The 58,102-nt window shown below is 39.7% G+C and overlaps 2 protein-coding genes across 5 annotated transcripts; one reads left to right on the top strand and one right to left on the bottom strand.

Annotated features, from left to right (window-relative positions):
• The first annotated feature begins 6,146 nt into the window (after nucleotides 1–6,146).
• FAM92A (family with sequence similarity 92 member A) lies at nucleotides 6,147–34,687 on the top strand. Its single transcript, XM_027561565.1, has 9 exons — nucleotides 6,147–6,407; nucleotides 6,890–7,124; nucleotides 9,671–9,739; nucleotides 12,885–12,986; nucleotides 15,078–15,083; nucleotides 16,942–17,046; nucleotides 25,922–26,035; nucleotides 29,703–29,822; nucleotides 31,491–34,687. Exons 1-9 carry the CDS (start codon nucleotides 6,382–6,384, stop codon nucleotides 31,578–31,580), a joined length of 867 nt encoding a protein of 288 aa, XP_027417366.1. The 5' UTR covers nucleotides 6,147–6,381; the 3' UTR covers nucleotides 31,581–34,687.
• Nucleotides 34,688–36,031: 1,344 nt separating this feature from the next.
• RBM12B (RNA binding motif protein 12B) lies at nucleotides 36,032–43,854 on the bottom strand. 4 transcript variants are annotated; one of them, XM_027561564.1, is made up of 4 exons: nucleotides 43,686–43,840; nucleotides 43,439–43,508; nucleotides 40,196–40,240; nucleotides 36,032–39,626 (listed from the first exon to the last, which is right to left on the bottom strand). In XM_027561564.1, the coding sequence occupies exon 4, from the start codon at nucleotides 39,596–39,598 to the stop codon at nucleotides 36,644–36,646; it is 2,955 nt and encodes a 984-aa protein (XP_027417365.1). In that variant the 5' UTR covers nucleotides 39,599–39,626; nucleotides 40,196–40,240; nucleotides 43,439–43,508; nucleotides 43,686–43,840; the 3' UTR covers nucleotides 36,032–36,643. The 4 variants fall into 4 exon arrangements, with proteins under 4 accessions (XP_027417365.1, XP_027417361.1, XP_027417363.1 ...); XM_027561560.1 differs by lacking the exon at nucleotides 43,439–43,508 and having other exon boundaries at nucleotides 43,686–43,854; XM_027561562.1 differs by lacking the exon at nucleotides 43,686–43,840 and having other exon boundaries at nucleotides 43,439–43,677.
• Nucleotides 43,855–58,102: the final 14,248 nt, after the last annotated feature.

Below are 58,102 nucleotides of genomic sequence, written 5' to 3'. Positions count from 1 at the left end.
AGTCCGTGGAGCTGCAAAGGGTCGGACAGGACTGAGAGACTGAACTGAACTTAGCTAACAATAATAGCTCAACAACAACAATATTCTTTTTTAAAATTCCAGCTTATTTTTTTAATTTTTCACGTTGGAAAACACTGACAGATTACTAAGAGCTAACCTCTGTGGAGTACTTACTATGTCAGCACTTCATCTACTGTTCCATTTAATCCTCACAATAACTCTATGGCTAAACCTTGAGGAATATTTAATATAAGATTAGTATTAACCTTATTTAATACAAGGCTTAGATTCACACTCTAGGAGTCAAGCACAGCACTTCTCAAAGTGGGGTTCCTGTACCAGCAGCATCAGTAACACCTGAGAATTTGTTATGAATGCATATTCTTGGCTGTCATTCCAGACCTCCTGAATCAGAAACTCTGGGGTAGGGTTTAGAAGGTTGTGTTTTAACATACCCTCTGGACAGACGATCCTCGTGGGCTACAGTCCATAGGTCGAAAAGAGTCGAACTAGATTGAAGCAACTTGGCACATCCTGCACGCTAAGTGATTGTGAGTCAATTCTTGAGGAAATGATGGAGTCAGAATTTAATTCCAGGTGTTAGATTCCATTAAGTCTGTGTGCTTTATCACTTAATAATATTTCCCCCTTAATTGCTAAGAAGAAAATCAGTTATAGTGATTTCTATTTAAAAACTGGTGTTAAATGAGGTAGGATTCTGGGGTAGTTTCATTCTGTACTCTGGGCTTCTACTGCATGACCAAATAATTTTAAGTACTCAGTTCCCCACTAGAGAGAGCCCCTATACCCCTCAAGTGTGAGCGTGTCTAGTCCCTCAGTTGTGTCCAACTCTGCGACACCACAGATTGTATCCTTCCAAGCTCCTCTGTCCATGGGATTCTCCAGGCAAGAATGCTGGAGTGGGCTGCCATCTTTACCTCCAGGGCATCTTCCCCACCCACGGATTGAACTCACATCTCCTATGTCTCCTTGCATGGGCAGACAGGTTCTTTACCACTGAGCCGCCTGGGAGGCATAAGTACTGAATCTTTAAAACAAAAAAATCACACACACACAAAAAACAAAATTTTACTAGAGAGAGATTTTATCTCTCTGCATCATCATTAAAACAATTTGCTTAAGCTTCTTAACATGGGACAGCTGCATTTTAAGTTATATTGCTTAGTCACTCAGTTGTGTCTGACTTTTTGCAACCCCACAGACTGGTTCCTCTGTCCACCAGGTTCCTCTGTCCATGGGATTCTCCAGACAAGAATACTGGAGTGGGTTGCCATTTCCTTCTCCAGAGGATCTTCCTGATCCAGGGATTGAACCCAGGTCTCCCGAATTGTAGGCAGATTCTTTACTGTCTGAGCTACAGGGAAGCCCATTTATTTAGGCATAAATACTAGCAAATAAATATATCATGGTTGGTCACTTAACATCTTTCTTCATTTCTAAAATGGGGCAAAAGCTTAGTGGAAGAGAATAACAAAATAATAACATAATTTAAATAAAATGATCTAATTCAAGCATCATCACCTCTAAAGTTCCATAGAAATGAGAATAGAAAAAAAATTGAATGATTCAGTTATGTGCATAGCTTTCCCTTTCCACATTATGCAGAGAACTTAGGTTAAAGATTGGTAAATATAGCATCTGGTACATGGTGAGTTCTCAGTACGTAGGTCTGAATAAATGAGTAAATGGAGTTAATGTAACTCGTTGCCTTCACTGGACCTTTCTTAAGCCATCCCACGTTGGAATTCATTCAACTTTACACAAAAAAAGATTGTGCTATTTTCACAATAAATATACAAATATCACATAGTAGTTTATGAGAAGTCAGGTTATACTGCTTGTAACCTGGAACAGTAATACTGAGAGATTTTGGAATGCTATACCCAATGATGGATCCACACTCTGCTTATTCCAAACAAGAAAAGACATTCATCGACTATTTAGTAATTTATGTTTGTTTGTTTAGCAACTTTGCAAAAAAAAAAAAAAAAGCACAATGAGAGGAGTGGGTCCTGGTACAGTGGAAAGAGAGGGAAGACAAAGGATTTAATTCCAACTTTCCTACTATCTTATCATGTGACTTTGGCTATGGCACTTGGCCTCCCCAGGTCCCCAGCTCCTCTTCTATGAAATGTGTCCTGGGATAAAATATAGCCTATAAGAAAAAAAGTGCCTCCAAACAGTGAAAGAGACTTGAGAACAATTGTGCTGATGCATGTTTCGAAATGTCTGTTGACAGAAGAGTAAGATCAAAGAGTCCAGATCTCAGGGGAAGAGTTCCTAGAACACATATGTTGGGTAGAGACTGAGAAAGTGCAGTTCAGTATATATTTGTTCAACAATTACTATACTATGTATGTGGCATCTACCAAAAGATTTGAGTTACATGATGAATAAGATAGTCCCTGCTGCCATCAATATCTTCACACAGATACCAAGATAAGGACTATGATGATCAATCTGTGTCACTATGACTAAATTACAGGATGCCCACACATTTGGCCAAACATTATGCTGGGTGAGTTTGTAGGGGTGTTCCTGGACGGGCTTAACATTTGAATTGGTAGACTGAGTAAAATGAATTGTCTTCCTTAACATGAGTGGGTCTCATCCAACCACTTAAAGGCCTGACTAGAACAAAAAGGCTGAAGAAGAGGGAATTCCTCCTGCCTGACTGTATGGGCTGAGATTCGGGGTTTTTTTCCCCAGTCTTCAGACCCAGCCAGAAAATTGGCTCTTCTTGGGTCTTGAGCCTGACAGCATTCATACTGGAATTCATGCCATCAGTTCTCCTGGGTCTCCAGCTTATTGACTATGTATCTTGGGACATGATCTCCATAAATATATGACCCAATTCTTTATAATAGAGCCATATATATGGCTTTCTCTGGAGAAGCCTAATACAAGGACCAACCTCCTTAGCATGGCCAAATGCCCTACAAGACCTGGTCATACCTACTCTCCCACCATAAGGCACATCACCCACTTCCTCTGCTCTAGCCTCACTAGTTTTCTCCCACATCCTCACATGCATCATGCTTCCTCTGTCATGGGGTTTTCAATCACCCCTTTATTCATTAACAAGCTCAACTAATTATTGAGTTCCTACTATGAGCCAAAGGCTGTGGTGGCATAGGGAACATAATATAAACATGATAGCAAAGTGCTTGGTTTCATGGAGAATATATTCTAGTCATGGCAAATAACATACAAATAGGTTAACTTCAGAGAGTAGCACACACCTCAAAGGAAACAAACAAAAAAGGAGAATATGGAAATAAGTAGGGGACCAGAGAGTCTCACTCCGTAGGTGCCTTTTAAGTAGAATTTTATATGATGAAAAGGGCTAGTCATATGGAGATGTAAGAAAGGAGTGTTCTAGGCAAAGAAAACAAAAACAAGACTGACTCTGAAATGAGTTTGATATATGCTAGGGATAGCACAGTGGGGTGGTGAGAGGAGGGAGATGGGTAAGAGCAAGATACAGCCTTCATAGCCACAGTAAGAATTCAAAATTTTATTTTAAGCATACTGGGAGTGAGTCTTAGTCCACTGAGCTGCTATAGCAAAAATGCCACAAACTGGGTAGGATATAAAAAAACATAAATTTAAGTTCTGGAGGCTATGAAATACAAGCACTGGCCTAGTCAGTGCCTGCTAAGAGCCTCTTCCTCATGGATGCTGTCTTCTCAGTGCACAGAAGGAGACAAGGAAGCTCTCCAGAGTCTCTTTTATCAGAGCACTAACCCCATTCATAAGGCCTCTGCCCTCATGACCTAAGCACCTTCCAAAGACCCTACATCCTTATATCATTACCTTAGAGGGTAGGATTTCAACAAATGAATTTTGAGGAAACACAAACACTCGGACCCATCCAGTATAGGCTTTGAAAGCTTGGCACAATCCGACCCACACTTTTTATTTTGCATTGCCGTGTGTGACCGTAGACACAGAGAGATCAGTGGGGATGGTTTGCAATAAAGGTGGATGATGACAGGAACTTGGATAATGGTGATGTAGAAATGAAGAAGGAGTGGTTCAGGATACGATTTGGAGGTAGAACAGATGAGAACTGCCAGTGGGGAAAAGAAAGGATGACTGCTGGGTTTTTGACTTGAACAGTCAACTGGAGGGTGGTACCATTTTCTGAAACATGGAAGTTGAGGTCGAAATGGGAAGTGGGAAAGGGGGTGGAGGTGGGTATTTGCCTATATCCTCTCTCTGGACTGTCTTTCTCTCTTTCTTCAACTAGTTACCCCCTTTCCAATCTTTGGATCTCAGCTTGTCATTTTAGCAATGTAGTCCTTTTCCCCAATAGTTCAAAACAAACTTCTATATTCAGTATATGCTTGCTTGGTATCCTGTACTTTTTCTTAGTTCTTGTGTCACATTGCAAAAGTGGCCCCTAACACATTGTCTCTACTGCCCCTACTAACAGCCTTCCCATCAGAACACTTGGGCATGAGACCATCCTAGATCATCCAACCACGAGCAGACCCACCAGCTGACCAGAAAGGTATGAAAGAGCCCAGCTGAGCAGACTCAAAAGTAGAACCACCCAACCTACTCACAGTATTCTGAGTTAGCCAAAGGACTGCTGTAAGCCGCTAGGTTTTGCAGTGAGTTGCTATGTACAAAAACTGCATACAACAGTTGCAGTCTTACACGTTGCAATGTTATGGTGCAATCTTAGTTGCAATCTCACATACATGCATCTGTTTGTTTGATTAGTCTGTCCCTTGGAGGAGACTGTGGGCTCTGTTATTCCGGTTTTCAGTTACCACGCCATACTCAGAGCCAGCATAATATCTGAAACACATCAGGTATTCAGTGGACAACTTGCTGAATGAATGCAGGGGGAGAAGAGGCATACTTCCTAACAGGAGAGAAGAAAAGTTCTGTAAGAAAGGTAACAAAAGACTGGGGACATCCCTCTGCCCAAAACAAACTTTTATCAGCACATATTGCTGAGGATTACAAGACCAAGATTACCTTTCCTCTGCGTCCAAGAGCTCAAAGTCTAAACTGGGAGACAGTACAAAATCAATGGAATATACCGCCCTGGAAGGGGCTCTAACGCTGCCTGCAAGACGGACGTGTCCAAGTTGTCACAGGAGGGTTCTTGAAAGACAGAAAGCCGAGATTTAGTCTCCTAGTGTTTATTTGGAAGAGAAGCACAAGCGAAGGCCAAGGACATGGGGTTTTGTTTGTTCAGTTCAGTTCCATCACTCAGTTGTGTCCGACTCTGTGTGACCCCATGGACTGCAGCACGCCAGGCTTCCCTGTCCATCACCAAGTTTCGGAGCTTGCCCAAACTCATGTCCATCTGCCCGGTGATGCCATCCAACCATCTCACCCTCTGTCCTCCCCTTCTCCTCCCGCCTTCAATCTTTCCCAGCATCAAGGGTCTTTCCTAATGAGTCAGTTCTTCGCATCAGGTGGCCAGAGTACTGGAGTTTCAGCATCAGCTGCAGCTTCAGCATCAGTCCTTCCAATGAATATTGAGGACGGATTTCCTTTAGGATGGACCAATTGGTTCTCCTTGCTGTCCAAGTAACTGTCAAAGAGTCTTCTCCAACACCACAGTTTGTTATCTCGGGGTATATAGCTAAGGTCTATCTGTCTCTTCATTAAACTCTAAGGCCCTTTAGGGCAGGTGGGGTGTGCGGGGCGGATCTTTGTATTGATTATTATTCCCAGGGTGGAACATTCTCTTTTCCACAAAAGCAGCTCAGTAAACATTTGCTGAAGAAATGAACAGGGCGGAAAGCGCTGCTCCTTGCAAGAGCCTACACTTTCGGACTTTCGGCCTCCACACGGAGACGTGGACAAGCGGAGCGCAGGTTCTACGACTCAGCCGAAACCCGCCCCACCGGCGTTCGGTTCATCTCCCTCCTCGTTACCGGGTTGTGCTCCCGGCCCAGAGTGCGGGGACAGAGGCGGAAGTTTGGTGGCGGGGCGCCTCAGGAGGGACAGAGGCCCGGCGCCACAAACCGTTCGCCAACGTTCCAGAGGCTTTCGCCCGCGGGGCACTCCCGGGCGGACGCGGGAGGGCGCGCCCCGCGCGTGCCCGCATCCGGGCCCTTCCCGCGCTTCCGGGCGCGAGTCGCGGGGGACGCCGGGGGTCAGTGGACGCGCGTGGGCGCGCCCGCGCGTGCCCGCATCCGGGCCCTTCCCGCGCTTCCGGACGCCGGCCGCGGGGGCGCGCGCCGCGTTGCCGTGGAAACTCCGAGGCCCTAGCGGCGGCGGCGGAGGCGGCGGTGGCGCACGGGGCGGGCTCTCGCGCCCCGGCGCACGTCCGGGCGCCGAGACCCTGTCGTTGGGTCTCAGCCCGGGGTCTCCGGCCGTGAGCGAGGCAGCATGTTGAGGCGCAGCTTGGAAAACCGGTAACCGCCGCCGGGGCCCGCAGCGGCCCGGGGTCCCCCCACCATACACACACACACACACACACACACACACACACACACACACGCGAGGGCTCGGGTCGGGACGCGGAGCCTTCCTCCTTGAGCCACCGGACCGAGTTCGGGCCCTCACATCCGGCTCCAAGCAGCGCCCGCCACGCTCTGGGCCGACCACACTGGGCCGCGGCGGGCCCTGGCGGCGCCTCCCCAACACGGTCCCCGGGCGCCGGCCCAACTCTGCCGCTGATCCAGCGGGGCCGCTCGGGGCGCCTGCACTGCGGGATGTGCAGGCCAGGCCCGGGATGGGGGCCCGGAGGAGACGCAGGGGTTGCTTCAAGGTTTGCGCCCGCGAAGCTGCAAACTGCGCCCCCCGGGAATGTTGGCGTCATCACGTGTAACACGAAGATGAAGTCATCTCATCAGATGAGAATGATTTGCCTTTTTTGTGTCTCCTTTCTCTCTAGGGACGCTCAGACCAGACAACTGCAAGATGCTGTCACCAATGTGGAGAAACATTTCGGAGAGCTGTGCCAGATTTTTGCTGCTTACGTGCGGAAAACCGCCCGACTGCGAGACAAAGCGGACCTCCTGGTGAACGAAATCAACGTATATGCCTCTACCGAGACCCCGCACTTAAAGCAGGGCCTGAAAAACTTTGCTGACGAGTTTGCCAAACTTCAAGATTATCGACAAGCCGAGGTATGGAATGAGGTCACAGCGTCCTGTTAATGAGTGAGCCCTGAAGTGGTGGACGGAGCCGTGAAGACGTGTAATCTACCTAACTGCAGTGGCGATCACACATTTGATGATAAACGTGCATTGTCATGTCGGTAGCATTGTGTGAGTCTTAAGGGAAGCTTCCTGTAATTTTTACCGTTTTCAAACTAACCTCTAGGGTGTCTTGAAGTCCTGAATTTCCCCACCTCATTTGCCAGCTTTTAGCCAAAGGGGTGGCTGTTTACAGGGGATAGTAAACATAGTACCCGAGGCAATAAAAGGAGCATGGCTTGTGTCTTGTATGCAGGTAGGTGTATTTTAAAGTAGTATATCCGGAGATGGAAGATATTGGGAGTGGTACTGTGTATAGATAAGTAGTAACTGGACAAGAGATCTTTGTTGCTGCTTCCGTGCACTGGAAAGTTGAGCTGTTTCATTGAGAGGAGGGGGAAAAAAAAGTGCACTGATTTCTTCTACAATCAACAGTGAAATTTTGTGAAGTTCCCCACTCCACCCAGAAAGGACAGGGGGGAAAAGATGGCGTTGTAATTGTTTAAACTGTTAAATCCCATTCACTTTTTAAAAATTTATTTATTTATTTTTGCCTGTGCTGGGTCTTCATTGCTCCCTGGGTTTTCTCTAGTTGGGGCCAGGAGGGCTACTCTTCCTTGGAGCCGGCAGGCTTATCACACACAGTAGCTTCTCTTGTCGTGGAGATGGGGCTCTAGGCCCAAGAGCTTCAGTAGTTGTAGCAGGAGGCCTCAGAAGTTGGTGGCATGTGGGCTTAGTGGTTCCTCTGTGTGTGGGATCTTCCCACTCCAGGGATGGAACCCGTGTCCCCTGCATTGGCGCCTGGACCCCTATCTATCCCCTGTGCCACCAGGAAAGCCCAGCCCATGACTTTAACACCTCCTTAGCACTTTCACCTGTATTTATGTTAAGGTTCAAGACTCAGGTCAGAAGTTTTCACTTTAACTTTTAACTTGTCAGAAGCTGCCCGGTTTTTGAGCCGTATTCCTTCTTTTGTGCCTTTGGTCCTTTTTAAAAGCCTAAAACAAATTTCAATTATCAAAAAAAAACCTTGAAATCAAAAAAAAGGTAATGAAGCTATACCTTGAGGCTATAACTACCAATGATACAGAAATTTGAGTATTAATTACTTTGGGGAAACTTGTGGGTTCTTCTCATATGATGTTTTGTGTGTAATAAACTTTCAGCTACGTGTAACTGGGAACTTGACTGTTTCCTAGGTAGTTTATGCTCACAGATAATCCTAAAATCCTACTTTAGCCAATAATTTCAGTGCCCCTTGCTAGAAAATCTTTATGCTATTTATCGAATAGCAAAGTGAATTGATTTACATGTGTTCTCCTTTTTATTTCCCTTGCTTACCAAATGGTGGAGGTGCTAAAGAACAATGAACAAAAAAGGTAGGCTACAAAAAGGAGAACAGAAAAAGATTTAGCTAATCTTTACACTGAATAACCAGTGTATGGATTATTTGAAATGGAATAAATAATCCTGAATATTCATGGATTTGTTTTTAGGATTCCTGATATTTAAATGCTTAGTGAGAACTTGATCTCTATTTTCCTAAAATCTTTTAAAATGAAGTATTCATATACATTCTGTTTATAGAAACTAAACAAAAGTCATTTTAAAGTGATATATATACTCACTGATTATAAAAACATGTATCAGCAAAATAAAGCTTTTTTTCTGCTAGAAAAGTAATACATGTTCATTTTAAACAATTAAATATATGTCATCTTGTATTACCTATCCTGAAAAAGAAAATTTTAATGTCCAGGACTTGTTTTTCTTATATTTATACAAATAGCTATATACTTCCCTTTTTAAAAAAAAATCCATTTCTTTAGTGCCTTCCACTAGTGCTATTAGTAAAAGGAGAAATTACTCAAAATCATAAATATTGCAATGTTTAAGAAAACTGTTTAGTTCTACATAAAAGAGAGATTGACCACATAGTTTGACAGCTCAGTAACACTGAGACCATTTATCTTGTTCTTTAAGCTTTGATAATTTACAAATGTCTTCCCAGAAAAAAAAAAATTACAGTTAATACAGTGGTCTCTAGGCTTTTTTTCTTTTCAGGATTCAGTTGTTTTAAATGTTTCCGGTATGCTATATTTTTCAGCTTCGATTTCCTTATCTGGAAGGTTGGGCTGTTACGTTTCAGATATAATGTATGTAAAGTATCCATTCACGTGGTAAACACACTGAACGTATAGCTGCAATAAAATCTGAGACACCTTAAAACTTAACAAAGCTCTGATTGCTGCTGCACACCTTCACAGTTTTTAATGTGTTTGAGTTTAGATTCTGAGTATTACCAATTTCCAGAAATTATTTTTTTACTTATAAATGTTACTGAAATTTTAAAGATTTCAAATATTAATCAATATAGTGATTATGGTCCAGTTAGACAGCATAGGTTTTATTTCACAATTTAAATTTTGATATGTCTATGTTTCTTTCCAGTTATATTTTATAATAATTCTCAATAGGTTGAAAGACTTGAAGCCAAAGTAGTTGAACCTTTGAAAGCTTATGGAACCATTGTAAAAATGAAGCGAGTAAGTAAATTCATTTTTTTCAATTATTATTAGGTATTCTGGCAAAACATACAAGGTTTCCAATAACTGTCCTTTTAGCGGGGGCTTCCCTTGTAGCTCAGTTGGTAAAGAATCTGCCTGCAGTGCAGGAGAACCGGGTTCGATCCCTCGGTTGGGAAGATGCCCTGGAGAAGGAAATGGCAACCCACTCCAGAATCCTTGCCTGGAAAATCTCATGGACAGAGGAGCCTGGAGGGCTGCTGTCCATGGGGTCACAAAGACTCAGGCACAACTGAGCAACCAACACTTACTTCAGTTCAGTTCAGTCGTTCAGTCGTGTCCAGCTCTTTGCGACCCCATGAATTGCAGCACGCCAGGCCTCCTTGTCCATCACCAACTCCCAGAGTTCACTCAGACTCGCGTCCATTGAGTCAGTGATGCCATCCAGGCATCTCATCCTCTGTCGTCCCCTTCTCCTCCTGCCCCCAATCCCTCCTAGCATCAGGGTCTTTTCCAATGAATCAACTCTTCACATGAGGTGGCCAAAGTACTGGAGTTTCAGCTTTAGCATCATTCCTTCCAAAGAACACCCAGGATTGATCTCCTTTAGAATGGACTGGTTGGATCTCCTTGCAGTCCAAGGGACTCTCAAGAGTCTTCTCCAACACCACAGTTCAAAAGCATCAATTCTTCGGCACTCAGCTTTCTTCACAGTCCAACTCTCACATCCATACATGACCACAGGAAAAACCATAGCCTTGACTAGACGGACCTTTGTTCGCAAAGTCATGTCTCTGCTTTTGAATATGCTATCTAGGTTGGTCATAACTTTCCTTCCAAGGAGTAAGCGTCTTTTAATTTCATGGCTGCAGTCACCATCTGCAGTGATTTTGGAGCCCAGAAAAATAAAGTCTGACACTGTTTCCACTGTTTCCCCATCTATTTCCTATGAAGTGATGGGACCAGATGCCATGATCTTTGTTTTCTGAATGTTGAGCTTTAAGCCAACTTTTTCACTCTTCTCTTTCAATTACATCAAGAGGCTTTTGAGTTCCTCTTCACATTCTGCCATAAGGGTGGTGTCATCTGCATATCTGTGGTTATTGATATTTCTCCCAGCAATCTTGATTCCAGCTTGTGCTTCTTCCAGCCCAGCATTTCTCATGATATATTCTGCATAGAAGTTAAAGAAGCAGGGTGACAATATACAGCCTTGACGTACTCCTTTTCCTATTTGGAACCAGTCTGTTGTTCCATGTCCAGTTCTAACTATTGCTTCCTGACCTGCATATAGGTTTCTCAAGAGGCAGGTCAGGTGGTCTGGTATTCCCATCTCTTGAAGAATTTTCCAGTTTATTGTGATCCACACAGTCAAAGGCTTTGACATAGTCAATAAAGCAGAAATAGATGTTTTTCTGGAACTCTCTTGCTTTTTCAATGATCCAGTGGATGTTGGCAATTTGATCTCTGGTTCCTCTGCCTTTTCTAAAACCAGCTTGAACATCAGGAAGTTCACGATTCATGTATTGCTGAAGCCTAGCTTGGAGAATTTTGAGCATTACTTTACTAGCGTGTGAGATGAGTGCAATTGTGTGGTAGTTTGAGCATTCTTTGGCATTGCCTTCCTTTGGGATTAGAATGAAAACAGACCTTTTCCAGTCCTGTGGCCACTGCTGAGTTTTCCAAATTTGCTGGCATATTGAATGCAGCACTTCCACAGCATCATCTTTCAGGATTTGAAATAGCTCAACTGGAATTCCATCACCTCCGCTAGCTTTGCTCATAGTGATGCTTTCTAAGGCCCGCTTGACTTCACATTCCAGGATGTCTGGCTCTAGTTGAGTGATCACACCATCGTGATTATCTGGGTCGTGAAGATCTTTTTTGTACAGTTCTTCTGTGTATTCTTGCCACCTCTTCTTAATATCTTCTGCTTCTGTTAGGTCCATACCATTTCTGTCCTTTATCGAGCCTATCTTTGCATGAAATGTTCCCTTGGTATCTCTGATTTTCTTGAAGAGATCTCTAGTCTTTCCCATTCTGTTGTTCTCCTCTATTTCTTTGCATTGATCGCTGAGGAAGGCTTTCTTATCTCTTCTTGCTATTCTTTGGAACTCTGCATTCAGATGCTTATATCTTTCCTTTTCTCCTTTGCTTTTCACTTCTCTTCTTTTCACAGCTATTTGTAAGGCCTCCCCAGACAGCGATTTTGCTTTTTTGCATTTCTTTTCCATGGGGATGGTCTTGATTCCTGTCTCCTGTACAATGTCACGATCACAAACCTCAGTCCATAGTCTACTTACTTAGTAAAAGGTACAGAGTAGTGTTCAGTGATTCTTATTACACTGAAGCATTATTTCTTAGAACTTTGAGAATAATGAAGTATTTTTATATACTACTATAGCATCATAGCATTATTTTGTTTATTGTGGAAACTTTAAAGTATTTAATATTTATAGTCATGAAGAATATATGGACAGAAATTGTTTTACTAAATATTCTTATATTTTTGTTTTAAAGCAAGCAGTAACATGCAAACTAAAAGTCAATGTGACAAAGCTTTTTTTAAAAATTTTTTCTTGAAGTACAACACAACGATTTGATGTTTGTATATATTGTGAAATGATTAAATAAGTCTAGTTCACATCTGTCACAATACATAGTTAAAAAATTTTTTTCCTTGTGATGAGAACTTTTAAGACCTAGTTTCCTAACAACTTTCAGAATGCAGTACAGTACTATTAATTCTGGTTACCATGGTAGATATTACATTCCAAAAGTTCTGTATTTAAAATCAATTTTATTGAGGTATAATTTACATGCAGTAAAATTCTCCTGTTTTAAATGTTTTAATAAATGTGTATATACATGTAACTACCACCACAAGCAAAAATTTTTATGTGTGTATATACATATATATGTATGTGTGTGTGTGTGTATATATATATATATAATTTTGCACTGCAATTCTGTCACTATTTAATAGGATATTAAATACATACATGCAGATAGTCTTACATACAAAGACACACACTGGTAATGTAGTAATAATTCCAGTGGTAATGATGCCTGGATCAAATAGGGAATGTTTTTGCATTCTTAAAGAAGTGTGTATTTTATTCTTAAGTCAGAGATATTTATTAACAAAAAAAATGTCTTTTTGCAGGATGATCTCAAAGCAACATTAACAGCAAGGAATCGAGAAGCTAAACAGTTAACTCAGTTAGAAAGAACACGTCAGAGAAACCCATCTGATCGACATGTTATTGTATCCTTTGAATTTTGGTCGTTAAACAAATATTTTGTAAGGTATGCTGTACAAAAGTAAATATATATGAAAATTATGCATTTATACTTTAAATGTGCAAAGAATATGAATATAAAGTTTGAAAAGAAACACAGACATTTAAAATGCTTACTATGGAAGTTAGTTAAAGAGAATATACAACCTAAATCAGTCCTCTTGTGTTGTTTTCCACAATAGATATTCAAAATTTAAAACACTCATACGTATAGACGTTTTATAAAGAGTACATACAAAATTCTAAGATCTTTTACATTAAAAATGATTGATGACTAAATATTAATTATAAAAGTAACTTAAAGATCTGTTATTAATCCTAATATATCAATGCCTTCTCAGCCCTGCATTTGAGAAAAGGAACAAACTATTTTTTTCCCAGTAAAATTCTCTTCGTCTTAAAAAAACAACTACTTTGTGAAACTGCAGTTATAACTTCCAGCCAAAGACCCTTAGGATATTCCAAGGTATTGAGATTCACAGCTTGACACAAGTCTTAATAGGCTTGTCTACTGTTACAGGGCTCTTCTGTTAAGAATGATTATTTCTGAAACTTAGAATGAGCCTATTCAAAACTAAACAAAAAAAGAAAAATAGCACCTGATTAATTATAAGCAACTGCGATAGGTACAACTGTATAGAAAGTACTTACTGTGGGGCTTCCCTGGTGGCTCAGCTGGTAAAGAATCCGCCTGCAATGTGGGAGACCTGGGTTTGATCCAGGGAACCTGGATTTGACCCCTGGGTGGGGAAGATCCCCTGGAGAAGGAAAGGCTACCCACTCCAGTATTCTGGCCTGGAGAATTCCATGGACTGTATAGACCGTGGGGTCGCAAAGAGTCAGACAGGACTGAGCGACTTTCATTTCACTTTCAGCTTACCCTGCTGCCTCCTTTCCCCATGCTTTCTTATGTCTCATGATTTTGACAACCTGATACTAGAAAATAAAGGACAGTCTACATATAAATGCATCCACTATATAGCATCAGAGAATATTTACCAGGATGACCCTTAAAATTACTCTGACTATTGAAACACATTAAAGTTCAGTATGTAAAATAAAGAGGTATAAGAGGCTGGGGTGAAGAAGAATCCTAGTACACTACTTGGACCCCTCCCAAGGCCCCTGGCAGCTTCTGAAAAGTTTCCTGCAGCACAGTTTGAAAAACAGCAATCTGGCTCACTCTTTTATAGGCCATTTTGCACTCAGACCAATTTCATTAAATACACTGATACCTTTATTTATAAAGCATTATAATATTTTAATCAAAACTATCTCCTACCCAAATTAGTACGTTATATGATTTTGAAGAATTTTCAACAAAAGGAAGGAATACAGATCTGTGTCCACTTTCCTAAAAATAGGTGTGTAACTTTGGGCAAGTAGTTATGTGGAGTGAAAGGATTTGAGACTTCAAGGAATGAAAAACCGTTGTGGAGGGTGGTAGGAGATTAAGATACAGATGTCGCCGCTGTGGCTTCTGCTTCCTACTCTTCCCTAGTTTAACCAGCTCAACCTACCCTTCCAAATTTTAAAATGAAACTGTCAAAAAACGGGGAAGGAAAACACATGTCAAAATTAAGTAGTCATGGTAAAGAATTTCATGAGTCACATGTATTGAACTGTATTAGAAAAATACTCTGCTTGAATATTTTCATTAGTAAAAGGTTAATACACATCATAACATCTAGAAAGTTTTTCATAATAATAAATCCTATGATAGTTATATTTTTAAAAATCCGAAGCCCAGTAATAAAGTGAACTGTTTTCGATTACTGGTTATGATTAAAAGTTTGCATGTAAAATTATGCAGGAAAACTTTACACCCTCTACAGCAAATGTACACACACAGATATATATGAATATGTTTTAAAGCTTAGTTTCTTGAAATTGTATATCTGAATTAACCTAGTTTTAAGAGTATATAATCAATATAAGTTACAATTAATGTATAGTCTGATTGCAAGAGGATATAATTCTGTCAGAGCATATGATTTTAATTTATTGGAATAAATTGTTCTACTTGAAATGTGTTTTTCCTTTATGAAAAATTTCAGTCACAGGTGGGTAATAAAGTGATGTGTCAAGAGATGGATCCCCATAGTAAACCCTTTTACTTTATTTCCATTTATACATTTTCTTAAAAAAGAAAGAGTGTAAATGTTATAATATTATGTGTCACAAAACTTTACTTACAACTGCAGATTTTTTCTATGCAATAATTATTAAAATGATGATATGTGATACTTTTAAGTGAACATAATACTAACATAGGAAACAAAACATTCTTAGAACTTAATCAGAAAATTGGGCCATGTTTTTAAAACATGTTTTATTCAACAAAAAATTTTCAATATTTCTGGACAACTGTTGTCATTAAGGAAGAGATATTTTAAAGAGAAATACATGCCACTAGCTATATATATTGGAGAAGGAAATGGCAACCCACTCCAGTGTTCTTGCCTGGAGAATCCCAGGGACGGAGGAGCCTGGTGGGCTGCCGTCTGTGGGGTCACACAGAGTCGGACATGACTGAAGTGACTTAGCTATATATATGGCTGTTGAGCTCATGAAATGGCAACTAGAATAACCAGCTTTTTAATTTTAATTAATTTAAACGTAAATAGCTACATGTTGCTAGTGGCTACCATACTGATTGTACAGTGTGAATCTAACCAGTATGAGTACTTTGGAGCAAAGCATTAGACTTTCCATCTAATTTATTAGTTACTGGTGTGTATGTATGTCTACATTTTGTAATTAGACTTTCCATCTAATTTATTAGTTATTGGTGTGTATGTATGTCTATATTTTGTAATAAGCATTAACTAAGTAGTAATAGTGCAATGTTACTAGCTTATAAGAATATTCATACTGAAATAAGCATTTGTAGTGTATGTTCTTTGCTGCTGTTGTTCAGTCACTCGGTCATGTCCGACTCTTCGTGACCCCATGGACTGCAGCACACCAGGCTTCCCTGTCCTTCACTGTCTGCTGAAGTCTGCTTAGACTCATGTCCATTGGGTCAATGATGCTATCCGACCATCTCATCCTCTGTCACCCCCTCTCCTCTTGCCCTTAATCTTTGCCAGCATTAGGGTCTTTTCCAATCAGGCTGTTCACATCAGGTAGTGAAAGGATTGGAGCTTCAGCATTAGTCCTTCCAATGAATATTCAGGTTGATTTCCTTTAGGATTGACTGGTTTGATCTCCTTGCAGTCCAAGGGACTCTCAAGGGTCTTCTCTAGCACCACAGTTCGAAAGCATCAATTCTTTGGTGCTCAACCTTCTTTACATGTATATTCTACTCTACCTGATTAGGGTATTATAGCAGTAAAAACATTTCATGCATTTGGGGAACTAGTATTAGTATTTGAATTAGAATTTGAAAATAGTATTTGAAAATTAGTATTTGAAATTAGAATTTGAACTAGAATTAGTATTTGAAAATACTAAAGTCACAGGTCTTTTGGCAGGACAAAGGGTTAAAGGGGAGAGAGATAGTGAGAGGAAAACAAGAGGATAGTAAATGGCAGAGACTGGAAATATGGGAAAGCAGTAGAAAATATAGAAAATAGTTTTACAGTAAATCAAACAAGGGAGATAGCGGGGGAAAAAATGGTTTGTATAAAGAAAGGGAAGGAATTTTGAGATCATGAATCATATAATCTGATAAATTTAAAGTTTTTTATTCTGTTTTTATCATATAGATCGCTTTATTTTATGTAGTAATATGTATTTTTGAGTGATTTACACTGTTATGGCAAAAAGCCAGTCTTGCATTTACAAATGCATTTACAGTACTGCATTTACAAAAAGCCAACACTGCATTTACAAAGGTAGTATTTACAGAAAGACTCAATCAAAAGGATTCTGACGATTTTTGTTTTTTGTATCTTTGGTTGGGGAATACTTCTGCAGGCAGAAACTGAATTACAAAGAGCTACAATGGATGCTACCCGAACAACTCGTCATCTGGAGGAAACTATTGACAATTTTGAAAAGCAGAAAATAAAGGATATAAAGGTAACAAAATAACTATTAAGGTCCAAAATATGTATTCTAAATTAATTTTTTATTTAAATTTATGAAAAATTTAAATTACTGATTTTCTTTAGCACATAAGTCTGTGTGAGAAAGATATAAACAAAATATATCAAATGTTATTTTCTTATGGAAACAACCATATATAAAGGAACTACATTCCCAACCAGAGGCCAGATATTCAGATGTTATCAAAAATACTATTAACCACAGAAAAATAAAGTCTATTATGTTTTTATGTATCAGGTACTAGTCCAGGCACTTTACATAAATTACCTTTTAATCTTTATAGCAACCCCATAGTGTAGCATCTACATATACTACGTACCAGTATCTATCTCATTCCTTTTAATGGTAGAATAATATTCCATTGTGTGGATATTACCATGAAAGTGAGGTGATTAAGCAAAGATATAAGGCAGTATCACAGCCCACAGTTCAAAGTCTGAACTATAAGCCAATTACATATTTTAAAAACCTGTGCTTTCCATGACTATACAGTATTGTTGCAGGAAGAGGGACCCCTTCCAGGGCCTGAAACTGGGCTCTTGTCTAACTCTCGGAAAAGAACTGAGGAGACACATGTGCTGGGAAAGCAAGAAGTTTTATTGGAAGGGGTGCGCGGGTGGAGAGCAGCAGGGTAAGGGAACCCAGGAGAACAGCTCTGTGACATGGCTTGCAGTCTCACGTTTTATGGTGATGGGATTAGTGTCCAGGTCGTCTTTTTTATTCGGACTCAGAGTACTCCCTGGTGGTGCGTGCCTTGTTCAGCCAAGATGGGTGCTAGAGAGAAGGATTCTGGGAGGTGGTCAGACATGTGGTATCTCCTTTTGTCTTTTCCTGAACTCTTCCTATTGTGGTGGCTTATTATTATTATTCCTTACCAGGACCTCCTGTCGTAAAACAACTCATGCAAATAGTTACTATGGTGCCTGGCCAGAGTGGGCAGTTTCAGTCAGTGTGCTTCCCCTAACACTATTACTAATTTTTTTTGGCTTGTAGCTTTCTAATTCCTACATTATCGAATAAATAAGAGTAGCTAACCACATAAACTTGCATCCACCATAGTTGAGTGTCACAGGAAGAATAGCCTTATTTTATTGTAACACATCAGTAGACATTCAGGTTCCTGGACTGGAGATGGTATTTTTTTAATTGGAGGATAATTGCTTTACAATGTTGTATTGGTTTCTACCATACAACAATGCAAGTCAGTCATAATTATATATATATGTCCTTCCTCCAGAGCCTCCCTCCTAAATCCCCAAACCTAAAGATGGTCTTCAGTGACTTTTTCATCAATATTTTGGAAGGATTTGGAGGATTACTTAAGACCATGTTGTGTCCTTTAAAAAAGTCATCTAAGGATCCCTTTTCACTCACTGCAAGTTCTTCTGGAACAGCTTTTAAAGAGAAGTATTTTTTGTTATTTTTATAACTTACTAACAAGTTATCCTTTCAAAAGTTATGCCCTTATCAATAAAATCCCCTTATCAATAAAATCAGCATTATCTGCCACTTAATTGCACCATTCCTCTCTGCAATCAATGAAATATTTATTTGTCCCTTTATATTTTTTAATTTCCTATCATAGTTTCATAGGATTCCAGAACTTTGATTTTTTCTGATAGCCAGTCTCAAAGATCTCTACTTTGGTCCTGAAGATCAAAGAAAAAAAAAGTAAGCCTGTCAATTCAGCACTCAGAGTGTAATGTAGATCGCTACTGAGGAAGAGCTCTGTAGGAGGCTGTCCTGAGACAGCCCTTTTGCTGACATTGGGGAGCACTGGCAGGGCATAACGTAACTGCCGGCATCCTCTCTTAAATTGAGGGAGAAGGGAAGGAAGGTTGAAATAATTAGCTTTAATCTGAAAAAGGAGATTGGAGACTTGTGAGATATGCCTGATTCATTGCCACCTAACGGCTTCTTTAGCGACCTGGGAGCCGGATTCCTCCCCCTACCGCTGTTCTCCATGCCTGCACACTTCTCTTTCACATATGGCAATCTTTGATCTTTGGGCTCACTTCCATGTTCTGCTTGCATGCTGGCCAACTCTACAGGGGGTTTATAATCCCATGAGCACCACTAGTTACAAAACTGGAACAGAGACAGTGAGTGTAGAATTCCCGACTGCAACCTGGGATTTCCTGACACAGCAGGACAGGAAGTAAGGCACTGCACGGTGGAGGGTGCACGGAGGAAAAACGTGCTTCCACGCTCTGCCTGCTGTCTCATGCTCCTAGAAGAGGGAGGTCTTGTGGCAGTCACAAAAAAAAAGAGAAAAAATAGGAGAAAACCAAAAAAAAAGGAGAGATAATTCATATACCATACAATTCACCATACAGCTCAACAGTTTCTAATATGTTCAGATACCTACAACCATCACCACTCAGTTTTGGAACATTCTTATCATCTCAGGGTGAGGCATAGGACACTTTAGCTTTTACCTCCCTGCTCCCACAGCCCCGCGGCCTAAGCAACTATCACTAATCTCATGTCTCTTTGGACTTGGCTGTTCTGAATGTACAATTCATATGAATGGAATCATAAGGTACATGGTTTTCATAACTGGTTCCTTTTACTTAGCGTGCTTTCAAGGTTTATCTATGGTATAACATGTATCAGTATCTATCTCATTCCTTTGTATGGTGGAATAATATTCCATTGTATGGATATTACCATATTCTACCTTTTCACTATCATTATTAATGATATAAACATTCATGTACAAGTTTTTGTTGAGACATATTTTCATTTCTCTTAGACATTTTTCACTTTAGTTCAACCATATACCCTGTTGAATTGCTGGCTCATAAGGTGACTCTGTCTTTAATTGTGTGAGAAACTGCCAGACTGTTTGCCAAAATGGCTATGCCACTGTATTTTCCCACCACTATTATATGAGGCTTCCGATTTCTCTGCATGCTCCCCAATACTTGTTGCTCACCAAGCTTTTTCCTTATAGCCATACTAATGAGTGTAGAGTGGTATCTTATTGTGGTTTTGATTTGTATTTTCCTGCTGATGTTTATGGCCATTTGTATATCTTCCTTGAGAAAAAAATGTCTATTCAGATTATTTTAATTGGATTTCTTTTTTATTTCATTTTTAAGAGTTCTTTTTATATTGTGTGCAAATCTTTTATCGAATGTTTTGCAGTTATTTCCTTCCATTCTGTGAGTTCTTTTCACTATCTTGATGGTATCCCTTGAAGCACAAAGCTTTTTAATTTTGGTGAAGTCCGGTTTATCTTTGGGCTGCCCTGATAGCTCAGCTCGGAGAAGGCAATGGCACCCCACTCCAGTACTCTTCCCTGGAAAACCCCATGGATGGAGGAGCCTGGTAGGCTGCAGTCCATGGGGTCGCTAGGAGTCAGACACGACTGAGCGACTTCACTTTCACTTTTCACTCATGCATTGGAGAAGGAAATGGCAACCCACTCCAGTGTTCTTGCGTGGAGAATCCCAGGGACTGGGGAGCCTGGTGGGCTGCCGTCTATGGGGTTGCACAGAGTCCGACACGACTGAAGCGACTTAGCAGTAGCAGTAGCAAATAGCTCAGCTGGCAAAGAATCTGCCTGTAATGTAGGAGACCGTGGTTCGATTCCTGGGTCTGGAAGTTCCCCTGGAGAAGGGAAAGGCTACCCATTCCAGTATTCTTGGGCTTCCTTGATGGCTCAGCTGGTAAAGAATCCACCTGCAATGTGGGAGACCTGTGTTCAAACAATCCCTGGGTTGGGAAGATCCCCTGGAGAAGGGAAAGGCTACCCACTCCAGTATTCTGGCCTGGAGAATTCTGTGGACTGTGTCATTATCTAAGAATCCATTGCCAAAACTGAGATTATAAAGATTTATCCTGGTTTTCTTCTAACACTGTCATAGTTTTCACTATTAAGTCTTTGATCCGTTAATTTTTATGTTATCACGTGAACTGAAAGTTAAACCCCATTCTTTTCCATCTGTCAGCACAGTTGTTCCAGCATGATTTATTGAAGAGACTGTTTTTTAAGTCCTGGGACTCTTGTTGAAAGTTAGTTGATGTGTTTTGTTTCTGAACTTCCATTTTCTTTTATTTATGTATGGTGGTGGTTTAGTCACTAACATATCTGACTCTTGGAGCCCATGGCCTGTAGCCTGCCAAGCTCCTCTGTCCATGAGATTTCCCAGACAAGAATACTGGAGTAGTTTGCCATTTCCTTCTTCTTATTCCAGTACCATACTGTTTTAACAGTGCTTTGTAGTAAGTTTTAAATTCAGGATGTATAAATTCTCTATTTTGTTCCTTTTTAAGATTCTTTCGATTATTCTGAATCTGTTGTAGTTTGGTATGAATTTGGGAATCAACTTAGCAGTTTCTACAAGTCAGCTGGGATTCTGACAGCGTGCGCATGTGCATGCGTGGTCACTCAGCCATGTCCTGCTCTTTGTGACCCCATGGACTGTTGCCTGACAGACTCCCCTGTCCCTGGGATTCTCTAGGCAGGAATACTGGAGTACATAGCCACTCCCTTCTCCAGAGGATTGAACCCAGATCTCCTCCATTGCAAGTAGATACCGTCTGAGCCACCAAATTCTGATAGGGATTGCGTCAACTCTGTGGATCAGTTCAGGGAGTACTGCCTTCTTAAGATGAACTCTTCTAATCCATGAACATGGGCTGTTTTTCCGTTTAGTTAAAGACTTTATTTTAATAATGAATGTTTTGTGCTTTTTAAGCTTTTTCCTCAGTATTTCATAATTATTGATGCTACTATAAATGGAATTGTTTACTTAATTTCATTTCAGTTGTTCATTGCAAATACACAGAATTTTAATTGATTTTTGTTTACTAACCTTATATGTTACAACCCTGTAGAAGTCTTCTATTAACTCTGATAGTTTTTTGCATATTCCTTTGGATTTTCTATATATAAGATCATGTCATCTGTGAAAATGTACACTTTTAATACAAACTCTATCAAAATCCCAGAATTACGAGTTCCAGAAATCCAGTCCAGTCTGTTAGGATTATGAATCTCCGTTCTTTGTATCTTTCCTCCTTATCTGTCAAATTGTTCCTTTTCAAAGTTAAGCCTCATTTGAGATGTTTTATGATAAGGATGCACAAATCCTACACCCAAAAGCCTTAAAAATCAGATAAAAAGGGCTACTTTACCACACTCTTAGTTCTGATAAAAACAGTATTTAGGTACTGCTATGTTGATGTTAGCATCTCTGACAAACACTTCTATTTATGAGACAAATTCTTGGAAAAAATCATTGGTGCCACTCATATTTTGGGAGAAACAGACACAGAACATTCTTTTTTTTAAAGAATGTTCTTATTGTTACCTGTTTTCAGGCAACTGTTTCAGATGGAAGCAGAACTTGTGGGTGCTTAAATCTCTCTGAGGGTAGAAATGATTGACAGTAATGAACACTGCTCATAATGTATTAATTATGAGGTGGGGTTTATCAACAAGTCCATCTGAATTTTAGTAGCAGCGTTAATTAGTAAGGTAGCACAATTCTTAGTAAAAGACTTCATACAAACCTTGCAAAGTGTTTGTCTTTCTGAGAGAAGTTGCTATGAACTTAGTTGTATAGAATGTGGAAGAAAACTCAGAGTTCTATTTGTTTCCCATGTAATAGGAAAAGTCATGAGTTATATATGTTGTCAAGGGAATTTTCTGACCTATGAAAAGGATCTTGATCAGGAGTCATTCCAGGGACAGATAGGGATAGCAGTTCAGTATTGGTAAAGTAGCTGATGTGAACAAGAAACATCTTTAAGATTTAGTTTTTATCAGCTTTATTTTTCTTATAAAATTACCATAAATTTTCATAAAATTGTGGAAGAAAACATAATTCCCTACTGAGAAATAATCATCATTTTGGTTTATATCCTTCCAGACCTTTTTTCTATGAAACATACACAAGAAATACACTAAGGAGAATGACAACAACAGATATTTCTTAAGACATTAACTATGCCACACATTCTAAGCATTTTATGTGGATAAACTCATTTCTTCCTCACAGTGTCTTATGAAAAAGGCAATGTTGTTACCCCTATACAGTTATATTTAAGTGGGACCACACTATATGTAGCATCTCTTTTTAAAATTTAATATATCGTGGATATGTTTGTGCTAAGAAAGATCCATATTGTCCTTTTTTGATATTCCCATATAGTATTTTGCTATACTATATGGAGAATAGTATAGCTATATGGATATATTCATATGTTTAACCATCACCTGTTGATGGACATCTAAGATTATTTTTGCTATTATAGATCTCATTGCATCATTAAACATCGGCCTTTTTGCTGGTTCAATTGTTTTGGGGTTGGGGGGATAAATTACCGGAAGTAGCATTCTGTTCAAAGAGCATACACACTTTCAATTTGGATAGCTATTTATAACTTCTGTCCACAAATCTTTTGACTAATTTACAATTCTGCAGAACATTACACGAGCACCCAGTGTAACAATGTTGAGTAATAGTATTTTTAATAGTACCTAATCTGATAGTGAAAAATCAGTATCATCTTAATCTGCAGTTAGTACTGTTGAGGAAGAGTGTTTTTTCATATATTTAATGACACTAAATTACTCTCACTTGACCTTAGCTTATATTTTTAGTGTGTTGGCATTTTTGGTTAATTTTTTAAAACTCTTCAGACTGAGAAAATTAACCCATTATACTCAAGAGAAGATATGTTGAAATATATTTTCCCATTTTGTTGTTTATGGTATGTTTTTGCCACCTTATGGTCTTATTTTTGCTGCCAGATCTATTAGTCTTCTCTTTCTGCCTTGGTGTCATGTTTAGAAAGAAGTATTCATCCCCAAGTTTATATAACTATTTGCTGTAATTTCTTCTAGTCTTTGTATGATTTTTTAGTATTTTAAATATTTAAATAGCTTATGCAGTTGTATTTTACATATGGTCTGAAGCAGCTATGTCTAAATTTATTATTTTCAAATGAACAGAAAGTTCTCCTGAAATCATTCAATGAATAGCCTTTACTCTGGAGAGCTGTCATTGTACCTTTATTTGCAAAAATTGTTAACAAGACCTTTAATGACTTTTTTGTTAAATATTCTGCTTTCCAGTTAAACCAGGATGGAGGTTTTAATGTTACATAAGGAACAGTTTCTCATTTATCTGGCTTACTTGTTTAGCAATAAAATTAGCTAACTTGTGCTGAGCACTTACTCTAAGCCAGTAACCATACTATACTTTTACTTGGATTACATTTAATCCTTACGGCAAAACCTATGATTTTGAAATTAAGGAAGAAGAACAGATAAAGTGCTTAATATTACACAGCTGATTTGTTTCAGTCTTGATTTGAAGTCGTGCTAAGTCACTTCAGTCGTGTTCGACTCTGCTTCCCCGTGGACCTAGCTCGCCAGGTTCCTGTCAATGGGATTCTTCGGGCAAGAATACTGGACTGGATTGTCATGACCTCCTCTATGGGATCTTCCCTACCCAGGAATTGAACCTGCATCTCTTATGTCTCCTGCATTGGCAGGCGAGTTCTTTACCACTAACGCCATCTGGGAACCCCTGATTTGAAATCAGGTTTATCTTAATCCAGAGCCCCTATTTTTAACTATTGTACTACCTGCTTTACAGAATACTTGCCAACGAGTAGAGAATTCCATTAACTTCCCCACCCCCCACCAATAAAATTGAAGTACCCACCCAAATGGCCTTCTTGTCAAACAAAATAAAATTGAAAAGCGGAGAAACGAAACTCCTTGAATGCCCGTCTCTTACCATACTGACCCATTGCTGATTAGCAGATTACATGTGATCACTGAAAGGTGTATTTATTTGCGGAAAATTATTTCTAAATATGATACTACAAGACAGCTGTATGGCTATCTTCCAAGGTGCAGGACCACTCCTATCTGGGTGGTTAAGACAGGAGAGCAGAAATGAAGGAAATGAGTATTTGACTATTGCTTTTGAGCCTAACCCATTTCATCTGTACTGCCCCTTTAAGGACAATGCTTGCGTATTTTCTATCCTATTCTTATTCTGTCCACTTCTCCACGTTAATGCTCCAATTTTTTTATTTTGATAAGAGACAAGATGATAGAAGGATGAGATCCTATTTTATTGAAAACGTATCTGGCTTACATACTTTCCCTGCCTACCAGTTCTCTCACCCCTGCTTAGATCAGTGTGCACATCCTCATTCATTCTCTTTTCTCATAGCCTTCCCAACCAAAAGTTGTCAACATCTTGCTGATAAGAGTTTACCTGCAGTGTATTTGCCAAGGAAATAATTGAGTCCAGGGAAAACAGCACAGTACAATGAGCAGGAGCTATGGCCTTGAAGAATCAGACCCAAGTCTTAACATTGTAGCTATGAGCAATACTGAGCATGTCATATATTTGTAAACTGGAAAGCTCTATGCAAATGTATCGTGCTGTTTTCGGGAGTAGGAATTGTGGCTGGAGAATACAAGCAACATATAAATATGTTAGGATGGAATTCTTGCCTAAAAACATTCTTTTAAACACCAGTTGGAGTTGCTAAAAAAACAGGTTCAGAACTGAACTTCTTTAGCTAATAGTGACATTTAGTGATGTAGTGACAAACATCTTTTTTAAACGTAAGTATCTAATAGAAGAACATACTTAAAAATGGAAGTAAATAATAAGATACTAAATATTTTGTGTAATTTTAAAGTTTTGCTGCAAAAGATATTTGCAACTATTTTTATTCCAATTATCGTTTGTACTTCATTTTCCCTGTTGAAAAACCCCTATTTAATAAAATGTCAAGACTGTAGTAGAGAATAACTCTACTAAATTCACGAAGCAATTTGTTTACATTCAAACCCTTGTTTTTTCAGACTATATTTTCAGAATTCATCACTATTGAAATGTTATTTCACGGCAAAGCTTTAGAGGTCTACACTGCTGCCTACCAAAATATACAAAAGATTGATGAAGAAGAAGATTTAGAGGTAGGACTATGTCTATCTAAGCTCAGTTCTTCTATTGATATGGAAATATGTAAAAGAAACCATTTTAGTGTGAGTAAAAATGTCTTAAATTACACTTTGTGGTTTAGATGTCACTGTATGCAGTTCCAAATAGCTGAACCTTTATGACTTTCTAGTTAACTTTTCTAATTAACCATAGTTAAGTTCGAAGAATTAATATCTAGTAAAACATAGAAACAAAGCCATAATGTGAAATAAGGTATCGTTTTGACTAATGGTGTAAGTCACTTATGTGTGTTAAAAACACTCTTTATTGATTTAAGCCAAAATCTGAGTGTTTATGCCACGCACAACACCGAAAGCTTTGCATGGATTTTCTCACTCACTCCTGTAACTCAAGTGCTGTGAGCATTCATTCATTTACAACTAAAGAAGCAGGTGTAGAGGCCTTAACAACTTGCCCTTGACCACTTAGCTAGTCAGAGAGCAGAATCTGGCTTCTAACTAGTTTTGTGAGACTTAATCTGTAACCTATGAAATGTGTAGATCTGTATATAGGTGGGGGGAGGTGGTGTCTGTGTGTGGCTGTGTGTGTGTAGGCAGGGGGTGGGTGTGTTTCACTCAGCCGTGTCCAACTCTTTGTGACCCCATGGACTGTAGCCTGCCAGGCTTCAATATTTGGGATTCTCCAGGCAATACTGGTTCTCCAGGCTTCCTTTGTATTGATAGTTAAATGCAAATATTAACTCTTATTAAATATTCAAGATGTACTTTGTCCATATATCTCTACAGTAGAAGTGAGAACAGCCATGTATTCTCAAGATACAGCCAAAATTTTTTAATTATATAAGTTAATTCCATAATTTGCAAGGATCTATTTATTTTTTAAGTAATTCTATCTATCGAGATCCCCCAAGGCTTCACTTCCCACTACTCCACTGGTTTCAAGAAACGTGAATTCAGTAAAACCAGACTATACAGCTTGGCCAAAATGAAGTACATGTTTTAGTATATGTTTTCCAATGCCAAATCTGATCTCACTTTTACCTCAGTAAAGCATACACAATCATATTTCTATTTGTTAATAGAATGGTTTCTATTCCCTACTAAAGCTTTAATTTTCACTCCTTTTTACATCCTATTTTTTAAAAAAATTATCATCAAGCTTTTAACTGTAATTTATAAAATAGCAAATGTTTATACAGTGATTCCTTTAACCAGCTACTGACCTGTGTATTTTCACTGTATTATTTTAATCCTACCATGAATTTTAATAAAAGTACTTATGTCGTCGTTTCTACGGATGAAAAAACTGAGGCTAAGGAACTTTCCAGAGGATCCCATAGCTAGTAAAATAGCTGGAAGCCAAATAGTAGTCTGACTACAGACACTGTTTTTATCCTATCTATGCTGCCAGAAGCATGGTTCTTGTTGAGTGAGATGAACTATTTCCTGTAAGAAACACTGCATTGAGTGGCAGGTTTAAAATTGATCCCCCACTTTCCCTATAAGGTTAAAGTTCCCATTACAAGTATTTTCATTCTCCACTTTGTAACACCCTTGACTTAATGCACTTTCAAGTTCCTCAAGCCCTCTGGACCCAAAGATTTTCTTTCTCGTTCCATAGGTCCTAGGTATCTTTTTTTGTCACAGCATTTCCTTTACCACTTCTCTTAACACTATTCTTCATCAGCTAGCTAGGTAGCTTGTAGGAGAGATCCATAAACACTCAAAATCTCAGTGTTGTCTAGATGTGTTTTTGAGTATCAACTTCCCCACTTTTTCCAATGGGGCACTACTGAGCAAGTTAATTTCTTCACACTTCATTGCTTATCTCTAAAATGGAGACACTTATGTACATTCGTCAACTGTTTACTGAGCATCTGTTATATGCCAGACAGTTCTGAGTGCTGAGGCTTCAGCACTATAGAGTTGGTCCAAGTTGTCAAAAAGTAGAAACTTAAAAAAGGAGTTCAGGCATTAAAAAAAGATGTTTCATAATATGAAGGAAAAAATAAGAGAGATAACATACTGTTGTGCAAATGAGTGTATGTGATGGAGGATCCTATCTGGAGAATCAAAGAATGATCTCTTAATCAGAAGTTTGAGGGATAGTTTGAGGGATATGTCGAATCCCTGTCTACAGTTTCAGGCAGAGTACAGATAGTTATACAAAGGTCCTGAGGTATAATGCATTATGATACCGTAACTTGTGGAAAGGAGAGGAAAGCAGTCTGGGGAAGAGTTGTGTGGGATAAGCCAAAGTAAAATTACATCAGCTACTAAGGAGAGGAAGGACCCTTTAAATACAAAGTCTCTTGGAAACAAGTAGAGAAAAGATGCAGAGAGGGACAGAGAAATAATTTCCTATTCTTAGGTAGTAGTCCTTACTACATGAGAATTGCTGATTTATTCAGATAGCAGCTAGTATTTTACATCCAGTTATATCAGAAACCATCTTAACTGATTTGTTCTTCACATTAAAAGTACTATCATATTCCCCTTCAAAAGATCACCTCTGTACATTCAGTTCAGAGCATATTCAGATCTTGAGACTCACTCCTAGAAAAGATCTTGGACCACATATTGGAAAATGCAGTATTGCCAATAAATACTCCTGTAAATACGTTCTTTTGCAATAGATTAATATTTAACTGGTTTAGACTTTTATCCCAAGGGTGGTATATTATCTTCCATTTCCCACTTTTATCTTTGTTAGAAAATCCAAAGAACGTTGTTTTAACAAAAATGTATTTCTTCCAAATACCAGTGACTTCAGTCATCCACTTTTGATATCATACCAGGATGGCAGGGTCCACGTCTAGCACCAAAATATAATTGGGTCTTCAGTAAAACTGTTAAATAACCTAATTATCAATATGCCTGAATTGCCCTAAAACACAAGTCTTAACCTCTTTTGTTAAGTTTCATCCCTTGATTGCTTTTATATGCTGTACTTCTTTAATGTTTAAAAAAAAGCAGAAAAAAGAGCAAGCTTTTGTTTGTTGGTTTGAAGTTTTAGCTAAGAGGAAAATGCACTGTTGGAGAGTCATAATCACACTTGCTTTAAAAAAGCAAAATGATAGCATAAAGAGTTGAGGGGAAAATGAGGGAATATGAAGAAATTCACATTTGATAGACTTGCCTGTTTTACGTTACAAAGTGGTATAAAAGATAAGGAAGCTTAAGAGTGCAGTAATAGTTGGACCTACTACTTTCAGGAAAAAGAACTGACAAGCAATGGCATTCCAGATGCTACTGAGATTGGAATTTCATAGAATGGCTCCATTGACTCTTCTGTGATATACTGGGACAGCACTGTAGTGAATTTAAACTGTTGAGTTGAGGATAGGCAGAACAGAAAGAATCAAAGGTGTGACTTACTGTCTCACTGGCTTGCATGCTCTTTGAAGGCAGGAACTTTTCACGTTTCACAAGTAAGAGCTCTTAAGTGACTGTTTCAGGACCCATCATTTTACGTGGTTCAGTAGAATTTTCTAGCTTACATCTTTTCAATGTAAAATATTTTTTTAATATTTGTTTTAAATTTACAATAAATTAAATAATGTCTCCAGGGCAGGATTGGGGAGGGGAGTTGCTTAAACAAATTCTGAACTAAAGGGAATGTGACTTTCTAGATTTCCAGTTTAGTTATCTAATGTATAACATTGTTTTATCATTGCAACAGGTTTTCCGACATTCTCTGTATCCGCAAGATTATTCATCCCGTTTAGATATTGTAAGAGCAAATTCGAAGTCACCTCTTCAAAGATCATTGTCTGCTAAGTGTGTATCTGGAACAGGACAGGTGAGCTAGAAACCGTAATTTTAAGGAATGTAAGCTACTGCCTTTTGAATTGTTCAGTATTAAAAATGTTTCCCTTAAATCATAGGATCTTGAATAACCTGCTCTTCCCCTCTTCTATATAAAATGATGTAAAACTGCATTAGGTTCTGCTCTATTATTGATATTTCTTTTATTATCTGAAAGATATGACTCTCTGAAGCAGAACATTTGGGAGCAGAGGTAGAAGGGACAGGAGAATGCTAATTTACATTTGTTCTGTGCTATAATGTGAAGATCACAGATTGTGAAATCAAGCTGCCTAGGATTTGAATCCCACTAGCATGGCTTACTGGAAATTATACCTAAAAAGGACCTTTCCTGAATGTTATCATAGATCCAGAAGCATGTATCCTTAGGTAAAGCATCAATTTTCTCTTTTCTTCTATATCCAGAAAACCTGAGGTACCTGATATCTAGAGTAGGATAGATAGTAGGCCCTTTTTTCTCAGGGGCTACAGAGAAAATACCAGGTTATGTGGACCACATAGTCTCTGCCCCAACCAAGAGCAGCCACAAATAATACATTAACAAATCAACATGTTGTAATAAAACTTTATTTATAGCAACAAGACAAACTGGGCTTTAGCTTGCCAACTTCTGATTTAGAAAGCTATGATCTTTTGCATATCTAGTCTTCAGAATTTAAAATTGAGCATTCAGTTGTAATGTGACCCAGCACGTTGTTTTCATTTATCTTCTAAGCACTTATTTACTGCTTTTAACTTACACTTCTCTCCCCCTAACCAAATTATACTTTTATTATTCCAGTACTAAGTGCCTTGCACATAAATTCCATAAATCTATAGTATATAGTACATAGAGAATTTTGACTATTTAGAGCTAACAGTATCACCTAGGTTAGCCAATATCTGTGTAACACTTTAGACTACATAATGCCAAGGTTTCTCAACCTCAGCACTGTTAACTTTGAGCCAGATGATTTGGGGCTGAGGGGACCGGGGCGCGGTGAGGGATCTTGTCCTGTGCATTGTACAGATGCTGAGCAGCATTCCCAGCCTCTACCCACAGTTCAGTAATGCCCTTACCCTCCCCCAGTCGTGACAATCAGGTGTCTCCAGACACTGCAGATGTCCCCTGGGAGGCATAGTCACCCTCTGAAAAGTGCGAAGCAGGATGACCCAAGTGGCAACAATCAGAAATGAAAGCCATGTCATGAATTCAGATTCTCATCTCATTAATTTTAAATCACACTAGGTTCAAAGTTTAATATTTTTGCCTAGTTGAAATATCCTTGTGTTCTGCCATCCCTTTGAGGACTCTCATGTTTTTGTGACCTAAGAATTATTTAACTTAAAATGTTTTTAATATTTATAATGTACTTTTCTCTGGAAGTATGTTACCAAAGTACTGATATCCAACTGGAGTTCAAATAGCTAATTTCACACTTTTCTTCAAAAAAATAACATGAATGAAAAAATTTTGTGATTGTTTTTAAACCTTTAAGGACAATTCATAATTTAGAATTTTCATTACTAAAGATTATTATTTATGGACATTTTTCTGATATTTGTTCTATGTACTCTTATCTATCAGGGCATTAAAAAAGATACCAGGCATGTAAAAATATTTTTAAGTCAGTGATTTTTAAAACATGTTAACTTTTAACAGGTATTGACCTGTCGACTAAGAAAGGATCACCAAACAGAAGATGATGATGAAGAGGATGAAGACTTAGATGTTACAGAAGAAGAAAATTAAATTACTTAAGTAAATTTTGCATTTCCATTTTCATCTTAAATGACCTGGAATCCAGAATTACTAAAATTGCAAAACATAATACTGGCTTGATACGTTAAACCTCAAAATTAAATCCTATTGGAAATGTAGAAATTATTAAAGGAAATTTATGCCAACCAAAAATGGAAGTTTTAAAAAACATCAGTCATTTCAACATTTCTATCTAGCATCATACTATCTTTTTTATAGGTTCCATTGTTTTTAAAAAACAATGTATTTTGGAAGTATTTCACATACACTAACCTAGTTAAATCACAAAAAGAGATTTAACGATTCCACTTCCTTTAGATTAAGACGCCATGCTTTCAACATCAGAAAAGGGTCCTAGGTAGTCATTCTGATTAAATACAAATTTTATTCCATAAAGCTTTCATCAAAAAGACAAGTGTTCTTTTTCCTTTCTTTTTCACTTTTACTATAACCTAAAGTTTCATTATTCAGTATATAAATTTACTCTTCAACAAGAGTATTACAGTCACTCTCAAATAATAGGGCACTATCAGTGTTTTACAACTATACATAAGCATAAATTTTAGCTTTAAAAAGCTACATTCAGCTTAATTCTGGTTTTAAAACAAAACCACTGTCAAAGTAAACCACTATATATGGCACCACAACCTTTGGAAAGCTAGAATTTGGTGGAATGTTTCCCTTAAAGAATATAGCCAATCATAAATCGGTAAAAAATTATATATTTTATCAGCCTACCATATAATCAGTAAGAGTACACAGTCACTCTCTTTCCTGAAAATAGAAAACAATTTAATCAGAGCCTTTCAGTATATCTGATGCTTTTATTTCTTTGGATGGAGAATTGTACTTCTCATTATTTCATAGATCCAAGTCTGGCATATAAAAATCAGGAAATTGATATTATCTGGGATTACCACAAAAAGCAGTTGTTCATAACAGAAAATACTTTTCTAGAATGCTTTTCTGACTTTTGTTATTCATGGTCTGTTCTTAACAAAGCATTGCTTCCTGAAAATAGCCCTAAGTGATATAGTTACTTAATAAAATACTCAAAACATTTTAAAACTGTAAATAAATATCCCAGGTGGTACTAGTGGTAAAGAACCCACCTGCCAATGCAGGAGATCTAAGAGAGGTTGGTTTGATCCCTGAGTTGGGAAGATGTCCTGGAGAAGGGAATGGCAACCCACTCCAGTATTCCTGCCTGGAGAACCCCATGGACAGAGAAGCCTGAAGGGCTACAGTCCACAGCATCACAGAGTCGGACACAACTAAAGTGACTTAGCACACAGCATGCACAAATAATTTACATTCATAAAAAACTGAGGATGTCATTGCATTTTCTGTATTTAATCTTGGTATTGTAACTAGGCAAAAAAACAAGGTTGTAGTATTTCTCTTGCAGATTATGATCGCAACTCACTTGAGCATCAGTTGCCCTATTTGTAAAATTAAAATAGTGTCTGATATTTAAAGCAATCAAATTATGATATAAAATGTATGCTCTATTAAAAAAAATATTCTAAGAACAAAAGGACTATTACATGTAATACTTTAACTGTATAATTAATTTTTAGGCCAGCAATAGGTTGGCCAACCTGAAAGCGTTGCTGTTTAGTCGCTATGTTGTGTCCAGTGTTTGTGACTCATGGACTGTAGCCCACCAGGACTCTCTGTCCATGGGATTTCCCAGGCAAGAATACTGGAACGGATTGCCATTTCCTTCTCCAAGGAATCTGCGTGGCCCAGGGATCAAACCCATATCTCCTCCATTCACAGGTTCATTCACAGGGGGGTTCTTTACCACTAAAGCCACAAGGGAAAGTCTTAAAAGGGTTATAAAGTAACTATTTCTACAATTTGTGAGCTGGGACAGAATCAAGGCTATTACATAGATACTTAGGTAACCATATTTTAAAATATAAAAACCTCTTTTTAGCTTCTTTATAAAAAGACAGGCAACCAGTCTGACTAGTTAGTTGGTTATAGGCTTCCATTTGTCTCCAAAATAGATATATTAGGGTTACTGGAACTATATAGTTAATTCATATATAAAGATCATGTAGTACCTATTACAGTTCACTAAATATTAGCTAACATTTATGCAGAGATGGAGGTGATAGGGTCACTGCTTAATAGGTGATATATGGACCAAGAGCCAATGCTCATGACAGTATTGTCAGTAAGTGTGTAAGTGTGCACTCCTAAGGAGTCTTACTATCTCTTGGTTATGAGATTAAGCTTACTTTCTAGGCATGATCTATATTTTTCAGATGCCTCAAATCAAAAATGTTTGGCTTTAAGATAATTAAAATGCCACTGGGTATTAAACTTGATAACCAATATGCCACTATAATACCTAATAAATCTAGGAGAGGAAACACAACTGGCTATGAGATAATTATTGAAGCTGGGCAATGGGTTTATGAGGATGTAGTGCACTGTTCTCTTTTATGTGTTTGAAATTGGTGGTGTGTTGGTAAACTGGCTCACTGCGGTGGAAAACACCCTAATATTCTGCACTTACCAGTTTCCATGGTGTAAATACTCCTACCATGGCCCATTTAAGTTACCAACATGTTGCTGAAGGCAAAGTTGTGAACAGATGTGGAGAAATGGCTCCCAAGCAGTAGAAGCCAGTTTTGTGTGGCAAACTTAAAGTTAAAAAATATACTAAACTGAAGATCATGGAGTAGAATTCTTATCAATCCAGTAATTTTACAATCAAAATACAAAGCCTGTGCTTATTATTATTGTTAGCCTTTTAATTATCACCACCATTCCACCCTAGCCTAGACTGAGAAGCAGTTCCATATTAAGTTATACTTCACCTTAAGTTTCATCACAGCTTTCATTTATTTATATGTATTTGAGAAGCATTTTTAGGTCTTGCAATACACTTCAGTAAGATTGATCAAATCAACCATACAATCTGAGCACTTAAAAAATCTTTTCTTCCTATTGTCATTTTCCTAGCTTGTGAGCTTACTAGTTTCAAGTGCCATAGTGATGTGCTTTTTTGAACCAAATTTACCAGTTAATTCATTTTACTGCCAAGTAGGATGTTCAACATAATTAAAAACACAGAAACTTCAGTTGGTTTTTCTTAGACTTCTTTAAATCACTAAAGATGAGTATTGCGGTACTAAATGGCTAAATACTAAAAAGTATTCTACAATACCCTCCAAAGTACTGTATATAAATTCAGATTTTATTATTTGCTCAGTGTGGGGAAGTATCTATCACAAAATTGAGGGAAATCAACTGTTTTATGTAAATTATAAAAGACCAATCAAAATCAAATCATGTTTGATAAAATGAACAATTTTAAATTAGAAGCCAATATATATTGTCTGTCTCATAAAGAATCCCTGGATATATAGTAACTTCTAGTTACTTTGTCTTTTATTCACAATGTTTGGGCATATTAATTTTATCTTTTTTTTAATGCTATTTTTAAAGCAACAATGGAGGTAAAAAAATATCCTTTACTCTTGAATTATATTTTTAGCATGGTCTTCTTTAGTCGCCAAGTCGTGTCAGACTCTTTTGTGACCCCATGGACATAGCCTGCCAGGTTCCTCTGTCTGTGGCATTTCCCAGGCAAGAATCCTGGAGTAGGTTGCCATTTCCTTCTGGACCCATGGATTGAACCCATGTCTCCTGCACTGGCAGGCGGGTTCTTTACCACTGAGCCACCAAGAAAGCCCAGCATGGTCTTACTAAAATTAAAAACTACCATTTAACAAAGTTGGTAGGCCAAAGTATTAAGAGCATGAACTGGAGTGAGTAAGTCTGTCAGGGTTGAAATTGGCTTCATGATTTTTAACTATGACTTTAGGCAAGTTACTTAAACTCCGAATTTATCTCATTTGTGAAATAAATACTTGTAAGCCTCTTAAGGCATATTAAGATGACACTATGCATGTAAAGCACTTAAACTGCCTAGCGTATACAAAGTACCCAATGTTAGCATTATTATTATGGTATGAAAAATCAAATCCAGTATTTGCAAAATCTCTACAGTGTCAAATATCAAAGAAGTAAAAATTTAATCTCACAGAATTCTTGTTATAGTCATTGAATCTCCAGATAAAAAAGTTTTGAAATTATGAATAAACAACCACAAGTTATATAAATAAGTAAATTCTTCCTATAAACACAAACTATGTCCATTTATCAGATTCTTCCCAACAAGAACCTGAAGGTCCCCTTGTACCTATAATTACTTTTTTGTCTTTTAAGTATTGAGTAAATCTTATCAGTTTGGTTGATGAGATGTTGGAATAAACCACAGAACTACACAAAGAACTCATATACTATTATAGAATGTCTGGTCCCTCCTGTCATATTATTTAATATAGCTGTTGAAAACCTTCACAAAAGAAGCTATAATTGTTTTTTCTATATATACAAATACAAGTTAATTAGTTCATCTATTCAGTTGCAATTTTTTTATTTTTATAAAAACTTTGAAAGTTAATTTCCTAAGCCTTTTACATAAGTAAACTTCAAGTTCACAGTCTGTCAATTTTGAGCTACTTATGATTAAGGGGAGGCTTAACACAGTAATATCTCAGACAAAGAAGAGGGCATTAATTCTGCAGGCAGTTAGCAATAAAAATGCTAACCCTGAACAATCAGTCACTGACCATTTCCTTATACAATTGGAGTAGAAATGTAGACTACAGAATGGAAACAAAAGTAAACATAAAACTTATCTTCCCCAAACACAGTTTTCTATTTTATACAAGTCTTGACATTTACCCATGACATCAACAAAAATTACTGCACTCAGGGAATTAGTTCTCCCCCCAACCCACCCCACCCCACCCCCATCAAAAAAAAAAAGCATATATATTTTTAAGTTAGAAAAAGTGAATGGCAATTTGCAAGCAAAAGAAAACCAGATTCACATTCTACTATTTACATTTCTTCTGTTCACAGATCAAAATTAAAATGTTTCACTAGATAATTAAAAATAAACACTTAAAAATGCATTTTACTGCATCAATACTGTGGGGAGATAATTATCAATTTAGAAATGCTCTCTAGAGCAAAATTAACTTAACCTTGCGGGGGCCAACTGGTCTATCATTCAGGTCTTTAATAGCAGCCATAGCTTCATTGTAGTTTATCATGGCAACAATGGCTTCCCCTGTGGGTAATCCTTGCTCATTATACTGTATTGAAACTGAATCAGGTATGATTCTATAACCATGGAAGAAATCTAAAATCTCATTAACATTAGCTTTAAATGGAAGATTCATTATCTTAATAGGTGTTACTCTACCTGAATTACAATTTAATTTCGGATCAGGCATAAATCTCCCCTCAGGAAAACTTCCCATATTACGCTTTCCAAAATCAAATTTGCCACCTTCTGGGCGACCAAAATTCACAAAAGGACGATGACTTCTAAAACCAGGGGGGCTCCTAAACTCCTCACCAGGAAGTCTAAATCTGTCAGGAACTCTGGAGTCCTCCTCTGGAGCTTCCCTGAGGTCTTCCTCCGGGAGCCGCCTGAAGTCCTCATCAGAAGGGCTTCTAAAATCTTCCTCCTGAGAACTCCTGAAGTCTTCTTCAGAAGGGTGCCTAAAGTCTTCATCCGGAGGGCCCCTGAAATCTTCATCCTGTGGGTGCCTAAAATCTTCCTCTCGGGGGCGCCTGAAGTGTTCCTGAGGTGGCCGCCTGAAAAGTTCCTGAGGCGGTCGTCTAAAATGCTCCTGGGATGGCCGCCTGAAGTGCTCCTGCGGTGGCCGCCGGAAATGCTCCTGAGGTGGTCGCCGGAAGTGCTCCGGGGGCAGCCGACGGAAGTGATCTGGGGGCGGCCGTCGGAAGTGCTCTGGGGGCGGCCGCCGGAAGTGTTCCGGGGGTGGCCGTCTGAAGTCCTCGGGAGAACCTCGGAAATCCTCCTCAGGAGACCGCCTGAAGTCCTCCTGGTGGGGTCGCCAGAAGTCCTCCTCAGGAGGGCGCCTGAAATCCTCCTCCGGGGGCCGCCTAAAGTCTTCCTCAGGTTGTCGCCTCCATTCCCCTGGGGGAAGCCGCCTGAAGTCTTCCTCAGGAGGCCGCCTCCAATCCTCCTCAGGTGGCCTCCTTAAGTCTCCCTCTGGGGGGTGCCTCCAGTCCTCCTCCTGGGGTCTCCTGAAGTCTTCCTTGGGAGGTCGCCTGAAATCCTCCTCAGGTGGCCGCCTCCAGTCCTCCTCCCTTGGGTACCGGAAATCCTCCTCCCGAGAGCGCCTGAAGTCCTCCTCAGGAGGCCGCCTGAAGTGTTCCTCCTCAAGGCGCCTGAAGTTTTCCGGGGACCGCCTGAAATCCTCTGGGGAATGCCTAAAGTCTTCTGGAGGGCGTCTTTCAGGTGGTCGGAAATCCCCCTGAGGATGCTTGAAATTGTCCAGTTGCCTCAAGTCCTCTTGCTGATGCCTAAAGTTTTCCGAAGGGCCACCTGAGTATACTGGTGGATCATTTGAGTCAAACGAATGGGAATGATCATCTCTATCACAAGACTGTGAATGGTCATGCATTCTTTCACTAGACATTGAAGAAAAATTTACACCAAACTCCTGCATTTGTGCCTCAGATATGAGCCTTAGCAACACCTCTGTCCCCAAGAATCTCCGTCGGTTTAAACGTTCAGCTTTCACGGCCTGTTCTTCTGATTTGAATTTCACCAACGCTTCTCCTAGACCAACTCCTTTGTCATCATAAAGCAAGCAAATGTCATCCTCAGCAAGAGAAAAGTCAGCAAAGAACTTCTGCACTTCAACTTTTGTAACATCAAATGGGAAATTTCTTATATATATGCACAATTTCTGGCCAGAGTAGCCTTCTTGAGAGTGTTTTTGTGAGACCTGTCCAAGTCTCTCTTTCTCTGTTGATGCTGGTCTTTTCTTTTCATAACATTCAATAAACTTCAGCATCTGTTCCCTAGAAACTGGATCAATATAAACTGGACGATATTGTAAAACAGTCTTATGTAAACCCAGAGCAGTGTTATAGTCTTTCAGAGTCTTGAACATCACAAAGGCATATCTTGTTCTTCTTTCATCTTTATATAAAAACCTAATCTGTTCATTTGTCAGATCAGTATCTCTAAAAAAATTTCTTAAATCTCTTTTGTTAATACTTACAGACAGATTTTTTAAGTGAACATAAAATCCCAGAGGAGAACGGGAACATGTTCTTCTGGGAGATTTTGAATGAGATCGTTTCCGAAAATGTCTATCATTAATTCCTCTTGGTGGTGTATGTTCTTCAGTCCTCATAGAAATGTCACCTTCCTTAATTAAATTACCTCCAAAATCAATCCACTGTTTTTCTGAGCCTTGCATTACTTCAATAAATCTTGAACCCATAAAACTTCTATGACATTTAAGACCTCCTGAAGCATCAATACATGAGGCAAATTTTACTATGGCATCACCATTATTTCGGCCATCATGATGCTTTAAAAAAATTACTCCATCCACACATAAACCAGAGAAAAAGACACGTACATCATCTTCATTTACTAAGTACGGCAAGCCTCGTAGAAACAAGTAAGGATTCTCAGCTGTCAATGGCCGTGTCTTTCTTGGCCTTAAATCACCATGTCCTGTACCGTTAGTATGAAACCCAGCATCTTGATTAATCGGAGAACCATATCCAGAATTACTTCCTTCTTCTTTAATAGCCTCAACAAAATTAGATAAGCTGCCAACCCCTGATGCCCCAGATCCTGGTCTCTCTCTTCCCATGCGGTCAGTTCTTTTCATTTCTATAGTCTTCTGCATTTCTGCTTTACTACTAAGAAAGAGCTCTACAGATGAATCCTTGATAAACCCTCCTGAACGACTTACGGCACGTCTTGCATCTTCATCTGTTGCAAAAATAATAAAAGCCTCCCCAATTTCCCCTCCAATTATATGCACTCCTCCATCAGGAATAGTCAATCCCGTGAAGAAGTGACGGATATCCACAGGCCCCGCAATAAAAGGAAGCCCCAGTAAACGGATGACTACAGCCATGCTGAGCGCAAACCACAGCAATAATGACCTGCAGACAGAAAGGTACACATAATAGCAAGTCTTATTTTTGAAGTACCTAATCCAAAACTAAACTTAATAATTACTGGTCCCTACCTTCTTCAGCATTTATAAATGAAAACAAGATATGCGTTCACAACGATATTGACTGTATCTAATTCTTTAAACAAATGGAATAAATTTTCTCCCAACTAAACATACAAATAAACCAGCTACTTTGAAGAAACATTTCCTATCACCTATCCTATACAGTGTTGAGTAGAAAAAAAGGTCACATCTCTGTACATCTGCCAAGTGCTACTTCACAACAAGACCAAACTATTTTCAGACATATCTGCTAGTGAAACATGAGAGAGAGCTTTGTAGATTAAAGAATTTTACCAACCACAACAAATTTTACATACTTATAAAAGCCATCTATGGACAGTATATAATTTCTGCTCATGATAATAAACTGCCTACCACTAGTGCATTACTGGCCAGACATAAAGTACAGAAGCCATGCATACCCAGGTGTACTATTCTACTTTTTTTTTTTGTCAAGCCTCTGTGAAAAGCCTTAAGCTCTGGATATCTTACCTTTTTATTTCTTGCAGACCTGTTAATTCTGTAAAAGCAACTTAACTGTGGAAAGAAAATGAAATATAATTAATCCTTGGACCCTGTAATTGACCTTAAACAACGCCAGATTAGGATATTCACTTCACAATTACCTATTAAAAGTGAAGCAATATAAAAAGGCATAGCTAAGAGTATTACAAAATGGTTGTCTTTGTTCCAAGGGGAAAATAATCATCTTTTAGCAAAAAGGTAGAAATTCCAAGGAGACCTCTGCAAATTATTTAGAAACAAAAAACCTGAAAACTTAACAACTGGTCCTTAATTGAAAGTGGCCCCAGAAAAAGGTGACAGAAATGTTATATATTCTGATTGGACTATTGGTTACCTGGGAGTATAAATTTATCAAGGCTAAATGAACCTATCCTTAAGTAAGGTCTGTGCATTTGACTGTATGTGAATTTTACAACCAATTTTTAAAAATCTTTTCTACAAGTAAAAATGACAATTTAACACCAAAAATTCCCAAAACCCTATCTTCCACTTGAAAAAACCAATATCTAATTCATCATTTCCAACTCTCCTGTAAATCTTTCAAATCATAAGAGCAAATCAAATTAATAAATGATACAATAAATGAAGAAAACCATTTTTAAAGCAATAAATCCAAACCAATGGCTACCATCTGGACACAATTTTAAGTTCTACATAAACACCTCACACTTCCAAACATGGAACCCAATTTCCTGACTCCACTAAGACAAATAGTAAAATATCCCTAAAATCTAAAATCTCAATTACTTATACTCAACTATTGCTACTCTGTATCTTAAACTCAAATTTTATTACGCTAATAAGTTTACCCCATTTTGAATAACTGTCCTGCCTTCTGGGGAAACCCAAATGACTATACAGAAAGGTAGAAACATAGTAATACATTAATTTGGAATATTTGGGGATATCAGTATTAACTATTGAAAAATCTCAAGATTCCTTACATCAAATACTTTCAGAGATACCCAAACTAAGTATTCTTACCAAATATGTTTTTTAAGACCTGTTAATGATTATAAATTATGTCTTTAATGAACAAATGTTTTAATTCAGTACTTTCACTTAAATAACACTCATCCACAAAGTGCTGTCTGAAAACATGGTCTTTGAGGTCTGCAAGGTCTATTTTCCTTTGAAAAAGGTCCACTGACTACTTTTCAAACTACAAGGATGATATCAAGAAACTAACTGGCATTTTTTACGCATTTGAATTATCAATGCCAAATTGATATTAAAAGTATTAGTGAGGTTTGTTGCTAAGTCGATTCAGTCGTGTCCAACTCTGTGTGACCCCATAAACACCAGCCCAGCAGGCTCCCCGTCCCTGTGATTCTCAGGCAAGAACACTGGAGTGGTTTGCCATTTCCTTCTCCAATGCATGAAAGTGAAAAGTGAAAGTGAAGTCGCTCAGTCCTGTCTGACTCCTAGCGACCCCATGGACTGCAGCCTACCAGGCTCCTCTGTCCATGGGATGTTCCAGGCAAGAGTACTGGAGTGGGGTGCCATCACCTTCTCCAATTAGTGAGGTTTACTATATAATATTAATGCATGAAAATGGTGGGGCGGACATAGGACATATAAAAAAAATCTTTGTACTTTCCACTCAATATTACTGTGAACAAAAAAAATAGTTCTAAAACTTAGTCTATTAGACAGTATCTGCCTGGTACCCCCCAACCACCCCAAAAATGAGTATAAGCTTAACTTCTTCAACAAACCCACACCAACATTTTAATAAAAACTACAAATGGCTTCTGGATGTTCACATTAATATTCCAAGACTCTTTCCTATGCAAAATGACTTAGCTCCTGTTACTTTTAGAAAGTAGTGTAAAACATTTTATCCCTGCTAAACTTTTAAAAATGTGAAACATATCTACAAAAATAGTCGAGAACATTTCACAAAATAATTACCATCAAATTTTAAGAAGTCTTATAATTTATCCTAATTTGAAAACAATATTTTAACTAAGTAGTTTCATGAGTACAAATTCATGAATTCCAATTCAAGAATATAAAAAAAATTTTCTTCTAATTTGCCACAGAGAAACATAACTATTGCTTAAACTTTTTTGCCCTTGGAATAGAAGGGTAATGTACTATTTATCCCTCTACAGAAATACACTTAGGAGATCACCTGTAAGAAACCAGATATCAAAATGAGCAACTTTCCTGTGGTTTCCACGTGATTTGCCTAAGCAAATACCCCAGAAATTCTAAGAACGCTACACAAAAAGCAAAAAACCCTACTCTACACTTAAAATATTTCTTACGAATGCAATAAAACCATCTTTATAGCTGTGTTGATTTAAAGACTGAGCTATTAGAACTTCTAACTTATTAAAAAAAAAAAAAAAAGGAACTGAATCCTTAAAAGCTCATTTACGGGTAAGTGGCTGAAATTTTCAAGCTCATTTTAAATAACTTAGCTGATTTTATCCAAGGACTCATCCCACTTAATCATTATCACAAAAACCCCATGAAATGCTTATTTTCTAATCAAGCCTTAGAGGGAAAAGGGAGGAAAGCTAACTTGAAATGGTATTATCTCCGATCCATTTATCTTAACTAGAGAATAGCAAGTCATTTGCCAGACATAGTGAGAGAGAGATAACTGCTACTTCTTAAAACCTAAAGTTATGATGAAGTGCATTTAAAATGCAAGAGTGAACCCTGCAGAAAATAATCTACCCCACTCCGTAAGGATTCTTTATGACGATTTGCCTCTTTATCCTTTTATAACGTAGATGATTAAAATCAAAAGCCAAAGGCATGACGACACAGAGCCAAGTCCCCAGTAGAAACTGGAAATGAAGGCGAATCCACACGGCACAGGAATTCCCATTAACATCCATCCTCCTCAAATGGGGATCATCCGAAGGCATTGCTTCTATAGCTCAAAAAGCCTTTGTCCAGACTCCCAGGGGTCAGAGCTTCCTTCTTTTGCTCCAGGCCAAAGTTCCTACGTGGGATCCGATGCTCTTGCCAGACCTTCAGCCAAATCAGCCTTCAAATCAACCTGGACCACCCAACCTCCGTGCCTTTCCGTTACATCGGCTCAAAGGCAAACATTCCACCCCGACTCGCCCAAGGGTGAGCTGTCCCTACATCTAAACGCTTGGGCTCCCTTCAAGCCTAAAACTAGCAAGGCCTCCAAGCGCTTTTCCTGCCACCACTGACTACGATGACATAGCAAAGAAAAACAAGTACCTATGGAATCCTTCCAGATCTCCACTCTCTCAAGCCGACTGACAAGGGCACGCACAACACCACATGGAGGCTGCCGGGGAAGTTGGGTGCGTTTAGCAGGGGAAAAGAGGGTGCCCTGACGGCAGAAGCTAAGCTCGCTGCTGGCGCGGCCCCGCCTTTCCCTGTGCTTCGGTCCCGGCCGCCAAGCCCTCCCCACGCCCGACGCCCCTGCGGTAACTGCTTCGCACTAGGGCGATCAAACACACACCGCTGCCGCCGAGTCGGAACCCCAAGGCTGGGGGCGGGGAGCACTCCTCGTCCGCAGCAGCCTCCCCAGAGCCGGGAGAGCCCTCAGCGAACCCAGAAGAAGATGGCGCCCACTCTCTCCCCTCCGATCCAGACAAACGGACGTACGGTGGCTCTGCCCATGCGCTCTGCAGGCGTCCCCCCCCCCACCCCCACCCCCTCTCCCGCCGCCCCGGCCCCGTCTGCGCACGCGCCCTAACGTTCGCAGACTTCCCGTTGTCAAGCGGGAGGGAGGAGGCGCCAGGGCGCGCGCTTGCCCGGGGCCAACGGGATCGAGCTCTTGCGCATGGTCAAAGCCCGCGCTGCGTGGGACTCCACAGTGCCGGCGGAGAGCTTCCGTTAACAGGAGTTTGCGGTCAGCACACGGCTGTGATGGGAAACGTGTGTAACAGCCGAAGTACACTGGACGAACGTTCGTGATTCCCAAGGGCTACGAAAAGAGTCGCAAAAGCAGAGGAAACACTTTTGGATGCTGACCAGCGCCCCATGGGACTTATGGGCGCGGAGGCCTTTTTTGTCCCCTTTTTATTTGGCTTCCCTGGTGGCTCAGACGGTAAAGCGTCTGCCCGCAATGTGGAAGACTCGGGTTCGATCCCTGGGTCGGGAAGATCCCCTGGGGAAAGAAATGCCAACCCACCCCAGTGCTCTTGCCTGGAGAATCCCATGGACAGAGGAGCCTGGCAGGCTACATACGGTCCGTGGGGTCGCAAAGGGTCAGACATGACTGAGCGACTTCCCTTTGTTTCTTATAGGCAAGACTCCAGCCTGCATGATCTCTCACTTCCAAAAGGAAGCCGTCAACATCAACAATTAAGAGTCCTGTCTGACTCTGCAACCCAATGGACTGCAGCCTACCAAGCTCCTCTGTCCATGGGATTCTCCAGGCAAGAGTACTGGAGTGAGTTGCCATTTCCTTCTCCAGAGGATCTTCCCAAGCCAGTGATGGAACCCAGGTCTCCTGCATTGCAGGCAGATTGCTTTCTCCTGCACTGATTAGGAACAGTTCCTAATCAAAGGAGGAACAGCAACGAAATCACCACAGGCAGGATTTAAGGACCAGAGAAGCTCACCAAGATTAGGAGACTGGAATATTTTGGCTCGGACCTGTGCCTCCTGCGTCCTTCATTGGCAGGCAGATTCTTTGCCGCTGACCACCAGGGAAGCCCCGCATCACTCCTGATCATGCACAAAGCTGTTTTCTTGGGGTCTGCTTTCCTCAAAACGGTTCACCACTTTCTGTACAACAACTTTATTTTTTCCAATCAGTCAGCTACTGTAAGTCAGACCGATTTCCTTTTCCCTCGATAAAATTCAACTCCATTCCACATGCCATCTTTACTGATAACTTACACCCTGCTTTCCTATTGTTTGCTGAAAATTTTTTATTTCTGTTAGCTTTAATCACATACTTAAATTAGAATCCTCATCTCTTAAAACCTTCATTTCCTGTGGAAACTAAGAAGTAAGCAATTAATGTCCTCTGCATTAGTATTTTGGAGACTAGTAACAAATACCGTGATAATTTCTAAAAAAAAACCAAAATACTTTCAGATTGAGAACATCGCAGGGCAGCACCAAACACATTCATTAATAGTTTTAAATATCTTTAGTTTCTCTGTAAAAGTAAGTCAATGTTCAGTAATTAATGTTTCAGTATCTTATTTGAGAATGACCCAGCTATTCAATAAACTTTCCTCACTTAATTTAATGCAATTCCAGAATTTTAAGTTAGCAAAATTGCAAAGACTATTTTAGAGACTTCTAAAGCATATTCATTCTTAACAGTTTATCTAAACGTTCTAATCTCATTTACATTTTCTATCCCTAAAAGTTTCTTTATATTGAATAAGGTGATGGCACCCCACTCCAGTACTCTTGCCTAGAAAATCCCATGGACAGAGGAGCCTGGTAGGCTGAAGTCCACGGGGTCGTTAAGAGTCGGACACGACTGAGCAACTTCACTTTCACTTTTCACTTTCATGCATTGGAGAAGGAAATGGCAACCCACTCCAGTGTTCTTGCCTGGAGAATCCCAGGAACGAGGGAGCCTGGTGGGCTGCCATCTATGGGGTCACACAGAGTCGGACACGACTGAAGCGACTTAGCAGCAGCAGCAGAGCCACCACCAGCTGATGGGTATCTAACCTAGATAACATATTCAAAAGCAGAGACATTACTTTGCCAACTAAGGTCCGTCTAGTCAAGGCTATGGTTTTTCCTGTGGTCATGTATGGATGTGAGAGTCAGACTGTGAAGAAGGCTGAGCGCCAAAGAATTGATGCTTTTGAACTGTGGTGTTGGAGAAGACTCTTGAGAGTCCCTTGGACTGCAAGGAGATCCAACCAGTCCATTCTGAAGGAGATCAGCCGTGGGATTTCTTTGGAAGGAATGATGCTAAAGCTGAAACTCCAGTACTTTGGCCACCTGATGCGAAGAGTTGACTCATTGGAAAAGACTCTGATGCTGGGAGGGATTGGGGTCAGGAGAAGAAGGGGACGACAGAGGATGAGATGGCTGGATGGCATCACTGACTCGATGGATGTGAGTCTGAGTGAACTCCTGGAGTTGGTGATGGACAGGGAGGCCTGGCGTGCTGCGATGGGGTCACAAAGAGTCGGACACGACTAAGCAGCTGAACTGAACTGAGCTGATGGGTGTGTCGCTTATTTTGCTGATCTGTTACAAAGAGCATACACTGAGGCTCTAGAACTACTCAACCATCTTGGATCTATTTGCTTCTTGGTCCTTGGGTGATGTCTTTCTTTCAAAAATTGTGCCCTGCCCCCTCCCCTCCTGTTTTATTTCCCACTCTCAGATATTTTACTCCCACATTCTTATGGGAAGCAGAGGGGTGATGGAAACCTCTCCTAGCCATCATTGTGATGTGGAAATGTTGTGACTGCTTCCTTAGCCCTCTTTTGAATCTCCTTAGTAATGAATCCCTTTTTGTAACAGCATCAGAGTACAAAAGTGTATGTAAATAACAAAAGATATGGTAAACATCTGATAGATAAAGAAACTTGGTTACAGTAACCAGAATTATGAATCATTACATTTAACCTACAAAATAATTCTAGTTAAATATTTCTCTGTAAGAGACCTTTGGGGCACTCGAAAGTATCCCAAAGTTAGCTGGAACTCAAAAGAAATTTAATTACAATTTGATATTTGGGAAGCTTGTCAATAAGTTTTAAAACACTTGGTCAAGCTAAATCATTTTAAGACAATACTCATTGCTTAGCCAAAGTAACCAGAGATCTCAAAAGCAAATATTAATACAAATACCATAAAGGCAAAGATATTTACATAGTCTGTAGTAAAAAGCAGTGTTTCAACAATACTGGAGGAAAAAACCAAAACTGTTTTACAGAAGAAGCCAATTCTGACTCTATGTTTCTTTGACTTGCTTTTCCTTGCTTTTGTTATTATGATCATACCTAAGGGCCTGCTTCAGAGGACTCTGTCTCTCGCCTGAGGGTAAACTGAAGTGCCTTTGTTCAGTTCTCAGATGATCTGACCCTGCCCACCCGTGAATGAAAAGAGATTAACACTTCCGAAGGCTGGTCATTCCCTAGGAGATGTTTTGCTAGACTGAAGACCCTTTCACTTTACTTCCCCACTGCCTCTCCCTCTCTATTCTGTCTTTTGACTTTAGTTCCTCCTGGCTTCTTTCTCTTTCACTCTATGAAAAGAACTTCTCATCCAGACCCCAATAAGATGGTTATTTTGAGGCAATAACCTGCCATCTTCTTGGTCAGCTGGCTCCTTTGTCTTAACCCTTCATCTCTCAAACTTACTGGCCTATCATGCGGCAAGCAGAGCAAGCTTGAACTCAGTAACAGAATGACAGAACCAGGGATTCAGGGTTGATGGCGTTCTCAAAGGAGAAAAGTTAGAAAAGTAGGCAGCTTCATCATGAGTAGAGGGACCATGGTATCTCACACTTTATCTTTTCCCAGGTGGAAGTGGGGCCAGGCAGGGATAGTGAGATGTCCCATACATCAGGTGACTTGAGAGGGAAATTGGGGAGCATCCTTGTTAGCAGGAAAGATCACTGAAGCCAAGACTGAATGAATGACATGGTGGCTTCAAACCCAGCTGGGATCCTGGCCTTACTGGAAGGAAATGCTACAAGGGCTTATGAGCAGATAAAGAAGACCAGAAAGAGGAAACAGCATTATATTTGGAGTCTCACCCAGTGGAGAGGACATTTTTTAATACTGAGGGCCAATAACCAGAGAAAAATAATCAATTGATATAAGTTATATAAGAAAAATTTCCTCATAATTTGGCAAGTTTTAAGATAATTATATAATCAGATCAGATCAGTCGCTCAGTCGTGTCCGACTCTTTGCGACCCCATGAATCGCAGCACGCCAGGCCTCCCTGTCCATCAACTCCCGGAGTTCACTGAGACTCACGTCCATCAGGTCAGTGATGCCATCCAGCCATCTCATCCTCTGTCGTCCCCTTCTTCTCCTGACCCCAATCCCTCCCAGCATCAGAGTCTTTTCCAATGAGTCAACTCTTCGCATCAGGTGGCCAAAGTACTGGAGTTTCAGCTTTAGCATCATTCCTTCTGTCACAGTAGTGTATGTTCCTCGGTTCTTTGTCTCGTCACAACAAAGATTTGGAGCGACGGACATTAAAGCCCTCTGCGCATCACAGCTCTTGGGTCTTGGACAAACAGTGCTACAGCTCTTAGGCAAATCAGTGTTACAGCTCTATTTTATTTAGAAGATAGCAGGAGAATCCAAGACTTGAAGAGAAGAGAGTGGAGCAGTGCGTGGGAAGGTGGGGAGAGAGAGTGAGGGGGGGGAAGAGAGAGAGAGAGAGAGAGAGAGAGTGCGCGCGAGCGCATGCACGCGGGAGAGAGAGTCTGAGAGAAAGCGCTTTGGCTCCTCCTTTTATATGTTATTTTCCTCCACCTGGGCCTGCCCTATGCAAATTGGGCTTAGCCAGGAGTGCTGTTTGTTCTGTTTGTTCTGCCTGAAGTCTTCACTCTGGTCCTCGGACCTTCCTTGTCTTTTAGCCACCGCCATTTTGGACTCCTTTTCCCTCTTCTATCTACCTAACACTTGCAAAGAAATCCCAGGGCTGATCTCCTTCAGAATGGACTGGTTGGATCTCCTACCAGTGGTTTGTAATATTAGTAAAATATGTACTGCAGTTTGATTCTAATGCTAAAAAAGATACAGAGACAGAGCAAATGTATAGAAAGACAGAAAATCAAAAGACAGAGATAAAAACAGGGACTAGGAGAAAGAGAGAAACAAGCTTGAACTTGGTAACAAAACCAGTCTTGTTCCAGCCCATTTTTAACAAAATCCACTTAACCAACTAAACTCAAGCCAGTCTTAGAGAATCCTGATCATGCATAATTCGGTATCTTTTATTCCTTATACCTTCCACTGAAAATGTTAAGGAATCCAAGCTTGATCTGCTCACCACACAACAGGCCAATGAATCCAAAAGACAAGGTGTTGAGGCAAGGAAGACACTTTAATTGAGAGTCAGCAGACCGAGAATGATGGCCAGCCAGCACCTCAAAATAACTATTTTATCGGGGTGTGGATGCCAAGTTCTTTTATCAATCAGAGAGAAAGAAGCAATGAGGAAATAAAGACAAAAGGCAGAACAGAGAGGGAGATGCAGTGGGCAACTAAAGTGAAAGGGTCTTTGTTCTACAAAACAACTCCAAGGGAATGGCAAGCCTTCAGAAGGGGTGTGTTAATTTCTTCTATTCACACATGGGCAGGGACAGACTATCTATCCATCAGCTGGACAAAGGCACTTTAGCTTACAGTCAAGCATAGGGTTAGCATCTTCCAGGCAAGTCACTAAGTATCATTATAATAATAAAAGCAAGTCAAAGGAACAGTTTCCAACATGGAGTCAGAACTGGCTTCCTCCCTACAACAAAAACTCACCTAGAGCCAGACATTCTGGAATATGAAGTCAAGTGGGCCTTAGGAAGCATCACTATGAACAAAGCTAGTGGAGGTGATGGAATTCCAGTTGAACTATTTCAAATCCTAAAAGATGATGCTGTGGAAGTGCTGCACTCAATATGCCAGCAAATTTGGAAAACTGAGCAGTGGCCACAGGACTGGAAAAGGTCCATTTTCATTCCAAACACAAAGGCAATGTCAAAGAATGTTCAAACTACCACACAATTGTACTCATCTCACATGCTAGCAAAATAATGCTCAAAATTCCCCAAGCCAGGCTTCAGCAATACATGAACCATGAAATTCCAGATGTTCAAGCTGAATTTAGAAAAGGCAGAGGAACCAGAGATCAAATTGCCAACGTCCACTGGATCATCGAAAAAGCAAGAGAGTTCCAGACAAACATCTACTTCTGTTTTATTGACTATGTCAAAGCCTTTGACTATGTGGATCACAACAAACTGTGGAAAATTCTGCAAGAGATGGAACTACCAGACCACCTGACCTGCCTCTTGAGAAACCTGTATGCAGGTCAGGAAGCAACAGTTAGAACTGGACATGGAACAACAGACTGGTTCCAAATAGGAAAAGGAATACATCAAGGCTGTATATTGTCACTGCTTATTTAACTTGTATGCAGAGTACATCATGAGAAACGCTGGGCTGGAAGAAGCACCAGCTGGAATCAAGATTGCCGGGAGAACTATCAATAACCTCAGATAAGACACCACACTTATGGCAGAAAGTGAAGAACTAAAGAACCTCTTGATGAAAGAGGAGAGAGAAAAAGCTGGCTTAAAACTCAACATTCAGAAAACTAAAATCATGGCATCTGGTCCAATCACTTCATGGCAAATAGATGGGCAAACAATGGAAACAGTGACAGACTTTATTTTGGGGGGCTTCAAAATCACTGCAGATGGTAACTGCAGCAATGAAATTAAAAGACGCTTGCTCCTTAGAAGAAAACCTATTACAAACCTAGACAGCATATTAAAAAGCAGAGACATTACTTTGCCAACAAAGGTCCATCTAGTTAAAGCTATGATCTTTCCAGTAGTCATGTGTGGATGTGAGAGTTGGTCTATAAAGAAAGCTGAGTGCCAAAGAATTGATGCTTTTGAACTGTGGTGTTGGAGAAGACTCTTGAGAGTCCCTTAGACTGTCAGGAGATCCAATCAGTCCATTCTAAAGGAAATCAGTCCAGAAAAGTCATTGGAAGGACTGATGCTGGAGCTGAAACTCCAGTACCTTGGCCACCTGATGTGAAGAGCTGACTCGTTGGAAAAGACCCTGATGCTGGGAAAGATTGAGGGCAGGATGAGAGGGGGATGACAGAGGATGAGATGGTTGGATGGCATCACCGACTCAAGGGACATGAGTTTGGGTGAACTCCAGGAGTTGGTGATGGACAGGGAGGCCTGGTGTGCTGCGGTCACAAAGAGTCAGACAAGACTGAGCAACTGAACTGACTGCAACAAAAACACATATCTTGCTTTCCTTAAGTTTTGTGGATTTTTTTATGTTGAGATACTTTTCTTGTTGACAAATCTGTAACAGATGGAATAAGGTCTTATTTGACATCTAGAAATCAGATTTATTATATTCTTTGCAGCCAAAGATGGAGAAGCTCTATACAGTCAGCAAAAACAAGACTAGGAGCTGACTATGGCTCAGACCATGAACTCCTTATTGCCAAATTCAGACTGAAATTGAAGAAAGTAGGGAAAACCACTAGACCATTCAGGTATGACCTAAATCAAATCCCTTATGATTATACAGTGGAAGTGAGAAATAGATTTAAGGGCCTAGATCTGTTAGATAGAGTGCCTGATGAGCTATGGAATGAGGTTCATGACATTGTACAAGAGACAGGGATCAAGACCATCCCCATGGAAAAGAAATGCAAAAAAGCAAAATGGCTGTCTGGGGAGGCCTTACAAATAGCTGTGAAAAGAAGAGAAGCAAAAAGCAAAGGAGAAAAGGAAAGATATAAACATTCCAAAGAATAGCAAGAAGAGATAAGAAAGCCTTCTTCAGTGATCAATGCAAAGAAATAGAGGAAAACAACAGAATGGGAAATACTAGAGATCTCTTCAAGAAGATCAGATATACCAAAGGAACATTTCGTGCAAAGATGGGCTTGATAAAGGACAGAAATGGTATAGACCTAACAGAAGCAGAAGATAATGAGAAGAGATGGCAAGAATACACAGAAGAACTGTACAAAAAAGATCTTCATGACCCAGATAATCAGGATGGTGTGATCACTCAACTAGAGCCAAACATCCTGGAATGTGAAGTCAAGTGGGCCTTAGAAAGCATCACTATGAACAAAGCTAGTGGAGGTGATAGAATTCTAATTGAGCTATTCCAAATCCTGAAAGATGATGTTGCGAAAGTGCTACACTCAATATGTCAGCAAATTTGGAAAACTCAGCAGTGGACACAGGACTGGAAAAGGTCACTTTTCATTCCAATCCCAAAGAAAGGCAATGCCAAAGAATGCTCAAACTACCACACAATTGCACTCATCTCACACGCTAGTAAAGTAATGCTCAAAATTCTCCAAGCCAGGTTTCAGCAATATGTGAACCGTGAACTTCCTGATGTTCAAGCTGGTTTTAAAAAAGGCAGAGGAACCAGAGACCAAATTGTCAACATCCACTGGATCATCGAAAAAGCAAGAGAGTTCCAGAAAAACATCTATTTCTGCTTTATAGACTATGCCAAAGCCTTTGACTGTGTGGATCACAATAAACTGTGGAAAATTCTCTTTGATTTCTTTCACCAGTGTTTTATAGTTTTCTATATATAGGTCTTTAGTTTCTTTAGGTAGATATATTCCTAAGTATTTTATTCTTTCCGTTGCAATGGTGAATGGAATTGTTTCCTTAATTTCTCTTTCTGTTTTCTCATTATTAGTGTATAGGAATGCAAGGGATTTCTGTGTGTTGATTTTGTATCCTGCAACTTTACTATAATCGTTGATTAGTTCTAGTAATTTTCTGGTGGAGTCTTTAGGGTTTTCTATGTAGAGGATCATGTCATCTGCAAATAGTAAGAGTTTTACTTCTTCTTTTCCCATTTGGATTCCTTTTATTTCTTTTTCTGCTCTGATTGCTGTGCTCCACTAATAGATGGAGAAATATACCATGTTTGTGGGTTGGAAGAATCAATATAGTGAAAATGAATATACTACCCAAAGCAATTTATAGATTCAATGCAATCCCTATCAAGCTACCAACAGTATTCTTCACAGAGCTAGAACAAATAATTTCACAATTTGTATGGAAATACAAAAAACCTCGAATAGCCAAAGCGATCTTGAGAAAGAAGAATGGAACTGGAGGAATCAACCTACCTAACTTCAGGCTCTATTACAAAGCCACAGTTATCAAGACAGTATGGTACTGGCACAAAGACAGAAATATTGATCAATGGAACAAAATAGAAAGCCCAGAGATAAATCCACGCACATATGGACACCTTATCTTTGACAAAGGAGGCAAGAATAATATTAAAGACAATCTCTTTAACAAATGGTGCTGGGAAAACTGGTCAACCACTTGTAAAAGAATGAAACTAGAACACTTTCTAACACCATACACAAAAATAAACTCAAAATGGATTAAAGATCTCAACGTAAGACCAGAAACTATAAAACTCCTAGAGGAGAACATAGGCAAAACACTCTCCGACATACATCACAGCAGGATTCTCCATGACCCACCTCCCAGAATATTGGAAATAAAAGCAAAAATAAGCAAATGGGACCTAATTAAACTTAAAAGCTTCTGCACCACAAAGGAAACTATTAGCAAGGTGAAAAGGCAGCCTTCAGAATGGGAGAAAATAATAGCAAATGAAGCAACTGACAAACAACTAATCTCAAAAATATACAAGCAACTCCTACAGCTCAACTCCAGAAAAATAAATGACCCAATCGAAAAATGGGCCAAAGAACTAAATAGACATTTCTCCAAAGAAGACATACAGATGTGCCGGGGACCAGCCCCGGCTGATCCAGGGTATTCGAAGCGGGGACGGCGTCGGCGAGGATCAGGAAACAACTGCTTAATTAAACGTTAATTAAGGATATAAAGAGTAATAGAATGAGGATAGCTCAGTGAGGAAATTCAGTGGAGAAAAGAGGCTGAATAATTCAGCCAGAAGGTAAGAGAAAGAACGACATGGTGAGACCAAGTTTCAGTGAACAAGGCCCGCACTTTATTTTTCAAAGTAGTTTTTATACCTTAAGTTATGCATAGAGGATAATGGGGGAAGGGGTAGAGTCTTGCAGCAAACCAGGCTTTCTTCCTGCAAACTTATCATATGCAAAAGCTTAGGTGATTTGCATCATCTTCTGGCCCGGAGGCCTGTTAACATTTTAAGACCTTTTCTTCAGAAAACTTATTTTTCTTTTAAGGTGATTGGTCAGGAGCCACCCTCCAAAAGCATTAGATAAAGTTGCATTCCTACAGCGCAAAGGTGTGGTGGGCTATAACAAGAAAAAGAATTAACTCAAGGGTCCCAGGTTACAAACATTAAAGCTACTACTTACACCAATTATATTAATCAATACACTGCCAGGGACACAGCAGGTAAGGGATATGGAGACTTAGCAGCAAACATTGGCCCAACAAGTGAAAATCCCTTCACCAATACAATTTCTAATCAATCTTTTAACTACTCAAAAGAATCTGTGTTTAGACAGTTTAGAACATCTCCTGCCTCTCACAGTTGGGAGGCTCTGAACAATCACATGTGGCCGGAAAAACCTATTCAGGCAGGCTAGAGGACTTCCAAGGGAGTTTGTAGGTTGAAACACTGTCACACCCAGGAATTATTAACTGGAGCTGTAAGCTAACTCTTTTTTCAGAGAGGTAGTGGGGGACAGCCTCCCGTAAAGTCAGAGGTGTAGGTGAAAGCACAAAGCAGAAAGTAGGCAGACTCTGGTTTTGGGGGTAGATTGCTCGAGAATTTCCAGGGAGACTCCTGAGGCTTGATCCCGCCTTTGCGTATGCCAAGCCTCCTTCCTCATGACCTTTGCCAGGGGCGGAGCTCGCTCCCCGCACAGATGGCTAACAAACACATGGAAAGATGCTCAACATCACTCATTATCAGAGAAATGCAAATCAAAACCACTATGAGGTACCATTTCACACCAGTCAGAATGGCTGCGATCCAAAAGTCTACAAGCAATAAATGCTGGAGAGGGTGTGGAGAAAAGGGAACCCTCTTACACTGTTGGTGGGAATGCAAACTAGTACAGCCACTATGGAGAACAGTGTGGAGATTCCTTAAAAAACTGGAAATAGAACTGCCTTATGATCCAGCAATCCCACTGCTGGGCATACACACTGAGGAAACCAGAAGGGAAAGAGACATGTGTACCCCAATGTTCATCACAGCACTGTTTACAATACCCAGGACATGGAAGCAACCTAGATGCCCATCAGCAGATGAATGGATAAGAAAGCAGTGGTACATACACACAATGGAGTATTACTCAGCCATTAAAAAGAATACATTTGAATCAGTTCTAATGAGGTGGATGAAACTGGAACCTATTATACAGAGTGAAGTAAGCCAGAAAGAACAACACCAATACAGTATACTAAAGCATATATATGGAATTTAGAAAGATGGTAACAATAACCCGGTGTACGAGACAGCAAAAGAGACACTGATGTATAGATCAGTCTTATGGACTCTGTGGGAGAGGGAGAGGGTGGGGAGATTTGGGAGAATGGCATTGAAACATGTGTAATATCATGTATGAAACGAGTCACCAGTCCAGGTTCGATGCACGATGCTGGATGCTTGGGGCTGGTGCACTGGGACGGCCCAGAGGGAGGGTATGGGGAGGGAGGAGGGAGGAGAGTTCAGGGTGGGGAGCACGGGTATACCTGTGGCGGATTCATTTCGATGTTGGGCAAAACTAATACAATATTGTAAAGTTTAAAAATAAAATAAAATCTAAAAACTAAATAAATTAATTTAAAAAAAAAACTGTGGAAAATTCTGAAAGAGATGGGAATACCAGACCAACTGATCTGCCTCTTGAGAAACCTGTATGCAGGTCAGGAAGCAACAGTTAGAACTGGACATGGAACAACAGACTGGTTCCAAATAGGAAAAGGAGTACGTCAAGGCTGTAGAACTGGACATGGAACAACAGACTGGTTCCAAATAGGAAAAGGAGTACGTCAAGGCTGTATATTGTCACCCTGCTTATTTAACTTGTATGCAGAGTACATCATGAGAAACGCTGGACTGGAGGAAACACAAGCTGGAATCAAGATTGCTGGGAGAAACATCAGTAACCTCAGATATGCAGACGACACCACCCTTATGGCAGAAAGTGAAGAGGAACTAAAAAGCCTCTTGATGAAGGTGAAAGAGGAGAGTAAACAAGTTGGCTTAAAGCTCAACATTCAGAAAATGAAGATCATGGCATCTGGTCCCATCACTTCATGGGAAATAGATGGGGAAACAGTGGAAACAGTGTCAGACTTAATTTTTCTGGCCTCCAAAATCACTACAGATGGTGACTGCAGCCATGAAATCAAAAGACGCTTACTCCTTGGAAGGAAAGTTATGACCAACCTAGATAGCATATTCAAAAGCAGATACATTACTTTGCCAACAAAGGTTTGTCTAGTCAAGGCTATGGTTTTTCCTGTGGTCATGTATGGATGTGAGAGTTGGACTGTGAAGAAGGCTGAGCGCTGAAGAATTGATGCTTTTGAACTGTGGTGTTGGAGAAGACTCTTGAGAGTCCCTTGGACTGCAAGGAGATCCAACCAGTCCATTCTGAAGGAGATCAGCCCTGGGATTTCTTTGGATGGAATGATGCTAAAGCTGAAACTCCAGTACTTTGGCCACCTCATGCGAAGAGTTGACTCATTGGAAAAGACTCTGATGCTGGGAGGGATTGGGGGCAGGAGGAGAAGGGGACGACAGAGGATGAGATGGCTGGATGGCATCACTGACTCAATGGACATGAGTCTGAGTGAACTCTGGGAGTTGGTGATGGACAGGGAGGCCTGGCCTGCGGGGGTTCATGGGGTCACAAAGAGTTGGACACGACTGAGCGACTGATCTGATCTGATCTGAAACTTAGGTACAACAGAATTAAACTTAACATAGATAACTCTAAGGACATGTCTATGTTAATCATACCAACAAGCTTCAGCCACCTTCAATAGCAGATATCAATTTAGTACTGAATATTTCCCAGAATATAGGTCCTAATATTTATCTTGGCCAATTTTCTATATATTTAGATTTAATTTCTCAGTGCTTGCTTTCAAGTATCAAAATTCAGAACTTAGAGATACCAAGGAAATATTTAATGAAAACATGAGCAAAATAAAGACAGAAATGGAAAAGACCTAACAGACTCAGTAGAGATTAAGAATGGTAAGAATACACAGAAGAGCAGTACAAAAAATGTCTTTGTGACCTGGATAGCCAGGATGGTGTAGTCACTCACCTGGAGCCAGACATCTTACGGTGTGAAGTTAAGTGGGCAAAAAAGTTAACAAAGTTAGTGGAGGTGATGAAATTCCAGCTGAACTATTTAAAAAGCTAAAAGATGATGCTGTTAAAGTGCTGCACTCAATATGCCAGCAAACTGGAAAACTTAGCAGTGGCAATGGGACTGGAAAAAGTCATTTTTTATTCCAATCTCAAAGAAGGCAATGCCAAAGAATATTCCAACTACTGCACAATTGCACTTATTTCACATGGTAGCAAGGTCATGCTCAAAATCCTCCAAGCTAGGCTTCAACAGTATGTAAACTAAGAACTTCCAGATGTACAAGCTAGATTTAGAAAAGTCAGAGGAGCCAGAAGAACCAATCCAATTACCAACATCCATTGGATCATAGAAAAAGCTAGAGAATTTCAGAAAAACCTGCTTCATTGACCACGCTAAAGCCTTTGACTCTGTGGATCAAAACAAACCGGAAAATGTTTAAGGAGATGGGTGACCACCTTATCTGCCTCCTGAGAAATCTGTATGAGGGTTAAGAAGCACCAGTTAGAAACACACATGGAACAACTGACTGGTTCAAAACTGGAAAAGGAGTATGACAAGGCTGTATATCATCACCTTGCTTATTTAACTTTGATGCAGAGTGCATTGTGCACAATGCCAGGCTGGATGAAGCACAAGCTGGAATCAAGATTGCTGGGAGAAATATTGACAACCTCAGATATGGAGATGATACCACTGTCAACTAAAAATATATATAACTTGAGATTTGTGAGTTAAGTTTTATTTGGGGTGAAATGAGGACCGCAGCCCAGGAGGCAACACCTCAGATAGCTCTGAGAGATTACTCCAAAGAGGGAGTCAGGGAAGGTCAATATATAAGATTTCAGTGAAGAGGAGCTGAGTGCAATCAAGGGCTTAGTT

Source organism: Bos indicus x Bos taurus, chromosome 14, assembly GCF_003369695.1.
Source record: "Bos indicus x Bos taurus breed Angus x Brahman F1 hybrid chromosome 14, Bos_hybrid_MaternalHap_v2.0, whole genome shotgun sequence".
Classification (NCBI taxonomy): domain Eukaryota; kingdom Metazoa; phylum Chordata; class Mammalia; order Artiodactyla; family Bovidae; genus Bos; species Bos indicus x Bos taurus.
Note: the sequence above shows the minus strand (reverse complement) of the source record. Positions and strands in the feature narration are given on the sequence as shown.

Coding starts and splice junctions, on each gene's coding strand:
- FAM92A (XM_027561565.1), top strand. CDS start 6,382: ATGTTGAGGCGCAGCTTGGAAAACCG. Junction 6,408..6,889: donor AGGCGCAGCTTGGAAAACCG/GTAACCGCCGCC, acceptor CTTTCTCTCTAG/GGACGCTCAGACCAGACAAC. Junction 29,823..31,490: donor GTGTATCTGGAACAGGACAG/GTGAGCTAGAAA, acceptor AACTTTTAACAG/GTATTGACCTGTCGACTAAG.
- RBM12B (XM_027561560.1), bottom strand. CDS start 39,598: ATGGCTGTAGTCATCCGTTTACTGGGGCTTCCTTTTATTGCGGGGCCT.